Source organism: Piliocolobus tephrosceles, chromosome 7, assembly GCF_002776525.5.
Source record: "Piliocolobus tephrosceles isolate RC106 chromosome 7, ASM277652v3, whole genome shotgun sequence".
In the NCBI taxonomy this organism is placed as follows: domain Eukaryota; kingdom Metazoa; phylum Chordata; class Mammalia; order Primates; family Cercopithecidae; genus Piliocolobus; species Piliocolobus tephrosceles.
In genome coordinates this window covers 1563028-1635116 of record NC_045440.1, presented here as the reverse complement: position 1 = coordinate 1635116, position 72089 = coordinate 1563028, and the positions used below count along the sequence as shown (strand labels likewise).

The window sequence follows — 72089 nt, the reverse complement described above, 5'->3', positions numbered from 1 at the left end:
CTATTTCCTTAGTCTCAGAATATGGAAGAATCACGTAGCCAAGGCCTGTTTATCCACTAGGTAGAATAGGCATAGTGCCTAGGGCCTACAATACTCCCAGGGGCTCATGAAAATACTTTAATTTATTTTATGATTGAAAAAAAGTCTAAGAAAATGTTTTAATACATGCTAAGATATTCATCTTTATGGCAATATAATTGGAACATGCGGATATGTGGAGGAAGTGGTACAGGAAGGCGAAGTTGACTGGGGCCCACAGAAACATAATGCAACCTTGCATGTGGGTGGGGGAGAGCATATTGGCTATGAGCTGGGGGTGAGCATCATCTCTCAACAGATAGTAATGAAACGGTGTAATTGGGTGAGCTCCCAAATACAGCTAATTTCCTGGGAAACAAGCCAAAAGCAAGGCCTGGGCTCTGGGTTTGACTCATAATGGACTGGCAAGAGAGAAAAGAGGAACAAGGTGGCCAGAGAGAGAAAGGCCATCAACAAGACTGTATGGGTGGAGTTCAGAGCAGGGTACTTAAAGTCGGCACAGGACAAGTTCACTTGCATTTCTCAGCCTGAGTTTCCTTGTCTCTACAAAGGAGTTAGTGCTAACTGCCTTGCAGGGAGGCTGTGAGAATTCAAGGAGATACATGTGAAAGTTTTGTGGGAAGGACAATATTTTCTGCAAGTGTCTGTTATTAGAGAAACAAGAAGGATCCAAGTAATGGAAACCAAGATTACAGAGGATAACAGAGAGGGGCGTGTCAGAGTCACAGAAGGCAGAAGGACAGAACTAGGATACATCCTTGGGACCACTTGATCCAGCATTCCCAGAGGAAGAAATCAAGGTGTCGGAGGCATCAGGAGCATTGTGAAGTGATGGAGACTGTAGACAGTGATATGGTTTGGGTGTGTCCCCACCCAAATCTCACCTTGAATTGTAACAATCCCCATGTGTTGAGGACAGGACCAGGTGGAGACAATTGAATCATGGGGGCAGTTCCCCCCGTGCTGTTCTTGTGACAGTGAGTTCTGACGAGATCTGGTGGTTTTATAAGGGGCTTCCCCCTTCACTCGGCACCCATTCTCTCTCCTGCTGCCCTGTGAAGAGGTGCCTTCCGCCAGGATTGTAAGTTTCCTGAAACCTCTTCTGCCATGTGGAATTGTCAGTTATAAACCTCTCTTCTTTACAGATGACTCTGTTTGGGGTATTTCTTCATAGCAGCATGAGAACGGACTAATACAAACAGGAACTTACCCACCACCCATACCACCATGAAGAGTCTGGAAAACAATGTTTCGAAGATTTCAGCCACTATGATCCTGGGAGAGGTGAAGAGGGCCAGGATGCTGCTGCGTATCAATCCAGCATCCAGCACACGGTGTTAAACACGAATGACAGTAATAGGACTTCCCACCCGTTTGTTAATGACAGCACTTTGATGTCCCTAGCCCAATGTGCTGCAGGTGATACGCCCTCAGAATCTGCTAACTCACAAAGACAGTTTTCTCAGAATCCAGTTAGAATGACAGACTCATTTTTTTTTCGAGACATAATTTCACTCTGTCACCCAGGCTGGAGTAGAGTGGCACAATCTCGGCTCACTGCAACCTCTGCCTCCTGTGTTCAAGCAATCCTCCCACCTCAGCCTCCCAGGTAGCTGGGACTACAGGCGTGCGTCACCACACCTGGCTAATTTTTGTATTTTTTTTTTTTTTTTTTTTGTAGAGATGGAATTTCACCATATTGCCCAGGCTGGTCTTAAATTCCTGGGCTCAAGTGATCTTCCTGCCTTGACCTCCCAGAGTGCTGAGATTACAGGCATGAGCCACTGTGCCTGACCCTCAATCTCATTTCTGATCCCTAATTGGGGAACTGTCTGATTTGATCAGACAGTTTCAGCCATGACAGGATCCTTGTCCTTATTTTCTGTACTCAGGATCATCTGCCTCCTTTATTCCAGCTCAGAGGGTAAATGGAGACTCGGAATTTCATCCAAGTGCTCAGAAAAAAAAAGAAAACAGTGAATTACAAGAACAAGCTCAATTTGAGACTACAGTTCACATTCTTAGAAGGCTGCAGTTCTTCAGTCTAAACAGAATCAGTCAGAGTCTAACCAATTCCTGTATGAAGGCTCAAGGCCAGGACCTGCCCTTATAACCCTCCGTCCCAGATGGAGTTAATGAGACGGGAGTTCGGTCTTTGTCACCTTGTGCTCAAATACCCTGGCTGGCTTGTAACAAGAAAGAACTAGGGCATAGCTCAGATACAAAAGTGGAAAAAGAAACAGGTTATAATCCATGGGGAAGACTTTCTATTTCTTAGTCTGTCTCCTGTCCCAGATAGCTCAGCTCTCCTCTCCCAACTCGTGTTTATGTGTTAAATGTCTTTCTCTTGTAGCAGATGTCACCAGACTGACGGTCCCTAAACCAGGTCAGAGAGACTGATGAATTGACAGTCCCTCAGGCTACATCATCCGTGCCCTCACTCCGTCTCCGGTTCCCTGGCCTGCTTTCCCTGGCATTTTGGGGTGGCCCCTGTTTCCAGAACCACAAAGGCCTAGGGGGTTCTCTGTTCAGCTCCAGGATTCCTGATTTGCAGATTATCAGCCCTCACAGCTGGAAGGAGGGAGGGAGGTGGGGCTTGACTGTCCCCAGCCCTTTGTGCCCCTCCCGTATCCTGAGTCCTCTCATCTTCGTTCCACTCTGGCACTAATGGAATAAAGTCAGGGGACAGTTGGCCACTTGAAACAGCAGCCAGAAAACCACACTTCCCTTCTAGAACTTTCAACGTGCTGGGACCCATTTCAAACAAACAGAATCCAAGTAAGGGCCCACCTCTCCATGTGCAGTTGTAACGGCGTTGGTATAGCAGGTGGAGAATAGGTTTTTTGTTGTTGTTGTTTGAAATAGGATAAAAGGAACCTTATTTCGAATTCCAGGGCACAAAGACCAAGAGAAATAACGACTCTCCCAGTGTAACACAGGAAGGAACAGAGTCCAGGGTGTTAAAAGAAAACCTTCAATGGAATTATATTTAAAGGAGTTTAATTGAGCAATGAACGATTGGCGAATCGGGCAGCCCTCAGAGTCACAGAGAGACTCCAGGGATGCTTCATGGTCAGAACAAATTTATAGACCAAAGAAAAAGGTGAGGGGAAGTGACCTATAGAAATCTGTAGTGGGGTACAGAAACAACTGGATGGTTACAGGTTGGCATTTGCTCTGTTTGAACATAATTTGAACACTCAGCAGTGAATGAATGGTTGAAGTGTGGCTGCTGGGATTGAGCAAGACTCAGCTATTGTTACAGATGCATACTCCTAAGTTAGGGTTTCAATCTTGCCTGCCTAGGTTAATTTGTCCACAGTGACTCAAATATAGAAGTACAGAGTCCTTCTCAGGCCATATTTAGTTTGCTTTAACAAGGGTTGGACTGCAGCCTTACACTTGCTTCCTCCTTCAATGCACAACAATAAAAAAAAAACCGAGATCCATTTTTTTCTTTTCCACAAGATGTCCTCTAAGAAAATAGGTGGGTCATACTTATGACTGATATTTGAAAGGGAAAATGTTACATTTTACGAAAGATTACTGTCATGAATATTGAAGCAAAAGTCCTGATGGATACTATAGACTCGGGAGTAGATGATTTTTCTTTCCAATTGGCATTTTAAAAATAATATCTGGATTTTCACTCCTGGGTAGGATGCTGTAAATTATGGCAGGCCAGCGCTCCCATCCAGAAAAAAAGCTGAATCTGTTTTTTTAAATCATAGGAATTTTTTAAAAGCATAGGAAAACTGTGGGACCAGTGAGGACTAAATCAACTGAAATTTCAGGGAAGCATCACTATTATGAAATGAGCTGTCACCGCCAACAGGTTTTTGTCCCTCCTATCCCCCGGGCAACATTTGTCAATCTTGTCTTTAGGCTGAGAATCAGACTTGGTCCAGAAAGAAAGAGATCACCTGCAGAGTCAGAGAGAAACCAGTAAGGCTTTTAGGAGTGGAGCTGTGTGGGTCTGGAGGAGAAACTAGAAACTAAAGAGACCCAAGTGCCCAATTTCAAGCTGTATGGGCATCTGGACAGCTAGACTATTATCTAAATGTCAAAGGGAAAAACCTTGCAGCCGCCAATGCTGAGGGAACAAAGACCCATCAATGGAGGAATCTGCGTCAGGATCACCAGTCACCTGCTTCTCAAGACAGGCACCAGGATGAAGCTGCCTGGGGGGAAACGCTGGGAATCCTGAATCTCCTGCAGATCTTCAAGGTGAAGGTGTTTGACACCTGCCAGTCTCTCTGTGAGGAGGTTGTAAGGGCGTGCCCAGAAAATAAGCACCATGAGAGGAAGACTGAGTTTATCTGAGGTTTGACTGCAAAACCAGCTGTAACCCAGCTAAATCCCTGATTGGATTGAGATGATCATTCCTTGAATTTATCTGCACAGTAGAGCACAGAGGGCTCTGCTATGGTGGAAGACATGTGGAACCTCCATTCTTGTTCTCTTTCTCAATACACAGTGTTGAGTATTTAAATGTATTAAATTTCATTAAGATTAAACATTTAAAAATTACTAACTATTCAAAGAAGTGGAAAAAATACAACTCTACAATCTAGACATTAACATTGCCTGTATGGATTTAAAAAGAAAACCAACCATATGTTACTTGTGTATTTTAAAAATAAGAGCACAAAAAGTTTGAAAGTAAAATACAGGAAAGAAATGATGTAAACGCTAACCAAGAGAAAGCTGGTGAAGCAAAGTAGACTTTAAGTCATGAATGGAGGCAGAATCATATAGGATTCAGATATTGGAGGTAGCAGACAGGAGCTCTAGAATAACCATGATTAATATGTTAAATAAAATAGAGGCAAGGTGGACAGAACGAATGAAAAGATTCAGAACTTCAAAAAAATTGTAAATTACAAAGAGTCAATAGAATTTGTAGAATTCAAAAAATTTGAAATTAATAATGAAATGGGTAGTTTCAACAGCAGATTAGACACAGCAGAATACAAAATTTTTAAACTAGAAGAGAAATCAAGTGCCCAGAGACAAAAAACGAAAACATACAAGGCATAAGAGATACATGGGACACATTCATAATGTTTATCACATAATACTATATATGTGTATATATGTACTGTATATATAGTAGTATAGTTTCAGAAAGAGGAGAGAAACACAAGACAAAATCAGTATTTTAGAAACACCAAATTAGTATTTTTCAAAACTTATGATTATTGATCCCCATGTTTAAAAAAACTCAGAACCTCAAGCAAGAGAGACACAAGCAAAACCGCAAGTAGGCAAATCCTAGTAAAACTGTTGAAAAATGAAGAGAAAATCTTAAAAGCATCCAGAAGCAAAAAAAAAAAAAAAAAGACACATTACCTTCCAAAAACAATAGAAATGACAGCTGACTTCCCAACAGAAATGATGAAAGCTGGAAGTAATTTAATAACAACTTTGAAATGATGAAAGAAAAATAAGACACAATCTAGAATCTTAACTCAGTAAAATATCCTTCAAAAAATATAGTGAAATAAAAACATTTTGAAGCAAATGAAAACTGAGGGCATTTGTTGCCAATAGGCCTGCGTTAAAAGAATAATAAAAGATAGTTATTCTGGCAGAAGAAAAATGAACCAGGATGGAACCATAACATGCAGGATGAAAAGGAAAAAAAAAGAGAGAAAATGTGTGGTAAATGTAAATCAATATTTATTGTACAAGGCAATAACTGTCTCATGAAATTTGAAATATATATAGAATTAAAATGCATAACAACAAAAACACAAAAGGTAGGGGTTGGTAAATAGAAGCCAAAGATTCTAAGTTTTTGCCAATATCAGAGAAGTGGTTAAAAAATTATAAAGCATAACTAAATGGATAGATGGAAAATATGGATTAATAAAAATTATTTGACTACTCCAAAAGAAATCAAGAAAAGACAGAAAGGAACAAAAAATATATGGGCCAAATAGAAAATGAAGAGATGAAGAGTACATTTATATATAAACCACATTATATCAATATTGCTAACATAATTAGTAGGATATTTCCAGACGAAATAAAAAAGGAACTCAAATCTATTCTTCTTACAGGAGTCATAATTAAAATATAAAAGCACAGAAAAGTTGAGAGTAAAGGATATATATACACACACACACACATATACCACATAACCCCAAAAAACACACACACACATATATACACACACACACATATACCACTAACCCAAAAAAACTGGTGTAGCTGTACTAATATTAGACAAACTGTCTTTTAGGTCAAGATGCGTTGCTATAAAGATATTCTTTTTATTATAAAAAGTACCTATCTTATAAATATCACAATACTAAATCTGTATGCTATTACTAACAGCTTCAAAATATGTAAAACAAAAAATTTAAGAACCAAGGCTGGGCACAGTGGTTCACACCTGTGATCCCAGCACTTTGGGTGGCCAAGGTAGACAGAGTCCAGGAGTTCGAGACCAGCGTGACCAGCATGGTGAAACTCCGTCTTTATTAAAAATACAAAATCTAGCTAGGCAAGGTGGCAGGCGCCTGTAATCCCAGCTACTCGGGAGGCTGAGGCAGAAGAATCATTTGAACCTGGAAGGCGGAAGTTTTACAGTGAGCCAAGATTCTGCCATTGTGCCATTGCACTCCAGCCTGGGTGACAGAGTGAGGCTCAGTCTCAAAAATAAATAAAATAAGATAAAATGAAATAAAATAATAAAATAAAATAATCAAAAGATAGTCAACTTCACAATTATAGTGGGAGACTTCAATACAACTCTCTGAATTTTATAAATTTTTTGAACTTTTGACTCTGTTGATTTACTTTGTTTTACATTTTTAAAAACATTTAACTGATTTCTGCTTTTATGGTCTTTTTTCTTCTTTAGATAGAACAATGAATTCAGAGGATCAGTGAACATACAGGAGACCTGAACAACACAATTAGAAGGCTTGATGTAATTGGTATATGATCACACCCAAAAATGCCATAAAACATGTATCATAAATAACCATGTACTGAGCCATAAAAAAGTATCAGTAAATATCAAATGATTGACATCATTCAGAGTATGTTATCTGACTATCATGGAATGAAGGTAGAAATTAATAACAAAATGATAAGAAAAACACCCCCCTAAAAATTCAGCAATGCAGTTTAACATAATTCAGAGGTCTAAGATGAAATAAAAATAGAAACTAGAAAATAATTGAGTAATGTTATTAACACATATCAAGACTTGTAGGGTGGAGGTAAAGTGGTGCTCAGAGGGAATGATCTAGCCTTAAATGTATATATTTGAGTAAGTTTCCATCTTAGAAAGCTAGAAAAGGAAGAGCGAATTTAACATAAGGAAAGAAGAAAAAAGACCATAAAAGAAATCAGTTAAATGTTTTTAAAAATGTAAAACAAAGTAAATCAACAGAGTCAAAAGTTCAAAAAATTTATAAAATTATTCACTGCATGTATGATCAATCATAATCAAAGTAAAGAAAATTTGCCAATAACAGGAATGGAAAGAACAGAGCTATAGATCCTACAGATATCTAAATATACGAGAATTTTATGAACAATTTTATTACAATAAATTTGATGAGCTGGAAAAATGGACAAATGTCTCAAAAAGGACAATTTACCAAACCTGACAGCAGAGAAAACAGAAAGCCTGAACTGACCTCTAGCTATTAAAGAAATTAATTCTGAGTATAAATAAGGACCTTCACATAAAATAGCCCCTAAGTTTAAATGGTTTCATTGGTGAATTCTTCCAAATGCCTAGGGAAGAAAGAACAACAGTCTTGTGTGCAAACTCTTCCAGGAAATAGAAAAAGAGGAAACATTTCTTATGAGGCTAGTATAACCTTGGTTCTAAAATACAGCAAATATATTACAAGAATGAAAAATAATGTCTGAAATTGTACCTAATTTAAAAACATAACTATAAAACCACAGTAATCAAGCCAGTGTAGTGCTGGCACAGGGATAGAAATATGGATCAATGGAACAGAATTGAGATTTATGAAATTTATGGTTAATCCATTTTTGACAAAGATGCTCACCATTCAATAGGGCAAAAGATAGTCTTTTCAACAAATAGTTCTGGGACAATTGAATAGCCACATGCAAAAAACAAACAAACAAAATCACCAAGAAAACAGAAACAAAAAGTGAGCTTAGGCCCTTAACTCAATTGGTATGGTTGGATTACATTTGCCATTTTGCCATTTTTTGTCTGTAGGTCTTTCTTTTGTTCTCCTATTTCCCCTTTACTGCTCTGTCGCGCTCTGTCTCCCAGGCTGAAGTGCAATGGTGCGATCTTGGTTCACTGCAACCTCCGCCTCCTGGATTCAAACAATTCCCCTGCCTCAGTCTCCCAAGTAGCTGGGACTACAGGCATGTGCCACCACACCTGGCTGATTTTTGTATTTTCAGTACAGACAGGGCTTCACCATGTTGGCCAGTCTGGTCTCAAACTCCTGACCTCAAGTGATCCACCCGCCTCGGCCTCCTAAAGTGCTGGGATTACAAGCGTGAGCCACCATGCCCAGCCTAGTTATTTTCTTAGCAGTTGTGGTAGAGATTACAATACATATGTTAAACCACAGTCAGCTTTATCTTGATACTAACTTAGTTCTGGTAAAAGATAGAAACATTGCTCCAGTATAGCTGTATTCCCCACTCTTTGTGCTATTATTGTCATATAGATGGTCCTGTAGATATGACATGGAAGCAACAATACAAGGTAATAATTATTTCTTTATCTAATTCTATGTATTTTAAAGAAGGCAACACACAAAGTATATTTAGAGAGTCTCTTATAGTAACTCAAATATTTATTATTTATGGTACTTTTTTCTGTGCCTTTTTTTTCAATTTGAAGAATATGTATTTTCTTTTTTTTTTTTTTTTTTTTGAGATGGAGTCTCGCTCTGTTGCCCAGGCTGGAGTGCAGTGGCCGGATCTCAGCTCACTGCAAGCTCCGCCTCCCGGGTTTACACCATTCTCCTGCCTCAGCCTCCCAAGCAGCTGGGACTACAGGCGCCCGCCACCTCGCCCGGCTATTTTTTTGTATTTTTTAGCAGAGACGGGGTTTCACCGTGTTAGCCAGGATGGTCTTGAATTCCTGACCTCGTGATCCACCCACGTTGGCCTCCCAAAGTGCTGGGATTACAGGCTTGAGCCACCACACCTGGCCTGAAGAATATGTCTTAATATTTCTTGTTTTAAAATATTTTTGGAGAGATAGGGTCTTGCTATGTTGCCCAGCCTGGCTTCAAACTGCTGACCTCAAGCAATCCTTCCCCCTCAGCCTCCCAAAGTATTTACTATTTCTTATAAGGCTGAATTGCTACCAACAATTTGTTTTAGTCTTTATCTAGGAATGTCTTTATTTTGCCTTCATTTTTGTTTTCTTTTATGTTTCTCTCTCTGTTTTGTCTGTTTCTTTTTCCTGCCCTTTGTGGGTTACTTCAATGTTTTTTAGATATCTGTAGCATTTTTGAATACATCTTAGTATAGATTTTAATTGGTTACTCTAAGTGTTATGTAATTCCTTATGCTCTATTGGTCTTGACATTTTACCAGTTCAAGTGAAGTATAGAAAGCATACCTCCATTTAAGATTCATTACCCTCTCCATTTGTAATATAATTATCTTAAATATTTTATCTTTATACACTGGGAACATCAGACAATATTATAACTTTGTCTTCAGTGACGACACACAAGTTAGGAAAACAGAGGCTGGGTGTGGTGGCTTACACCTGTAATCCCAGCACTTTGGGAGGCTAAGGTCAGCAGATCACTTGAGATCAGGAGCTCAAGACCAGCCTGGCCAACGTGGTGAAATTCGTCTCTACTAAATACAAAAATTAACTTGGCATGGTGGCACATGCCTGTAGTCCCAGCTACTCAGGAGACTGAGGCAGGAGAACCGCTTGAACCCTGGCGGTGGAGGTTGCAGTGAGCCAAGATCATACCACTGCACTCCAGTCTGGCGACAGAGCAAGACTCCATCTCAAAAAATAATAATAATAAATAAAAGAAAGAAAGAAAAGAAAAAGGAAAAACAGGAGGAGGAAAGTCTTTTATTTATTTATTTATTTATTTTTTTTTTTTTGGAGATGGGGTCTCATTCTATTGCCCAGGCTGGGGTGCAGGGACACAATTATGGCTCACTGCAGCCTCAACCTCCCAGTCCCAAGCAGCCCTCCCATCTCTGCCTCCTGAGTAGCTAGGACTACAGGTGAGCATGACCTCATCTGGCTAATTTATTTTTATTTTTATTTTTTTGTAGAGTCATACTATGTTGCCAGGGCTGGTCTCAAACTCCTGGGTTCAAGCAATCCTCCCTCCTCAGCCTCCCGAAGTGGTGAGATTGTAAGTGTGAGTTACCACGTCTGGCCTTTATACTTATTTTTACTTTTTTCATTATTCTTTCATTTTTCCTGATGTTACAAAATGTATTCGTTTATTTATTTTTGAGACAGGGTCTAGCTTTGTCACCCAGGCTGGAGTGTAGTGGCGTGATCTTGGCTCCTCACTGTAGCCTCGACCTCCTAGGCTTAGGTGATTCTCCTGCCTCAACCTCACAAGTAGCTAGGACCACAGGTACATGCCATCATGCCTGGCTAATTTATGTATTTTTTTTTAGTAGAGATAGGATTTTACCATGTTGGTAGACTGGTCTCACAAATTTTTTTTTTTTTTTAATTTCTTTCCGTTTTCTTAGGCATTCTTTTTGGGTAGGTCTAGTGGTAACACATTCTTTTAGTTTTCCTTTATTTGAACGTGTCTTGATTTCTCTTTTATTCCTGAAGGATATTTTTGCTGGATATGGAATTTCACATTGACACTATTTTTGTTTCAGCTTTTGAAAAATGTGCTACTTCCTTCTGGCTTCCATGATTTCTGATAAGAAATCTACAGTGTTTGAATCTTTGTTCGGCTATAGATAATGTGCTATTCCTCTCTTGCCTCTTTAAAGATTTTTTTATTTGAATTTAGTTTCCAGAAGCTCTATATTAGGTTGTGTCTTGGCATGGATTTCTTTGGATTTATACTATTTGGGTGGGATTCACTCAGTTTCTCAAATATATAGATTTATGCATTTTGCCAAATTGGAGACTTTTTCAGCCATTATTTCTTTAAATGCCTTTTCAGCCTTCTCCTCTTTTTCTTTTCTATATTTTTAGATTGCCCATTTTCTTGTAGTTTGGCTAGAGAGAGAAGACTTCTCCTGGGGCTTTTTTGGCTTGCTGTTGTTGGTGTTCTCAGGTTGCTGATGTCTCCAGCACTCAGTGTGGGATATATGAAACAACAGGGGAATTCACGGAACTCATCACTTTCTTATTCCTCAGGTCCTGAGATACCTAGGTGATCTGCCTTTTCTCTCCACCTTTCAGAGTCTTTTTATACTTGTCTTATTTATACTGTTCAGAGATTTTAGCTGTACTTAGCTAAAATAGGGAGAGGTGTATCTACTTCATTTTGTCTAGCACCAGAAGTCTATTTTGCCTCATCTTTGAAGGATAGCTTGGGCAAGTACAGAATTCTCAGTTGGTAATTGTTTTTTCCTTCAGTGCTTTTGAATATGCTCTTTACTGCGTGGCCTCCATTGTTTCAGGTGAGAAGTGAGCTATTAATCATGATGATGGCTCCCTAGTAATATAAATATAGTCCATTTTTTTCTTGTTACTTTTGAAGTTTCTTTCTCTTTGACTTTCAATCACTTAACTATAATGGGTTGAGGTGTGAATATAGTTGTATTTATTTTATATGGAGGTTTTGGAGCTATTTTGCATGTATTCTGATATTTTTCATCAAAATGGGAAAGTTTGGGGCCATATTTATTAAAATATTTTCTCTGTACTTTTCTCTTTCCTCCTTTCCTGAGGCTTTCATTATACATGTGTGGTTTTGTCTCACAGGTCTCTGAATCTCTGTTTATTTCATTCAATAGCATTTTCTTTGTTTTTAAGATGGGATACTTTCTATTGATCTGTCTTCACACACATTAGTTCTTTTGCCATCTAGAACTTGCTGTTGAACCCATCTGGTGAATTTCTATGTCAATTGTTCATTTCAAGTGCAGAATTTACATTTGGATCTTTCTCATACAACATCTATCTCCTTACTGGAATTCTCTATATGTTAATTCATTTTTGTTCTACTTTTCTTTAATTCTTTAAAAATGGTCTCCTTTAGCAATTTAAATATAACAGTTGCTTTTAAGTTTTCATCTGCTAAATCCAACATCTGCAGATACTAAAACACTATTAACTTTTTTTCATGAGTATGGATCACATTTTGCTGTTTCTTTGCATATGTTATAAATTTTTTGGATAAAAACTACACATTTTAAATATAAGTTGAATATCCCTAATCTGAAATCTGAACTCCTCCAAAATCCAAATGTTTTTGAGCACTGACATGATGCCACAGTAGAAAATTCCACACCTTACCTCATGGTTGCCATCAAAAATACAGTTAAAACTTTGTTTCACGTACCAAATTTTAAAAAATATTATATAAAATTCCCTTCAGCCTATGTATATAAGGTATATAGAAACACACATAAATTTTATGTTAAGACTGACTTGGGTCCCATCTCCATGATATTTCATTTTGCGTATGCAAGTATTCCACAATCCAAAACAATCCAAAATCTGAAACACTTCTAGTCTCAAGCATTTTACGTAAGGGATACTCTATTTATTTATTGTAACAACCCTAGATGCTTGTTTCCCCCCCCCAGAAAATTGTTACAATGGTCATTTTGGAGTTTTTTGTATGTTTCTTTATTTTCTTTATTTTTTGTTTAGTAATCTGCCTGGGCTCAATTGGTGAAATCTATTTTCCTTATGATGTGTAGACTCTGATGTCTCTGCTTCTTCATTTTTCAGCCTGACTTCCTCTGGGTTGATCTTGTGCCTGTGTAGCATAGTGGCCAAGCAGTTGATTAGGTAAGGCTGGGCTCAAACAGCTTTATCCAGTAAGGCTTCCATCATTTGCCAATTCATCTATGTCTGATTAGCAAAGTGTATTCGAAGTTCAGCCATTTTAAAGTCTTCCCTAGCTTTTACTTTCCAGCAAGCCCTTTCATGTCTCCTCTGTGCATAAACACAGCCCCAGGGTCAGCCAGGAATGTGTGGATAGCTCAGCCTCTCTCTGATCTTTGGGGTACATATGTGCAGCTTAATTGAAGAATTTGTTTATCCCAATCGTTACCAGACCTCAAGCTAGTAGAGCCTTTGGACTTCCCTGCTAATCTACCACCAAGATTTTTCATTCCTTTAAGTATCTATTGAGTCTCCTTTCACTGTGGCAGGGAATCTTCCAGTTCTTACAGTTCTGTCTCAGCAGAACTTTCGTGTCAACCAAGCTGGGAGGTATGGAAACAGCCACAGGGCAAGATTCCCACAGTTCGTACCTGAAGCTCAGCAAATTTTCAAGCAAAGCTACTTCTCAGATTATTATATGCCTTTGATTTCCAGAGTGCTAAGATGGTTTTGTTAATTTTGCCCAGCTTTACAATTGCTTTTTAGGAAGAAAATTTGCTGACTTCATCACTAAGCCATAGCCAGAAGTTCTTCTCCTTTAAAATTTTAGTATAATTGAATTTTAAACAAATTTCACACAGTTTTCATATGGCTTTTATTTAATGAAATGACCATTGGGAGCTGATTCCACTCTCCGGTTACAACACAGCATTTGAAATGTTGACGCAGTCATTAAATGCCTCCTCAGGAGAGATTAATTCGATATAATACTGTATTCAGTATTTTGTGGTCACAATTCTAGAGAGCCAGAGCTGTGAAATTATAAGAGCTACCCTTCTCCAAAAAGCATAGGGGAACCCATCTGGGTTATTTATTGCTGTGTAACAAACTACCGTAAGTTTAGCAACTTACAAAAGCCACATGTTTATTACTTCAGTTTCTGCAGGTGAGAAATCTGGGCATAGCTCAGATTTCATGGTGTCTCACAGGCTGCAATCGAAGTGTCACCCCATGCTGGGTGAGATCTCATCTGGAGCCTTAACTGGAGGAAGGATCTGTTTCCAAACTCATGTGGTTGCTGGCCAAATTTCAGTTTCTCAAGGGCTATTGGACTGAGTGGCTCAGTTCCTAGGTGGCTGTGGGCTGGATGCTGCCCTCGGTTTCTTGCCAAGTGGCCTCCTCCACATGGAAACTTGCGTTAATAACAGCCAGCAAGGGAGTGGGTCTGACAGCGAGATGGAAGCCAGAATCCTTGGTATTTTAATCATTGAGAAGTGCGGTCCCCTCCGTGTGGAGTATGCTATCGATTAGAAGCAAGGTACTCAGGAAGAGGAAGGTGTACAGCAGTGAATACAAGTAGGTGGGCATTACTGGAAGCCATTTGAGAAGCTCCTTACTGTACCGTCTCATTAAAACATGAGCAGAAGGAAAATACTGAGTTTAACTCACACATTTATTTTTTAAAATGTAAAAATAAGCAGACCAATATTTCTATTGACAATGATGGCACATCAGAAAATATGACTATAAAATACATAGAAACTATCGCCAAATATATGCAAATGATATCAAATAAATTTTTTAAATGAAAAAAGCTATTAAAGAACAGCACAAGTCAGAGTTAGAAATGAGATAATATGCCAGAAGGAAAAATCAAAAAGAGATCTGACAGCAATAAGGAAATATTCAAAATGAAAAAACCACTAATGTAATGAGGACTAAACTAGAAGTAACATAAGCAGAATACCTCTGTGGATTGTACTACATGGATGATAGGGAATACAAAGATAGAAACAGAAAAAAATCTGAAAAAAGATTAATTTTTTCCAAGTAATTGATTGATATAGTAGTAATAAATATCTAACATATGTATAATAGATTTTCCTAAAGAAAGAAAGCAATAGGCAAAGGATGATTACTGAAAGTTGTATTTGTTAAAAATATCCTGAAATAAAGGAAAGCTTTCAGCTATGTATTGAAAGGGCACTCTACTGAGCTGGAAAAAATCAATCCAAAATGCCCAAAATTGAGACATATATAAATATGGTAGTTCTCAGACATTTTCCTTTAGGATGTCTATATAATCTTAAAAATTCTTGATAATCCCAAAGATTTTATATTTACATGGGTTACATATATTAATATTTATCATATTAGAAAACGAACACTGAGAAAGTTAAAAATGTATTTATTAATTGATTTTAAAATAATAAACCGATTGATAATATAAATAAAATACTTTATGAAAATAATTTTATTTTCCAAAACACAAAAAAATAGAACCGTGGCATGTTTTAAATGTTTTCACATTATTTTAAAGACTGGCTTAATAGAAGACAGCTGGATTCTTCAATGTGCTTCTGCACTCAATCTGTGGCACTATGTCATTTGGTTGAAGTTTATGAAGGAAATCTGGCCTTTCACAGATATGTAGTTTGGAAAGAGAGGACTATTTTAACAGCCTTTTCAGATAGTTGTGGATATTTCTTGATACTATTCCAACATTTGAAAAGTGGTCATTTTTAAAGGTCGGTTGCAGTATGGAATCTGTAGCCAAATCAATTAGCTTTCCATACTCTGCTATATTAATATTTATCAGGCTTTTTGTGGATCTTTTACTCATGCATTATTTTATAGCATCAAACAGGCATTATTTGGAAAATGCTGGTTCACTGCTATGCAGATTTACCAAATGTTCACACAGTTTGTGATACAATATTAACAAATCAGATTCATCAGTATCATCACCAATCTTATTACAAAAACCTTTAAGTCAAAAATCAACTCAAGATAGATCAAAGACTTAAATATAAGACCTGAAACTATGAAACATTTTAGAAGACAACATTGGAAAATCTCTTCTAGAATCAGCCTAAGCAAAGAATTCATGATTAAGACCCCAAAAGCAAATGCGATGAAATAAAAATAAATAAATTGACCTAATTAAACTAAAAAACTTCCATGCAGCAAAAGAACTAATCAGCAGAATAAACAGACAACCCACAGAATGGGAGAAAATATTTGCAAACTACACATCTGACAAAGGACTAGTATCCAGAATTTGCAAGGAGCTCAAATCACCAAGGAAAAAACAAATAATCCAATTAAAAAGCGAGCAGAGGACATGAATAGACATTTCTCAAAAGAAGATATACAAATGGCCAACAAACATATGAAAAAATGCTCAACATCACTAATCATCAGGGAAATGCAAATTAAAACTGCAATGAGATACCACCTTACTCCTGCAAAAATGACCATTATTAAAAACATCCACTGTTTTATGGATGTTGGTGTGGATGTGGGGAAAGGGACTGTTCTACACTGCTGGTGGAAATGTAAATTAGTACAACCACTATGGAAAACAGTATGGAGATTCCTTAAAAAGCTAAAAGTAGATCTACCATTCGATCCAGCAATCCCACTACTGGGTATCTACCCAGAGGAAAAGAAGTCATTATATGAAAGACACTTGTACACGCATGTTTATAGCAGCACAATTCACAATTGCAAAGATGTGGAACCAACCATAAGTGCCCATCAACTAATGCATGGATAAAGAAAATGTGGTACATATACACCATGGAATACTAATCAGCCATTAAAAGGAATGAAACAATATATTTTGCAGCAACTTGGATGGAGCTGGAGGCCATTATTCTAAGTGAAGTAACGCAGGAGTGGAAAACTAAAAACCATATGTTCTCACTTATAAGTGGGAACTAGGCTATGAGTATGCAAAGGCATACAGAGTGATAATATCATGGACTTTAGAGACTCGGGGGGGTGGTGGGAGGGGGACCAGGGATACAAAACTGCACATTAGATACCGTGTACAATGTGGAGGATGCACCAAAATCTCAGAATATATAATCTATTTAACAAAAAAACCACTTGTACCCCAAACGCTATTGAAATTTTTTTAAACACAAACCTTTAAGTTTGGGAAGCTGTCAAGCTCATAGTTCTGGCTATGAATACCACGCTTTCTGAAATTTAAAATGTGCCTGAAAGCTCAGTGTTATCATTGGCAGTAAATATTTTTTAAATGACAGGATTACTTTTATTAATTTTCAATAAATGCTTGCCAAATATCCACATTCAAATAATGACAGTTTGTCTATAAATTGTTCTTTGAAGAAAAAATGGTGTTTTTTGAAAAACATGCCAAGTTCAACTTGCACCTCAAACAATTTCACACACACTTTTCCTTGAGCTAATCATCACACTTCAGGCGTGGAGCAGAAATGCTTGATGTGTAATCTTCATTTCTTCACATAGAGTATTCAAAAATTGTATACTCGAGCATTGATATTTAATACAATTAATCATTTTTAGTATTTCATCAAGGATATTTGTAAGTAAAATGCGTCTTTTAGTACCGTGAGTGGTTGGTAGTGAGGAATTCAATAACTAATAGTATGATTTGTTACTAGAGCCTTGATTCATGATCTGACTATTTCTTTTGGACTGTCATTGCAAATATCAACAAAATTTAAAAGGGCAAATGTAACATTATGAAGATAGTTTTTAATCTAATGAGTCCACTGAAAGGTTCAGGAACCCCCATGTGTTGTTCATGGTTCACACTTTGAGAGCCACTGTTTCAATATAACTACTTGGCTTAAAGAAAAAGAAAAAAATCCTTTGAACTTCCAGGCTAAAAGGTCATATCATTCCTAAGAAAAAGAAAATGAGTTTGACCTTAGACTTTTTGACAGAAGTGCTTTAGGCTAGAAGAAAACAGAATCCTATACTTAATATTTATAGAAAGAAAATTTATGCCAAGTATTTTATATCCAGCCAAACTGACCTCAAATTCTAAAGGCCACATTCAACTTCATGAACATACCAGAGCTCAGAAAATTTTGTTGCCATAAACCTTTTCTAAGGAATTCACTGCAGAACAAACTTGAGCCTGCCAAAATGATTTGAGAGGTATTATATAAGGATGGATAGTGGGCATATAATATACTTGCAGTAGAATTAAGACCATAAGATAGAGTGAAGAAGGCAATGTAGTATATAATAGTGTTATGTTTTGACAATATAGCTAAAGGACAATGATAAAAAATTCAGAGGAAATAGGAACAGTACTGTGATGCTTAATTTTATGCCTCAACTTGATTGGGCTAAGAGATGCCCAGATAGCTCTTAAAACATTATTTGGACGCACAACCGAGAAGGTGTTTCCAGAGGAGATGAGCATTTGAATCTGTAGACTGAATAAAGAAGACCAGACCTCACCAATGTGGGTGGGCATCATCCAGTCTGTTGGGGACACAGATAGCACAAAAAGGTTGAGGAAGGACACGTTTGCTTCCTGTTTGAACTGGGACGTCCATCCTCAGACATCAGTACTCCTGGTTCTCAGGCCTTCAGACTAGGACTTATACTATTATTGCCTTCCTTCCTTTCCCTGCCCTCCAGTTTCTTAGGCCTTTGGACTTGGATTGAATTACACTACTGTCTTTCCTGGTTCTCCACCTTGCACATGGCAGATTGTGAGATTTCTTGGCACCTATAATCAAATGAGCCAATTCCTATAATAAATCTATCTGTCTATATCTATATCTACATCTGTCCTCTTACTGGTTCTGTTTCTCTGGACAACCCTAAGACTAGTATATAAAAAATAGAATAAACTTTCAGATTGAGAAAAAAGACATGCAAGGCAAATGCCTGAGAGATAAGTGTTATGATATATTGATATTCAACATCTTAACATTATTAAATTGAGAAGTCATTGAAAGAACAAATGAGAGTTCATGTTTACTGCTACAATATGCAATGAAGACATGTTATTAATATTCTTGCATATTTTAAAACATCTCTCCCATACCTATAGAAGTCAAGTGGACTCAAAAATTGAGTAAGGATGTGGAAAAACCAGCAGTATCAGTAAGCTAGAACAAATAAATATATATTGAAGTTGTAAAATCCAATAATGAAAAATTTGCCTTCTTTCTGAGTGCACGTTGAACATTATTGTATTAGTCCATTCTCACATGGCTATAAAGAGCTGCTCAAGACTGGGTAATTTATAAAGAAAGAGGCTTAATTGACTCACAGTTCCACATTGCTTGGGAGGCCTCAGGAAACTTACAATCATGGCAGAAGGGGAAGCAAACAGGTCCTTCTTCACACGGCGGCAGGAGAGAGAAGTGCAGAGTGAAGTGGGGAAAAAGTCCCTTAAAAACCATCAGATCTTGTGAGAACTCATTCACTATTATGAGAACACCATGGGGGGAACCTCCCTCATGATTCAGCTACCTCCCACCAGGTCTCTTCCATGATGCATGGGGAAGATTATGGGAACTACAGTTTAAGATGAGATTTGGGTGGAGACACAGCCAAACCATATCAATTATGAAATGAATATATTTGGGGCCACAATAAAAACCTCACTAAATTTAAAAAAATTAGAAATAATACCCACAGCATTCTCCAACCACAATAGGATAAAGCTAGAAATCAATAACAATACAATAATAAAATAAAATACTTTTAAAATAATCTGTGAATTCAGAAGGATCTTATTAAACCACCACTGCATCAGAGTGGAAATACAGATCCAAATTGCAGAATGTCTTTGAAATGTCAATAATGAACTAAAACGAAACAGCCAGGATGGGTAGATAGCAAACCCATCTCTGCTCCAGGATGACAGTGTGTCATATGAGGCACTAATCCCTGCTGAATGAATTGCAGCCAGGCCCCAGCACCGTCTGCTTCTTTTACTCTAGCGTTCTGTCTTGCTTCAGTGACACCAGTGATTACACTGTCTGTTGTCTCAAGACCAAATGTCTTTCTCATCATCTGTGTTGGGGACGTGGGCAATGATTCACATAAGGGCCAGTAGTTCCTGCCCTGGTACCAGCATTGGCCTCAGCTATGTCCGTGGCTCAGTCAAGTATACAGAGCATGAGGAAAGCAGGGGTCAGGGCTCTGCCTCCTTTCTTCTCTGTCATTGATCAGGCTCATGACCTTGATCCTGTGCAATAACGCCTGTCCTTCAATTCTCTTTGTGATCATCCCACCATAGCAACTCAGATTTTAAAAATATCAGTCAAGGAGATCTCAGCCTGCATTTTGAAAGCTTGCTGAGCAGATGGCTTTGCTCCCTTTGGAAAAGTCACAAGCCAAGGCCAGCGTTTAGTTAGAAAGGGTGTGTTATCCCCAAATATGTCATACTTTCTAGGTTAGCTTGGAAGGGGTCAAGAAGAATCCATCAGAAGAACATTCTGATGCTCATATTTTAAACTTGGCTGGAGGCAGATGTACAAGCATCCTTTGGAATGGAAGGGGTGGCAAAGTCCTTTCCTGCAGCAGAAGAGGCAGCGTTAGCTTCGTGCTTCAACAAGAAAAAGCAGAGAGGCAGGTGGCATCCCCAGGGAGTTCCAGACAAGGGATTGACACAAAACTAGAGGAGAAACACATTTTCTGAGGAATAAGGACTCTATATAGAGCTGAGACCCTGAACATCGCCCTCACCAAGCCACATGTAAGTTTCTTCTTTTAGGCGTACAGGCTTGTCCCAACATTATAACAACACTTAGATACAACAGATACCTGTTGGACAAATAGAGAAACACCAGGAATCCAAGTACACATCACAAAACCACGTGAGGATACAGAGAAGGTGGCCATCTGCAAGCCAAGGGGAGAAGCCTAGGTAGAAACCAGCCCTGCTGACACCTTGACCTCAGACTTTCAGTCTCCAGCACTATGAGAATGTGAATTTCTGTTGTTGAAGCCTGCCCACCTGTGATATTTTGTTATGGCACACCCAGCAAAAGAATACAAGTCATGGTTATTTTTCAGATTCAGAAATACAGAACCCTTCTTTGCCTCCATGCCTTTGCAGTTCTGGTTCTCTGCCTTAGACACATCCCTTGTCCACTTGGGAAACTGTGTAGCCTTCATGTCTTCTGCAAATCCCTCCTGGACCACATCAGGCAACTGTCCAAGCACCTGAAACCACACACCTGTAAAGCACTAATCACAGTGAAAAGAAAATACTTGTTTATGTGACCATCTCCCTCATTAAACTATCAAATTCTCAAAAACGGAGGCTGTCTTGTATTGGCATGCAGCTGCACTGAATGATATTAATCCTCGTCTTTTGTTCATACACAGTTGTCAGTGGTTCATACGTGGTTTTAAAAAGAAATTAGGTATTTTTATTTTATTCAATTTTTTTTTTTTTTTTTTTTGAGACAGAGTCTCACTCTTCTCCCAGGCTGGAGTACTGTGGCTCAACCTCGGCTTGCTGCAACCTCTGCTTCCCAGGCTAAAGTGATCTTCCCACCTCAGCCTTCTGAGTAGCTGAAATTACAGGCATGCACCACCATGCCTGGCTAATTTTTTGTGTTTTTTTTGTAAAGATGGATTTTCGCCATGTTGCCCAGGCTAGTCTCAAACTCTGGGCTCAAGGGATTCGCCTGCCTGGGCCTTCCAAAGTGCTGGGATTACAGGCATGAGCCACTGCACCACCTGGCCTTATGTTTAATAATTCAATAGGCAACCATGAACCAATTACCTAAACAATAACTGAAATGTAATATCTAAATATATTATCACCACCAACAACCATCCTCAATCTTTATCCCATAATAAACACCATCCTGAGTCTTATATTCATGGCTTGCTTGCCCTTGATATCCTTCTATGTGATTTAATTACTATAGATATCTACAGGCATATAGATACCTATATCTATAGATATCTATATGTAGTAATTATATATAATATATGTTTATTTCTAGGAAATATCTATTTCTAGAACACATAGGAGTCTATTTTAAATGTTTTAATATTATAAGATTGGTATCATTCTGTATGTAATCTTTTAATTATAATTAACCTTCCATTGCTAAAATTCATCTATATTGTTGCATATGGCTGATTCTTTTGTTATTATATGAATAGACATCACTTTAGTCCTCTAGCACTCAATTATTAGGCGTTTGTTTTGTTTAGGTCTTGCTCTGAATAGCCCTGCTGTAGACTTTCTTGCACATGTTGCCTTGTGTATGTTGTAAACATGTGTATGTTGTAAACATGTATATGTTTACATGTGTAAGAGTTTCTTTTGGGTATTGTGGTAGGCAGAGTTTTGCCTGACCCAAAGATGGTCACTGTCCAATTCCCAGAACCTATTAATATGTTAGCTTACATGGCAAAGGGGAATTAAGCTTGCAGATGAAATTAAGGTTTCTCATCAGTTGATTCTGAGATGGAGAGGGTATCTGGATTATCTAAATGGGACCAATGTAATTACAAAAATTCCTTATAAGTGAAAAATGGAGGCAGAAAAGAGGACCAGGGAGAGATCAGCATGAGAAGAACTTGGCCTGATGCTGACTTTGAAGATGGAGGAAGGGACCGTGGACCAAGGAATGCAGAACATCTCTGAAACCTGGAGAAGACAAGAAAATGGAATGTCCCTTACTGCCTCCTGCCAGCACTTTGATTTGAGCCCAGTGAGGGGTGTTTTGGACTTCTGACCACAACCATAGAGTAATAAATTCATCTTGTTTTATGTCACTGTTTGTGGCGATTTATTATAGCAGCCATGGGAAACTCATACAGGTGGATAATAACAAGTAGAGCTCCTGTCACAGGCGAATATATTCCCACCTGTAGTAGATACGGACAACGTGATTTCCAATTATTTGCCCTCTTAATAGCAGACTTTGAAAGTTCCTGTTGGCTCACATGCTGCCAATGTTCAATGTGTCAATATTTGTAATGTTATCTTTTCTGGAATGTTATAGAGTCATCTCATTGTGGTCTTCATTTGCATTTTCTAGATAATTAACAAGTCTGGCACATTTTTACATTTTCATTGGCCACTGAAGATCCTCTTTGTTCAAGGTGTTTGTTCGGCCCTTGTGCCTTGTGCTCATGTCTTGGTTGATTGTCTCTCCTTTTCCTTATTGATGTGTGGACGTGTTAAATACATTCTCAGATCAATGCAGTTTTCAGTTGCAGGTGTTGCAAATATCTTTTCCTATTCTCGCACCTGTGCCTTCTCATTCAGACTTTCTTCATTTTCATGTTTAGTTAGTGCTGGAAATCCACACGTGGCTCCCCAGTTCTGGGGCGTTCTCAGGGATGTTCAGCAAAACAAAGTGAGGAACTTCTATGAAGCTCCACCTGCACTCACAGCTCAGGCAGCCAAGGGCTGGTAACCTGGGAAACGATGGGAAGGACAGGGAGTGCCCCCTTCACAGCCTCATCCTTCCAGGGAGCAGGCTGTGGGGGACAGTATCACAATATGGTGCCTTTCTTTTACCCCTGACACAGCTGCTTAACTGGCAGGGGTATAATGTAGGACACAGAGGTTTTGTGGATGATGTTAGCACTGTTTATGGAAAATTACGTGTTGGCTCAGGAATAAAAAGAAGACTTTGAGCTCTGGGGAGATAATCACAAAGAGCAGGGGCTGCTGAAAATCATGGATGCTTTTCCAGAATAGGAGGGCTCCCAAACTGATGGGATTCAATCCCAGACTCAGGCCCTCTTCAGAAAGAAAGCAACAGCATTCCCACAGGGTGACTGTTCCGGGCTCCAGCCCCAGCTCCAGTTCCTCTTTCCTCTCCTCAAACAGAAGAATGACTTAATAGAGAAATCGAGAACATAAATCATGAATACCCAGCCCTATAGATAAAGAGGGATGATCTCATGCTAATTCTCAAGAAAAATAGGAAAAGGCCAGGCACGGTGCTTACACCTGTAATCCCAGCACTTTGCAAGGCTGAGACGGGCGGATCACTTGAACCCAGGAGTTCAAGACCAGCCTGGGCAACATGGCAAGACCCCATCTCTACAATAAATACAACAAATTAGTCAGGCGTGGTGGTGCATGCCTGTGCTCCCAGCTACTCGGGAGGCTGAGGTAGGAGAATGACTTGAGCCCAGGAGGTCAAGGCTGCAGTGAGCTATGATCACATGACTTCACTTGAATCCTGGGCAACAGAACAAGACCCTGCCTCAAAAATAAAAACTAATAAAAATAGGAAAAGATATTCTATCTTTTGTATTTTGGAGTTAAAGGCTGAGCTGGTTAGAATGGTTAGAGCTAACCTGAGTTCATAAATCAACTGCAAAAACAAAAATGTATGAAAACAACAAAAAAAATGAATACACTTTAGCATTAGGTTATATATATATATATATCAATATTTCTAAATCTCTCTACATATGAGTAGGGAGATACAGATATAGATAAAATACACATATATATGTATAATTAAATAAAACAAAATTTTGTTGGATGTACTCCAGGAAATAGAAAATTTTAGCTGCTTTATTTTATCATCTTTACCCAAAGAAATTAAAGCTGCTCCTATAATACGTAAGTTTATAAAAGAAAAAAAGAAATGAAAAGGAAATGGATAGAGACATAAAAAGTAAGAAAATAGAAATGATGAAGTTAAAACCAAACAAGAGACAGCAAAATAAGAACCCAATACCTTGTAAGTGACAATGTGGGCTGATGTAAGCTATTCATGCAGAATGCAGAAGACATGGGCCAGGCATGGTGATTCATGTCTGTAATCCCAGCACTTTGGGAGGCTGAGGTGGGCAGATCACCTGAGGTTGAGGGTTCAAGACCAGCCTGGCCAACATGGCGAAACCCCGTCTCTACTAAAACTACAAAAATTAGCCGAGCGTGGTGGTTCAAGAATTGCTTGAACCCTGGAAGTGGAGGTTCAAACAATTCTAACCCGGGACATGGAGGTTGCAGTGAGCCGAGATCATGCCACCGCACTCTAGCCTGGGAGACAGAGCAAGACTGCACCTCAAACAAACCAACCAACCAACAAAAAAGAAGAAGAATGCAGCAGATATTCATGCACGATTCATGCACAATTCCTGCGGAATTGCAGGAATAAGATGACAGACACAGGGGACAGACAACTTACACCCAGCGTGTGAGTAACCAGTATACCTGAAGTAATGAAAAGGGAAAAAATCGGAACTGAAAAGCCTTTCAAATCCATAACAGAAGGAATAAAGACAATTTTCTTGAAACAAATATTTAAACTACAGAGTAAAAGAATTTTATATAAGAACTTACTCTTCCAGGCAGGATGGAAAAGTTTTGCAGGAAATTAAAGCACTTACCCAAAATAACCAGAAAACTCAAATAAAATGCAAAAACCTTATGTTTAAGGGCATAAAGAACTGCTAAAGCAAGCCTAGGAATTTTAGAATCAGAAGAAAGCAGAAACTGAGGCAGAGTCAGTATTTGGAGATATGATGGGCTACAACTTCCAAGAACTGATGAAAGACATCAACTCATCAACTGAAAGAATTTTGTGTGTCACCAGCAAGGTAAATACAAGAGAACCACACCTAGGAATACCGTGTTCAAACTGCTGAAAACTAAATAGAAGGGAAAAAAGTCTCAGAAACAGCGAAACAATGCGTACTACCATCGGAGGAGTAACAGTGAAGTCAGCAGACCTTTTAACTTATGCTTAAATTCCAGTGTTGAAAATTGGTCACATGGTCTTGCCTAGATGCAAAGGGGACATGAAATGCAATGTCTGGATGGGCAAACACACTTTCTTCCCTCCCTCCCTTCCTTCTTCCCTCCCTCCCTTCTTTCCTTCCTTCTTTCCTTACTTCCTTCCTTCCTTTTTGAGGTAGTCTCACTCTGTCACCAGGCTGGAGTGCAGCGACACAATCTCGGCTCACTGCAACCTCCACCTCCCAGGCTCAAGCGATTCTCCTGCCTCAGCCTCCCAAGTAGCTGGAATTACAGGCGTGCACCACCATACCCAGCTTATTTTTGTATTTTTAGTAGAGACGGGTTTCACCATGTTGGTCAGGATGGTCTCAATCTCTTGACCTTGTGATCCACCCATCTCAGCCTCCCAAAGTGCTGGGATTACAGGCGGGAGCCACCATGCCCAGGCAGGCAGAGACACTTTCTGGTATCCTTCTACAACATGGAAGGGAGGCATGATTTTTGTGGACAGTTAACCACTTCCACCACATTGCTCCCTGCCCTTCATTGATGCATTCCTACTGCTTTGGTGAAAGACGCATCTTTAGACCTTCTTGTGGGACATAGAGAGGGATGAGTGAGCAGATTAACATAATGAATCGGCCCCAACTTCTCATCTCCCTAATAATTTGTATCCCTTTCTCATCAGTGTAAGAAGAAATTTCTGACATGACTGCATCATTTAATGTAGACCACTTTTAAATGCAAGACTTAATTAACCAATCAAGCAAAATATTAGAGCCACTCCCAGCTGTTCGTTAGTTTATTGAATTCAGAATATGCCATAAACTAATTATATGGATTAATCCAGTCCACTCCAATGCTATGTTTTTCCCCCTTGTTTTAGTACTTTTATACTTTATTTCAACTATATTTTGCAGGTGCGTTCTGATGTCTTAGCAAAATTTTAGCAGCCTTTTGTTGTTTAATGTTCCCCAGATCCAATTTTTGTACTTTTTTTCCTGTGGGATACTGTGAAATTGGGTTGTATTTATAATCCTGGAGGCCATGAGAGTTGGTGGGTTGAGTTTTGAAGATTAGCATCCTTCTATAAAGTAATTGCTTCATATGAGATCATTCTAGGACTCTCAAGCAGGAAATGGCCAGAGTTTTCAGAGGAGATGAAAGGTTTTTTTGCTGGTGGGTGAGACTCAGTGGGATTTGTGTGTTCAAGGTACTTGAATACTGTATTAATAGTGCCTTTTTGTGTTTTGTATTTTTGATGTTTTTGCATTTTCAATGTTTTGTATCTTTGATGTTTTTGTATTTTGATGTTTGATATTTGGGACCTTGTTGATCCTAGAGTGTCTGCCCATCCCAGGGCTGGACAATTCCTAGACAGAGTAAAAGACTCACCTGCAAGTGCACTTTTCATATGCAACCCAACCAATGCAAAGTGACTAACCACCAAATACCTCTTTTATTTAGGTCTCTCTCCCCTAATCACCAGAGCCAGGCACCAGGCAACTGGCAGCAATACCTATCCTCCAGAGCCTGCTGAATTATCCAGCCAATCCTTAGCCTGCAGAGTCTGCCTCACCTATTCCTTCCTGCAAAGCCCACAGTAAAGACTCTGCCTACATGCTCTTCCCTGCTCCTTCTGCCTCTGGTGCTTCCCCATGTGGTTCTGCATGCTCCTCTTCCCAGAAACTGTGAGTAACAAACTCTCTTTTCAGTGGCAGTTGTCTTCTGATCTGTTGGCTTTACCGCACATGAATAATAATAATGCTTCCATTTTATAACGGATATATGAAAATCTACCCAAATCTCCCTATTTTGAGTCTCAGATGTCTAATCTTTCCCCGAACCCTACCTTTCACATGGGAGACCTAGAAAGGCTGTGAATTCTAATTATATTGTATTCATGCAATCAACAGGCCCAAGTTTTTGCTACACTGGTTATACAGCTACAAGAGAAGAGATTTAAGCCAAAATTAAAATAAAATAAAATAAACCTGAGCTTGCTATTTTCTTCAGTTAAGCTCTATTCTAAACAATTAGCTGACAGTTCTTAGGTTAACAACAGCAAATCCATGTGGGTCTGCAGCAACCTCAATTCTTGCCTCCTCAGAAGAAAGAATTTGACTGAGGAGCATAAGGCAGAGGCAGAAACTAAGGCAAGTTTTTGAGCAGTAGTGAAAGCTTGTCAAAAAGTTTTAGAGCAGGAAAGAAAGGAAGTAAAGTACACTTGGAAGAGGCCAAGCAGGCAACTGGAGAGATGCAAGTGTGCTGTTTGACCTTTGACTTGGGGTTTTATACGTTGGCAGGCTTGAGGGGTCTGCATATCTTCCTCCCTGATTCTTCCCTGGGGGTGGGCTCTCCACATGCCCAGTGGCCTGCCAGAGCTTGGGAGGTGAGCATGCACAGTGTGTTGACTAAAGTTGTGTGCATGTTCACTTGAGGCATTTTTCCCTTATCAGTCGGGTGTTTCTGGAGGAAGGTCATATACCAGTTAAACTCTGCCATTTTGCCTCTTAGGGCACATGCTTGAGCCACTAACCCAGCTCCCGCGATCTTACTGGGAAGCTGCTGATCACCAGCTTCAGGTGTTTTCTATCTACTGTGAGACCGCCGTTCCCTGGTGCCAGCTGTGACCAATTATTGTTTTAAGGAGACAGCTTAACAACTGCTGACCATCACCTGACAGTCACCTGCACTCCTCGTTGAGGGATGGGGCCCTCTCCTGCTCTGCTCATGTCTGCCTCACTACCTACTCTAGCACTTGTCTTCCTTGTTCCCACTGTAATGGCCAATAGCAGCAACCACTTGGGCTACCAAAAGCTTGCCTTAAATAGCTATTTTTACCGACTATCTGTATGCCACTTTCAAGTGGAAACAATGACATCCAGGTCAGATACCAAATAAAAACCAAACCAGATATCCAGTCCTAGAATACCCAGGTCAGCAAAAAAAAGACATAACTCAAGAAACAGACCTATACTTTTACTAATTTAGACCAACTGATTTAGACCAAGATGCCAAGGCAATCCAATGAAAAGTAAGGCCTTTTCAATTCAATTGGCTGTGTATATGAAACAAATGAATCCTGACCCATATCACTCCATACACAGAAATTATTTCAAGATGGATGATGGACCTAAATGTTAGAGCTAAAATAAGAAAGCTTGTAAAAGAAAACAATACAATATCAATATTGGAATAGGTGAAAATTTCTTAGGATTCAGCATATACTAACCATGAAATAAATAATTGATCAAATGGGTTTAATAAAAATTAAAACCATTTTTTAAAACTCTTCACACTGTATACTTAGGATCAGAATATTTCTCTTTGTGCAAATTTCAATTTTTTAAAAAAACTACTTTGAGTTATCACTTCCTATAGAATTAGCAAAAATCTGAAAGTTTGACAACTATTTTGTGATGGAGGCAGAGAGGCACCCCCACTAAACACACACATGCACACACATGTACACACACATACATGCACATACAAGTACACAAACACACAGTACACACACAAGTACCCGCACACGTACATGCAGATAGTACATCTGCACGCAGACACATGTACATGCACACACGTACACATACATGTACACACACACCCTCTCACAGGAGCTTGGTGGAGTGGTCTGGTCATTTCAGCTCTTCTATCTGCCTACTGGCCTGAGCTGAAGGCACAAGACTGTGGCCTCTCCTAGCCTCAGCCTTCTGAACTTCAAGCCCAGGGAATCATCACTGCTCTTATTTCATAGACAAGAGGAAATCCTTTTTAAATCTACCTTTCTTGGGGACACTACCCCACCTGCGTGTAGCCACCATTCTGTGCTTCCCAACTGCCAAAATTCTTGTGGCCACTGCAGCTTTAGACTAAAACAGACTACAGGTATATACTAATTCTTCCTGCTAAAGCATTTAGGTGCTTCCTCACCTAAATGCTTTCTAGACTCAGATGGTGGACAAGCTATCCTGTTTTGAGAAAGCTGATGAAGGCCAGGCTAAAGGAACTCTCTTTACATCATCTTTTCTTTCTTCTCAAATGCATATGCACAAAGGTTGATGCTTTTCCTGTGTTTTTGTTGTTGTTGTACACAGCTCATGGAATTCCACTTAAGGCAAACTCATATAAAATGCTCTCATTTTTAAAAAATACCCTGTAGCTTTTTCATTCTCTCTCTTCAAAAATATGCCAAGTTGCCTCAGTAAAGAATGCCGTTTTGTATGTCGCGCCTGATTGAAAAATTTCTGCTCAAGGATGATTGCATAAAGAATGGACAGTCCTCCCTCTCGTCCAGATGGCCTGAAAGATGCCCTTGGTGTCCATCAGACTGTCAGACTGCTGTTTACTGGGGCAGCTCCCAGGGTTTCTACTCTTCTTTCGAGTGTGCACCACCGACATCCTTTTAAGCTTCAGTTGGAGCTCCTGATGCTTGCAAGCAAAGGTACCTTGATTGCTACATCTCACTAGCTGTGTGTTCTTTCTCCACCCCAACACTAGGACATTTCTGCTTCAATGACTTCTGATCCTGAATATTAGAGTTGTTGCTCATAATCTCTGAGAGCCAAAAGCAACTTTTACTGGGGACTCAGGACCAGATGGTGGCTGAGGGGGCAAGCAGGGTGAAGGACAAGGATCTTTCTGGAAACCAAATCTGCAGGTCTCCGGGATGAGCTACCAGTGAAGCGGGAAAGAGTTCAACATGTTTCCTATCTCATGAGCCGTCTACCCTGTTGGAGGATAAAAGCTGCCTTGGAAAGATGCCTGTTTGCAAGGAGGAAAGAACAAGCTTCCTGCTTCCCAGGTCCCCGGCACGATCCCCTTGGTGGAAAGGCACTCTCTCCAAACTCTTGGAGAGGACTCAGGCTGAAAGTGGCAAGCTACTTCCGAGTTCCAGGTGACCCATAGGCTGTGACGTTTGGGTCTTAGCTGTCTTTTAAGTATTGCTATACTTCTATGATTGCTTCAGGCACAACTCATCGTCTGAGAGCCACTCGTTGCAACCTGGAATTGCCCTATACCTTAGTGCACAAACTGAGAAGGACGCTTGACTTTTGAGACAATGTGGTGTTTAATCACCAGAATAATAGAAGCATCACAAAATACAGTAACAGGATGGCCCAGGGTGAGATAAACAAAGCATACACAGAGTCTGGCTCGTACTTCTAAGGCTTCCCTGACAGCACAGTCTTCCTCTCGATCCAAAGCAGATCATTGGACACCTCTGTGTACGCTCCAGGCATGTTCTTCTGGCCACAGCCCACACCCCAGCTGATAATACCCAGCTGGTACCATGTGCTTTGGTTGTTTTTCTGGCAAACCAGAGGCCCCCTGCTGTCACCCTAGGAAAGAAAGGTTGTTTGGGAGGGGAAGGGGCAGGAACAAGTTACTCCTATAGCCTACTGAGGTGCAGCCCGCTGGCATGAGACAAAAAGCACTTATGGCACCTTTTGATGGGCAGATTTTTTTTTTTAAGAGTCGAGGTCTTGCTCTGTTGCCCAGGCTGAAGTGCAGTGGTGCAATCATAGCTCACTGCAATTTTGAACTTCTGGGCTCAAGCCATCTTCCTGCCTTGGCTTCTGAAAGGGCTGGGATACAGCCTTTGGGACAATAGTTTCGATTAGTCTCTCCAACCATATAGCTATGCTCTGGGACTGCTGGAAAAGAAAACAAACAATTTAGTCAACAAGGACTCTCAATCATCACCATCTAGTCTTATACATTAGTTTTGTTATTATTTTTGAGACAGACTCTCACTCTGTCGCCCAGGCTGGGGTGCAGTGGTGCAATCTCAGCTCACTGCAACCTCTGCCTGCTGGATTCAAGCGATTCTCCTGCCTCAGCCTCCCAACTAGCTGGGACTACATGCAAATGCCACTGGCTAATTTTTGTATTTTTAGTAGAGAAGGAGTTTCACCATGTTGGCCAGGCTGATCTTGAACTCCTGACTGCAGGTGATCTGCCCACCTCAGCCTCCCAAAGTGCTGGGATTACAGGCGTGAGCCACCGCGTCCGGCTCGTGCATTAATTTTAATACAACAAGGGCTGGTTTTATAATCTATTTTACCTTTAAGCACTTTTGTATGTTTTTTTAAAATTCTTCACATTTTCCCCCTGCCTTTTCACACCAAATCCATTTTCAGCGAACCCATTTTTCTCTTTCTGTATTGTTCACAATAATAAAAAGTAAAAAACACCAACAAGGCCGGGCGCGGTGGCTCATGCCTGTAATCTCAGCACTTTGGGGGGCTGAGACGGGTGGATCACGAGATCAGGAGATGGAGACCATCCTGGCTAACACGGTGAAACCTCATCTCTACTAAAAATACAAAAATGAGCTGGGCGCAGTGGCAGGCGCCTGTAGTCCCAGCTACACGGGAGGCTGAGGCAGGAGAATGGTGTGAACCCGGGAGGTGGAGCTCGCAGTGAGTGGAGATCGCACCACTGCCCTCCAGCCTGGGTGACAGAGCAAGACTCCATCTCAAAAAAAAAAAAAAAAAACACCACCAACAAAAAATCCATTGCACCTCATAATAGGTCACTGGACGAATACAATAGTAGATTATACAAACTGACTTGTGCCAATGCAAAAATTACAAATATTGTATCAAAATGTTATCTTGTGGCACAAAACACTGAATTATGAACAACTTGCAGATCCTAAAACATCCTGAAAAAGATTGCCAAATAGCACAAATAAATGGAGCAGGCGTAATTAATGTGAAAATTGAGGAATATGGTAACTCTCATGGTTTTCCAGGTTTCCCCAAACCTTTCGGACCTTTGAAAAAATTCTATTAAAAATTAATATAGGCCGGGCGCAGTGGCTCAAGCCTATAATCCCAGCACTTTGGGAGGCCAAGACAGGTGGATCACGAGGTCAGGAAATCGAGACCATCCTGGCTAACACGGTGAAACCCCGTCTCTACTAAAAAATACAAAAAAAACTAGCTGGGCGAGGTGGCGGGCGCCTGTAGTCCCAGCTACTCGGGAGGCTGAGGCAGGAGAATGGCGTAAACCCGGGAGGTGGAGCTTGCAGTGAGCTGAGATCCGGCCATTGCACTCCAGCCTGGGTGACAGAGCGAGACTCCGTCTCAAAAAAGAAAAAAAAAAAAAAATTAATGTATAGTGCTCACTTCGGCAATATCCTAACCCTGGAACAACACAGAAGATTAGCGTGGCTCCTGTGCAAGGATGACGTGCACATTCGTGAAGAGTCCCATATGTTTACATCGCACACCAGGGCCTGTTGGGGAGGGAGTGGGGGCCAACGGGAGGGAGAACATTCATACAGATTCCTAATGCATGCTGGGCTTAAAACCTAGACGACAGGTTGGTGGTGCAGCAGACCACCAGGGCACATGTATACCTATGTAACAAACCTGCACGTTTATCCCAGAACTTAAAGTAAAAGAAAATAAAAAGAAATGTATAATGATAAAAAGCTGGAAAACTCAGATATGGAAAAAGACCATGAAGAATACCCATAACTACATAAATCAGTGCATTTATATGTAAACACACACTACACGATGAGCAGACTTTTTTTTCCATACACGATTTTATACACGATTGTGTATGAAAGGAATATTTCCGGAAGAATACATATCCATATAACTGCCTTTGGCGAGTGGACTGAGAACGAGTGTAAGAGGTGAGCTTCCTCTTCGCTGTGCAGCCATCTTACTACTTGAACTTCCTTTATCATGTATTCAAATAAATAAATGAAATCAACAATCCTTCTAATTCCACCCATGCAGAGGCAACTCCTATTGCCACCTTCAGATGTAACTTTCCACACCCTTGTCTATCAATGTGCACCCATCAGATTTTACAGAGATAGGATCAGGATTTCATATTGTTTCACAGCTTATAAGGCTTTATTTTCAAAAATGTTAAGTGACACACAAAACGTTGAAAAAAATCACCACTCGATGTGTTGTAAGTCCAAATACAAAACATTAAAACAAATAACTCCCTTGCCAAAGCTGGATATGGGTTTATTTTATGTTTTTAACCAAATTGCTATTATGAAGAAATTGCTGTGTTCATCAACTTACTTTGAACAAAGCTGTTCTTTACCAAATGCCCTGAAGTCACTGGAAAGTCACACGACCTTGCTTTAAAATGAAGAATTATAATTGTTTTTCCGAAGATGAGGGAGCTGCACAAAGGATGTCAGGTACAGCAGTGGTACGGTTTGGATCTTAAATTTCTGAAGCCACATAGACCTTCATTCAAACTCCAGCGTGAATATTCAGTTGAATGAATCTGAACAGTTTCTTAAGCAGTTTAAGGCTCAGTTTTTACATGGATGGTAAAAGTTACATCTCTCCTGGAGGACAGCTCTGTGAATGGAAGGAAACAGCTAAATCCAGGTCTTTATGCATGGCAAGCATTGACTCAGTGGTAACTCCTGCTGTTTTTGTGGTTTTTAGACCAGGCAGATCTGGGCACGACTAGAGTAGGTTTTTCCTGGAACACAGAAGTGGTTCTAATCTCAGAAGGCGGGGTGCCTTCGTTAGAATTCTGGGCCTGTAATTCACGTTGCTGGGGTGTCCTCAGCAAGGACTCAGCAAGGACCGACTTTCAGCTTCTCTGATCCTCGTTTTTCTTATCTGAAAGAGGCCTGTCTCGCAGAGCTAATTCCCAATACTTCTGTGTATTTGTGGCAGCCGTGCGTATGCTATTGAGAACTGGATGGGAGTGAAAGAGAGTGATGCAGACAACAGTCTATATAGCATCTCCTATTACCCATTCGCTCAGTGCTTCATGTGCATTACCTCACTGAATTCTTGCAACAGCCCCAAAAGGTAGGAACTCTTACTATTCCCCTGTTATAGATGAGGAAATCTGAAAAGGCACAGGCATGGGGGGCATCTCTTGCCGAGGTCACACAGGCAGTTCGAGTAGGGGAGTCAGGAGGGAGACTGGGTCGTCTGACTTCAGAGCCTGCACCCCTGACCACTGTCCCTCATTGCCTCCCTTTGGTTACAGAGGACTTGTTCTTAAAAGATCTTACAGACAATCTGGACTGGGTTGAATAGTATCGTCCCAAAATTCATGTCCACCCACGACCTCAGAATGTGACCTCATTTGGAAATAGAGTCTTGGCAGATATAATTAGTTAAATTAAGATGAGGTCATAGTGGATTGAAATAGACCCTAATCCAGTGACCCAGCAGAAGTAATTCCTCCGACTGCCCCAGAACCCATCGGGGGCAGGGGGGTTGGGGCTTCACTCTCTTCACCCGCTAGCTCACAGCCCAGCCTGACTGCCCAGGTCACAATAGGAAATGGGTGGAGCCGCCACAGTCCAGACAAAGCAGCCGGGGTCACCCTGAGCCCTGTGAGGTGTGGAGGTCAGGATGGAGCTGGCGGTGAGAGGCTCGGAGTGGGAGGGCTCCCCAGCCAGCTGTGCTCCTATAAGAGGCAGTGTCTCAGCTTCATGAACGTGTCAGGACAGAATAGCTGGAAGCACACTCGAGGAATAGCCTTGGGGAATGAGAAAGGCTCTGAGGCTGCTGTTCCAAACCACTCAAGTGAAACAGCAGAGAGGGCACAGGCTGTTGGACCTTAGCAGCGTCCCTTAGCTTTGTGCCTCTGATGACTCCCCTGTAAAACGTGGATGATGATAGCGCAGCACTATATGGTTGAGAAGAGTAATGAGCGCAGGATATGGCAAATACCATGCCCACGATTTTAATTCTCCCATTCCATCTGTACTAATGTCTTCCTGCAAAGGAAGGCACCTTGACCAACAGTTGCTATGAACAAGACACGTCCAAAGTACAGATCCATGCCTGGATCAGCTGCAGGGCGGCTTTTGGTGGTGCAGTTCTTTCATTTCTTTGTTCATGAAGTCATCCAGAGCTCTTTGGAGCACTTTCTACTTGCTGGGCTTGGAGGACAATGCAAAGATGAACAACAGATGTTCTCTGTCTCGTTGGAGCTCATAATCACCTGGGGGAGACACACTGGCAGAGAGACTGCCTTAATACAATGAGCTAAGAGTATCATTGGCAGCCGGGTGAGGGGCACTGTGCGTGGTGGGTGGGAGAAGAAGCCATAGGGAAAATTGTCTATAGGAAATAAGGTTTGTCTGGGGTAAGCCAATTCCCAAAGGGAAAGGCCTGGGGGAAGGGCAGGAAGGCATACGTTACAGTTTAAGCGATGGTCCCCCAAATTCCCGTGTTGACGTTCTAACCCCCAGACCTCAGCATGTGACTTTATTTGGAAGTAGGTCCTTGCAGATGTAATTGATTGAGAGGGGTCATGCTAGAGGAGGACGGGCCCCCAGTCCAGTATGACTGGTGATCTTATAGAAAGGGGCCATTTGGACACACTCACCCACACAGGGAGAGTCCCATGTGAAGACTGGAGTTGTGCTGCCACAAGCCAAGAATGTACCAGAAGCCTGAAGGGAGAAGTGGAACAGATCCTTCCTAGCACCTTCAGAGGGAGCCCGGTCCTGCTAATACTGGGATTTTGGACTTCTGGCCTCCAGAGCTCCTGGCAATATTTCTGTTGTTCTAAGCCACACAGTTGTGGAACTTTGTTACAGCAACCCTGAAACTCAAGCAGCATTCTACCTGGGCAAAAAAATATGTGCAAAGGTACAGAGGTGTACGGGAACTGCAGGAACTTCTGAGTTAAATCAGAGTTGTTGTTTTGGTGGTTCAAAAATAGGAGAATATTGACAAATTTGCATGGTTCAAGTTAAGCTATCAAGTTGGAATAATGTACCAGGTTGCTTGGTAGGTGGGGGTGGGGGTCAGTTTACTGAATAAAGCTCAAATCTGAATAGCCACCTTCCCTCCTATGTGGCCAATGAATCATTCTGATAAGAACTCACCGTGGACGTGAGAGGCCTATGAAGAATAGCTAGTATTACTAATTAACAGCAAGGAATTGTGGTTGTACACATTTTCCAAAATTCTATACATAAGGGAAGTTTGCAAACATTTTCCAAAATTCTATCCATATTCTATTTTAGGGAAAATGACTATGGGACTTTCTTTCTCCAGCTGTTTTGAGGCTTTACATTTTATCTTAAAACCTCTTGGAACTATCCCATCGGAATAACTGAAAGACAGATAAAACATTAGGTAGTTCGTTCATTTTATTGTTTGTGGAGTTCTGTCAGAACCAGCATTTACTGTATTTCTCATACCTGTAAGCAAAGCATTAGAATTCAGCAACCTAATGCTTTTCTTTTCTCTGCCAAGCGGGGTCCTAAAATGGGAGAGAAAGCATGTATTTGGGATCAGTAGAGCACAACATCTCATCACTGTTCTAAGTGTTTGCAAACTTTTGGGCACTGGAGGGCACATGCATATGAGATGGAACAGGGCATAGATAAAAGAATTCCTGCATTACCTACCGTCCTGCCCAAAGAAACCACACAAATTCCATGGCAGTCCCAGACTTCAGAAAGGGAGAACACAGCAAGCACCTGCATTATCTTCATTTAGACCCCAAATCATCAAAAAATTGCCTAGAACACTAGTATATGAGTTCACATTTTAATCAAAACAGGATTGCATAGAAACATACGTCCACATGAAAACCAGTACACCCAATGTTCATGGTGGCTTTCTTCTTAATTGCTAAAAACTGGTAACAACCTCAGTGTCCATCATCAGAGGAAGGAATGAACAAACTGTGGTGCATCCACACGACAGCAGTGCTACACAGCAGCAAAGAGGAACAGCTGACTGACGTGGACAGCAACTCGGATCTCAGGAGCATCGCGCCGAGTTGGAGAAGCCAGACACGAGCCGCTGCACACCATATGATTCCATGGCATTCTGGGAAAGTCAAAACTCCAAGCTTAGAGAACGCATCAGTTGTTGCCAGGGTTTGGGATTCCAGGAAGAGGATGGATTACTAAGAAGCACAGGGGAATGTTTTGGGGTGACGAAAATGTTCTATGTCTTTTTTTTTTTTTTTTTTGAAATGGAATTTCGCTCTTGTCACCCAGGCTGGAGTGCAATGGCGTGATCTCGGCTCACTGCAAACTCCACCTCCCAGGTTCAAGCAATTCTCCAGCCTCAGCCTACTCAATAACTGAGATTACAGGCACATGCCTCCCCGCCCAGCTAATTTTTGTATTTTGAGTAGAGACGGGGTTTCACCATCTTGGTCAGGCTGGTCTCAAACAGCTGACCTCAGGTGATCTGCCCACCTCAGCCTCCCAAAATGCTGGGATTACAGGCATGAGGCACTGCATCCGGCCAAGCTTCTATGTCTTAATTGTGGTACTGGTCACAGCCATTTACATTCATCAGAATTCACAGAACCATCCATCTTGAAGTGGTGAATTTGCTGAATAGAAATTATACGTCAAAGACCAGACGTTCAAAAATGCCTTTGCGTTTTGTGAGCTTCAACACTCGCCCAGTGGGAACCACAAAAGCATTGCCCAATTTGTCGAAAGCATTGCTGTTGTAACTTCAACACATGGGGAGAAGTTATGTTTTCCTACTGTCTTGGTCTGCTCAGGCCACCGTTACAAAACACCATAGACTCAGTGGATTGATCAACACACATTTATTTTCCACAGCAGAGGCTGGAAATCCAAGACCCAGGTTCCTGGGGAGGGCTTTCTTCCTAGCCTGCAGGTGACCAGCATCTGCTGTGTCCTCTTGTGACTCTTCCTCAGTTCCTGTGCCAGAGGAGTCAGGGGGGCAAGTGGGCATCCATCTTATAAGTGTCCTCATAAGGACACCATCCTATCCACCAGGGCCCCACCCTATATCTCCGTTAACCTTAATGACTTCCTTGGCGGCCCCCTCTCCAGTTGCAGCCAGGGTTAGAGCTTCAGCGTGCAAAGTGAAGGGCCACACAAATCTTTGTCCGTAACTAATGCCCAGTGGACAGGACACTTGGGTGCCCTGAGGCTGCAGGAGCTGAGGGTGGTCTTGTTCAGGTACTTCTGGTGGTAACTGCTGTGTGGGAAAAAGTCTGTTCCTCCTGGCTGGTGTCAGAAGTAACCAGACTGAAGCTTTGCTCTGAAAGAACCTGTGCAGGGAGAGAAAGGTCCTGTTTGAGACCGACCCCAAAGCTCTCCCAGGGGAAAGAGCAGGTAAGCCTGGCCCCCTGAAGGTTCAGACGGAGAATGGGCTTCCCTGAGAGGGCTCATCAGGGCCACAGTGGGAGGGAATGAAAGGGGTGCACAGGGTAGGGATGGGGCAGGGATAGGAGGGAGAGCTGCAACTCCACCTGGCACTACCCCCTCTGCCCACCAGTTCACAAATGGGACCCCGGCTCCCTCCCAGGCTGAACAGAGGGTCCCCCTAATTTGCTGTGGCTCTGGAGAGCAGGGGCCCTGCTGGGACATCCTGGCAAGCAGGGGGTCACTCAGGGTCTGTGCTCTGAGCTCCAGGCAAGGGAGCCTGGGGAGTCAGGGCAGGACAGGACATGGCCTGAGGGCCTGTGGCTCATCACCGCCCTCTGCGTCCTAGTTTACGTTCCGGTGGCATCTGCTGCCAGGGAAAGCCACGTGTCAACACAAGCTGCGGGAGGAGTGGGGAGCTATTTGGGGCAGGAGACAGACTAAGAAATAGACATTGCTCCCCGTGGATTTCAGCGCATTTCTTTTCCCTTTTGGGTTTCAGCTGTGCCCTAATTCTTCCCCTGTACGGGGACAGTTGGATCTTTGCAGGCAATGCAAGAGAGGCGCAACTCCAGATGTAGCGACTCCACTTTGGACAGGGGTGCCAGGTGGGGGCCCCAGACTTGTGTCCAGGAGGGCATTGTCTGTGTGCCACAGTCCACCGGCCTCTTGGAGATGAAATCCCCATGCCAGCCAAGAGGGGCACGCGATGCCGACTTAGAGTTCAGCATCACTCCACTTCTCCACTCGCCATCACTCCACACCTTCTCCTGGGCCCTGCCCTGATTTTCCGAATCTCCCGCTAGCCTTCTGCGGTGGAAATGAGGAGGTCGATGGCTCCGAAACCAGCAGGTCTGGGGCATTAAGGAAGATGACCCTAAGCATATCAATTAGGAAGGGCTCCAGAAGGAAACACGATTCTACTCTGAAAGTGCAAACGAAGGCATTTTCATGAAGGGACTGAAAGCTGTGGGCATTGTAAAGGGATTCAGCGAAGGAGAACAAGGTGTCCAGAGTTGAACAGCAGCAGTTAGCCATAGGGGAAGATACTGTCATTGGAATCCAGTGAGGACCGCAAGCGTAAAGGAGGGACTACCCCGTGGGAACTGAGTCCAGAATGGACCCAGCCAGCGGCAGAACAATGGCCCACACAGGAAAGTGACGGGGAAGAAATACCCCAACCCTCTCCCTTCCTGCCCTGGTACTTTCTGTTGGTACTTGCTGAGGTCAAGCCAAGTGGCATTTAGGATCCCAGGTAACTCAGTCCCTAGGAGCCAGCCTCCCAGGACCGAGGGAGGTACAGCACATGGATCTGTACTGGGGAAATGGGAGACAAATGGAAAATAATGGCTCAGCATCACCTAGCACATTCTCACAGAGGACAGAGTTGACAGCTATGAGCTATTTTTATTTTAGGGCTGATAAAGACACCACACTACCCATTAGTAAGCCTTATCATGTACAATATACTATGCCCAGGACTTTGCAAGTGTTATCTTGCTTAATCCTCATAGCTACCACGTGAGGGAATTACTCTTCTTGTTTTCCACATTTAGCAGGTCAATATGCCAGATATTATATCCTGATTTTTAGCACCATTGCTGCCTTTCTAAGTCTCCCAGGTATTGTAGAGGCTGAAAGTCTAAGAGCTATGTTTCTCAGGATCCCAGCAGGCTTCCAATTTAGATTCTCTGCCAAGCTTTAGGAGGCAGAGGAAAGGGAGCAATCATTTTCCCATGGCAGCTGTGTGCAGGCTCGCAGATTTCAGCAGATGGCAGTCATGAGGTTTTGCCATTAACTTTGGGTCTTCTCCTGCAAATCATCCTGATACTGAAGCTAATTGTATCATTTGCAGGGGGTTCCAATGATTCCTGTAGTTTACTGAGCTCTTGAAAAGAAGCAACTGTTTTTCCTGACCTTGACACTCAGGCACTTTTGATGGTTCTAGAAGTATTCATTTTCATGTATTAAATACCTTTCTGTTTGACATACCTGAGTGTTTTCTATTTTCCTGAAAGAATCCTGACTGATACAGTATTTGGTACTGAAAGTGGTTCCAGGAAATACAACTGCAAAGATGGAGGGAAATCTAAGATGTGTTGTTAGGCATGGATTAGCTTGAAGCCAATAATGACCTCCTGGCTAGTGGAAAATGGGTTTCTGGTAGAGTCCATGGCATGCAGTGTGTTAAGTTATGACCTGTCATTCATGGAATCAATTGCCTATTAAAAGAGACCAAGCACCTTTTTGATAGAATACTCTGGTGGAAGAGATAAGTACAAGGGTTAAAGTTACTGAATGGAAAATTTACAGAAAAAATACAGAACAAAATACCCCAACAATCTCAAGGCTTTAAAATTTCACCTCAGAGGCATAACTCAAAAGCACTGCAGAAGCATCAAAGAAGCTTCTACAACTGCCCCTGAAGGAATCTCTTATCATAGCAGAAACTGAACCCAGGGTTGTTCCTGCAGGTGGCAGAATTACAACCTAACTTGAATTCACAGCCTCTTTAGGTGCTTATGTGAAAGGTGATTAATTGGGAAGGACTGTGACCAGGAGTATTGCATTGGGAAACGTGGGTGTATTAAGATGAATCAACATACTTCACAACCTAAAAGTCCACTGAGCTTCCCTTCCTTTCCTTTCTGGGACCTTAGTCCTTTCTTGCTTGAAGACCTTGTAAAGACTCATCTGAAGAAAGTACTTTCCCAGGGAATGCTGATTCTCCCATAGCCCACTATCCCCAATCACCTCTCACAGCAGTCAGTAGAGCCATGCCAGTAGAATTTATATAAATCAGTTCAAATCTGACCCAGGAGAATATAGAAAACACACTGAAAGAACTGCAACATTCTCCTAATGTATACTTGTAGAAACCTGAGGATTATGTGCAAGAATGGATTCTAAGGGACTTAGAATTTGATTTGACCGAGCCAAATTTATCAGTCTAGGTGCACTTAAGAGAAATTCTGAATTCATAGCACCATAGTTTATAATAACAAAATATTAGAAACACATACTTGCTGAATTCATAAATGGAAAACAAACCAATCTAAATGTTCATTATCAGAGACCTGAATACATTTTGATATAGCCAAACAACAAAATGTCATTAGAGCAGCTGGAAGTGGCTCTATTTGGTCGAAGGACTAAAACCTTGGACCAAAAAAACATGGCCTACGTTAAACAGAATTGCTTTCCAGAATATAAAAGAAGGAATCCAAAGCCTCAGATAAGAATGCCAGAATGGATTTATTAATTTTGACCTGCTCCCCCATCCTCTAACTCCAGTTTATGAGATTCCTGAGGATGCTTTGTTATATTAGGCATGGAAAAATACATTTCCAAGAAGGCCAGCTGTGGTCTCAGGATCAGTTGCAGACTTGAGAACAATTGCAGCATCCTTGGAAGGCCCTGCTGTGGCCATCGTCTGTAGGCTGGGGGTGATGTAGCACGTACCCGTCTGGGGGAAAATTGGTTACAGTTGACCCCTTCCCTCATGGAGTAGTCAGCAATTTTTCATCACAGTAGTAGACATTTATTTATTCTGTCTATGGATGTGTTTCCCAGGCCCAAAAGGCCTTTGCTGCCTCATCACACAAAACTTACTAAATGCCTGGTTATTCATCACTATGGTTTTGCATTTGGCATTACTTCTTACAAACTGATTAAAATGCAACAGATTAAAATGCAACAGAACTGAAGCAATGCACTTGGTGCCCATGGGATTCACGGATCTTCCCATAGGTCCCACCACCCAGAAGCAGCATGCCTGATAGAACAGTGGAATGGCCCCATGAAGGTCATGCAACTGAGCCTGTTGAGATCTCATGACATGTGAGGCTGGAGTGCTCTTTTACGAAGTACCATGTCTATTATGAAGCACATTCAATAGGAGCTGATTCTTGTGTGGCCAGAAAACTTGGATTTGGGAACCAAGGGATAAGAATGGGACTGGCTTCATTTACTGTTGCACTTAACGATCCACACCCAATAACGTTTTGCTTCTTACCACCACAACTTTGAGCTCCGGAGGTTTCGAGATGTTAGTTCCCAAGGGAAGAATGCCTCTACCAGGGAATGCGATGGGTTTATTGCGTGCAGAGTTGAGACTGCCACCTGGACATTTGGAGTTCATTATACCACTAAGCCAATAGGCAAAGGAGGAGGTTAGTGTACTGGCTGAGAAGACTGACCCCAAATAGCAAAGAACAGAGATTTGCTACACACATGGGGACAAGGGGCAATATGTCTGAAATCCATTACATCCTTTGAAGATGCTCTTTCTATTTCATTGTCCAAAGGGAGAAATCAGTGGGAAACCATAGCAACCCTATCCAGGAAAAACCATCGAGAGTTCAGAAATGAATGCGTGGTCACCCCAACAAATAAAGAACCACAATCAGCTGAGGTTCAGATTGGAAGACGGCCAGCTGTGGTCTCAGGATCAGTTGCAGACTTGAGAACAATTGCAGCTGCCTGGATTTTCATGTTTGTTTTATGTATTTGTATATGCCAATTTCCCTTTTTTCCTTCTTTTCCCCAAGTGTTCACATTGGTTACATTTATTACTGATCTTTAGGATATGAGATTGTGGTGGCCATGGAGGTGTACCACCCAGATCTACTTCAAAAGAACCTGCTGTGGGAAGCATAGTTGATGACGGCCTTCAGCTACTGCTCCTCCAGATCCATCACAGCTGTCAGACCAACACCGCGCTTCTACGGAGTGCACCCAGCCAATGGCTGAGAGTGGCAGGGGTCAGTTTTTCTTGGGCCATTACTGCTCTCAACGTGGTACCCTTTGCTCATGAACTCTCATCAACCTGGTCCAGACTTTCTCAGACCTGCAATGGGGTCTGAAGATGCTCTGCCTCCTCCTGTTCCCAAGATCCTTTATCCTTGCCAGGCTTTTCCACCAATAAATCTCTTTCACATATAATTCAGTCTTGGCATCGGCTCTTGGAGGACCCAAACGGACAGGGATGTGAAGCTGAGATTGTGATTAAACAATCTCGCTCAAAGATGGATATGATGATTTTATGAGACTTTTCAGAGAGGATCAGAGTGTTCTGTTTGTGTAGAGAATAGTCGTGTTGTGTTAGGAGCATGCTGTTGTTACTATTCTTGATTCTAGAAATTTTAATAAAGAATGTTGTGTGCGTACGCTGACAGCCAAAGTGGTGGGCCTGCTAGCTCGTGTCTCAGTAAGCACTCAAAATCCAGTTCCCCTCTCCTAATTCCATTTTTTCTGTGTCATGTTGCAACTGCCTTACTCTAGAATTCTGGATGTGATTTTTGGGTCCAATGAGATGCACTTACTAATATCTGCAATGTGCAATGCAGGCAGTAGCAGCGCCAGCTAAAGCTGAGCTCTGCTAGAGTTGGATTGGATTTTTACAGTGACCTAACTCTTCAGTGTGATATTTCCTCCTGGTCATCAGCTACAGGCTCTGAGACAGCCTGGGGGAGAGACAGTAGCCATGTTGGGAGTAGCCAACCTCCCAACCGCTGGCTGGCACACCAGCCTCCTGGCCTTAGGTCACAGCCACAATGATGTGACTTTATAAAATCCCTGGCAGGCTAGAGGAGCAGCCCTGCAACCAAGCCTGCTCGTAAGATGAGGGTTTCTGTTTACTAACCTAGAGCTGCTCTATTCTTTCATCCTTGTTCCCCTTTCAACTGTCTCTTGCAAGTATTAGTTTTGCCATTAAATATGCATTTTGTTTTGCAAAATGAGAAGAGCTTATGAATACTTCAAATTTTCTCCCTCTGTTTCACTCCTTTCCATTTCTTTCTAAAATTACAGTAAAATATTAAATATACAAAAATGATATAAACAATAATACCATAAAATAAAACACTACAGAGTTGAAGCTCTCTGACGATCTCTCCATTTCTTCTAGCCATAACGAATATCCTCAACTTTGCATTTCTTTTCCCTTTGCAGTTGCTTATTTTTTCTACATCTGCATATATCCTCACACGTTTTTAAAATTTATAGAAATATCACACTGAATACATTTTTCTGTAACTTGCCTTTGTGCTGCATTGTGAGATTAAGCTATGTTGATTTGTTTCACTCCAGCCGATGTACGTAATCACCCTCTAATGACAGTCTGTTGTTTGGCTATACCAAACTTTATTCAGGTCTCTGATAATGAACATTTAGATTGGTTTGTTTTCTATTTATGAATTTAGCAAGTATGTGTTTCTAATTTTTTGTTATTATAAACTATGGTGCTATGAATATTCCTGTATATGCCGCCTTCAAATTTTTAAAATTTTAAGTGTTTTAAAATACAGTCATGTCAGGACACATTCTAAGAAATGTATCACTAGGCAATTTCATTGCTAGGCACACATCAATGTATGCAAACCTAGATGGCACAGCCTACTACACACCTAGGCCATATGGTGTAGCGTCTTGCTCTGACCACCATCATATATGTAGTTCATCATTGACCGAAATGGCATTCTGTGGCACCTCTGTATTACTTTTTTTTTAGTGGAAAACCATTTTTAAAAATATGTTTTAGATGAATGATAGTTTTTAGTGTCAGCAATTTCAATATCGCAGTTATTTTTTTTCAGCACATTGGTAGTAGTAGTCCATCTTTCAGCTTCCCTTGCTGCTGTTGAGAAGTCTGTGGATTTGATGCTCCTCTGTAAGTAAATCCATTTTTTCCTCACGTGTGCTGATTTTGAGATTTTCTCTGCCTTTATTGTTCTGCCATTTCACTGTGTTTAGAGATATATAAATTCTGCTTGGACTCTGTTGTGCTTCCAGAATTGGAAGATCAATGTCTTTCATTAATTATGGAACATTCTTGGTCACAGACTCATTGAACGTTTCCTTTTCTCCGTTATTTCTGTTCTTTGCTTCTGAAACTTCGGTAGTCGTATGTTAGTCCCTTTAACTCCGTCTGCTGTGTTTCAATACTTCTCTCTCATGTTTCCCATATTGCCTTTTAGCATCCTGAGTCATGTTCAGATCCATCTCCTAGTTTACTGATTACATTTTTATTTCCATAAATTCCATTGGATTCTTTTTCAATTCTGCCTGGCCATTTTTTGATGGCATTTTGTTTTCAGTCTCATAAGTTTCTTCCTTTTAAAAAATATGTTATACATAATTATTTATATTTACTGTCTAATACTTTAAATATCTGAACTCTAGGTGTGTAATCTTCTTTCCTGCTCTTTTTCATGATGGTTTGTTTTCTGTTTATGAATTTAGCAATTGTGTGTTTTGTACTCATATTTGCCTGGACTTAATTTGTGGGAATCTGTGGGAGACTGTAAAAATATCAGTGGTTGCCAGGGTATAGATGAACAAGTGAAGCACTGAGGATTTTTAGGCAGGGAAGCCACTCTGTGTGATTACTGCAATGACGGCCACATGTCATTATACACTCATCAAAACCCATAGCATGTGCAATGCAAACAGGTGAATCCTCATGTAAACTCTAGATTCTAGTTAGTCATAATGCATCAATATTGGCTCATTAATTGTAATGTGCCACACTAATGCAAGATATTAAAATAGGAGAAATTGGGAGATGGGGCCTATGAGAATCCATTGTATAATACTTTCTGCGCAATTTTTTTTATAAACCTGTAACTGTCAAAAGCCTATTCATTTTTTAAAATGTAGAGATAAAAAACTAAAATAAAAAAATAATCTTTGTGACTTTGACTTAAATAGGGAACACTATCTCAGGGTCATGAGAGAAAAGAACCAAGTGTCTCCTTCCGTGAACTGAAGCGAATCAAGAAGAGTGGTGTTTTAGTGGCCACTTTCTTTTGCCATCTAATGTTGGGTGTGTGTTGTGTTCTATTAAATTTCAAAGAGGGAAGTGCTGCATTTCCTGTTGTTCCCAGTAGCCTGAGAGATGGGACTATGACACTGTGATGGTTAATTTAATGTGTCTAACTTGGTCAGGCTCTGGTGCTCAGTTGTTTGGTTGAGCAGCAGTCTAGATGTTGCTCTGAAGGCTATTTTTAGACGTGATTAACATTTGAATCAGTAGACCCTGAGGAAAGCAGATTGCCCTCCATATGTGAGTTGGCCTCATCCAATCAGATGAAGGTCTTAGGAGAAAGGATTTAAGTCCCCCAAATAAGAAATTTTGCCCCCAGATGGCCTTCAGACTCGATGCTATAACATCAACTCTTCCCTGGGTCTCCAGTTTACCTGCCTTCCCCACAGATTTTAAACTTGACAGTCACATGGGCCAGTTCTTTAAAATAAATCCCTCTCTCTTTACATATATGTAATGAAAGGAAACTATCCATAAATAAATGATATGTATTTAGAAGTAAAACAATATGTATTTTTATATACTTATGTGTATATAAAATTATGTATGTATACAGACACGTGCATACATACATAGGTATGTATACAGACACATGTGCATACATAAGTATATGTATACATGTTCAGTTGGCCCTCCATATCCATGGTTCTACATCTGTGGATTCAACCAACCTCAGATTGAAAATATTTGGAAAAAATAGGGATGGTTGTATCTGTACTGAACATGCACAAACTTTTTAAAAATTATTATCCTTAAACAATACAGTATAACAACTATTTACATAGCATTGACATTGTATTAGGCACTGTAAGTAATCTAGAGAAGATTTAAAATATGTGGAAGGATTGCATAGGTTACATACAAATTCTGTTTTATATGAGGAACTTGAGCATCCGTGGATTTTCGTATCCAAGAAAGGTCCTGGAACCAATTTCCCACAGATACCAAGGAAGAACTATATTTATATAATGAAACTAATGACTAATTGCGAGGGACCCTATGAGAAAAGGCACACATTTGGCTGTGACATATACATTAGACATCATGAAGCACCCATACCATCTACATTCCTGTATCTTTCCAGTGCCTGTTTCACAAAGTATCTGAATGAATGAATAATGAATGAATGAATGAATGAATGAGCAGATGAATGTCTTTCTCTTTTATGGGGCCACATACGATTGTCTCCTTTGTAGCTATGCCAGGTAGATATAACCAAGAAAGGACCCCCCAGAAAACTACCACTAGTCCCTGACTGTCCTTCATGGCACCAATCTTTAAATAAACGTGGTCTCTTAGTTTTCTAAAAACAAATTCTTATCATTTGTGTTTCAGTCTGGCCACACAAGCTATTTTGTTTCCACTCAGTGAAAAGATGTGCTTGTTTTCTCGTCCTGGAATGTTTATCCTTTCTCACTGGATGGATGAAGACTCTGGCGACTGGCAGTGGGCTTCACTCAGTGACCCACATATGTGGAGAGAGCGGATGTTGCCACTTCCTCTAATCCACCTCATTATCCTAACTTTTTATTTGGATAAATAAGGAGAGAGAAATAATGGTGTGGTCTGTAAGTAGCAAGCCGTCATCTCCCCACGTTCAAGTCCAAACCGGATGAAAGACGCCTGATCCTAACTCTACCAGAGACTTTCTTTCATGGATGGCCCAGGAGACGGAAGCATTTGCACCTCAGATGGGGGTTCCTTGTGCGCGTCCGTATCATGCACTGAACTGACGGAATTAGAGTGGGGCAATGACGGGGTAATATTGTGTTCCACGAGATAAATAAGTTATTAAGCATTACAGAATGTTGGTTTGATGAAAGACCTTACAGTTCATCTAATGGAATCTCTTTTTCATGGATAAGGAAACTGAGGTCAAGAAGCATAAGTGATTTCCCAAGGTTGAGTTTCCAACCCTTTCCTGAAACCGTCCTTCTTTGTTGGAGGTTACTGTTTTCCTCCAGGATTCCCCATGCACTGCACGTGCCTCTTTTTAGCATTGTGTTTAACATTCCTTCATTAGCCTGTGAGATTTGGAAGAATTGAGTCCATGTCTAACTTCTGGGGGCCGGTGTAGATGCTACCCCATAGCAGATGCTCCACAGATGCTTGTGTGAGAATGGAAAGGAAGAGAGGAGAGAGAAGAAAAAGAAGGAAAAAGGCTGGGTTCAAAGCTTAGCAATTAGGTTTATCACCGGTAAACATGGTGGCCAGCAGCAGTTGAGACCCCAGTCCTATCAAGAAAAGGTACTGAGGAACACACACCAGCGAGCTTCTCGTGGATCCTGAGATTATGGTGTAGGCTTTCCCCTCCTTTTCTGTCTCCTCCTGGATCCATGGAATAAACTGAGCCACAGACACAAACATACCAGGTCTCCCCCTGGAGCCAGATCTTATGCCCCAACTGAAGACACCCACTTGGAAGAGTCTCTGGGTTCCATACATAGCACAAACCAGAGGTGCCCCACTGTCTCCCTGGGAATGAGAAAAGGAAGAACAGTCTGCTATCAATGGTACCTCCAGAAAGAACATGGAGGGGAAAATGGGAGGGTCCTAGTGGTGTAGGCTAGCCCCCGCCCTGTGTGGGAACCTAGAAAGGGATGGGGTACCTGGAGGGAGGAGGGGGCTGGGCAGGGGTGAGTACCTTGCAGATACCATTGGTGCCTGGTTCCTTCCAAGCACAAATCATGTTCCTGGGGAGCTGGTTTACCCTCTTGGCACATTCTTTCTGGCTAATCTGCACCACCCTCAGCTTTTCCAGGTGCATGTTTAGGTCATCATATTGGTCTGACAAAGGGAGAAAGCTGGTGTGAGAGTGAGCACTACATCAGCTGCCAACAGTGACCAGCCCACACACGATCAGCATGGAAGCCTGGGAGGCAACCAGCATCCAGCAGATCACAAATTCACAGGGTGTGGAGGCCTGGGATGACTTCAGTCTCCTCTCCAACAGTCCCAACAAGAAGTTCCTCCAGTAAATGTGTGCTTCCTGTGGGAAGTTCGCTCTCTCCAGAAGCAGCCCACAAAAGCCCCTGCCTCAGCCCCTGCCAGGGGAACTTGGAATGAAGGTCCTCCCTGGCCCCACCATCCCTTCACAGCCAGGCTTTGTCCTGAGGATCAGAGCAGCCCAACCTCTGAATTGGTGTTGGCCAGTGTCTTCACCAAGCCAAATGGAGACACCAAGAAGAAGACACGCCTGGTCATGCCACTTTGTAGGAAGGAACTGACCACAATACCAGGGGAACTCTTGGCCTTCTCCCCACCACACTCTCACCCTCCCAGAGATCTTCCCTGGCCAGGCAGCCTGGTGCCCTGCAGGGAAAAGGGTGGAGTCATCCGTAATGGAGCTTGGTTGGAGAATCAGTGGCTCAGAGCTCTCTTGGGATGGTGTTTTACATGGGGTGGCCAACAAGATGGGGAGATGGCCATTGTGAAGCAGCCACAAGTGGGATGATCCAAACTGGCTTATCATGCTTTTGACTCCACAAAAATTATCATCGGTCTCATATTTTGAGATTCTTCTATGTCCTAGGCTTTTACTGGGTACCTCATTTAATTTAATCCCCATAACTTATTTGAGGAGGCGTTCCTGGCGTTCTGTAGATGAGAAAACTAAAGGTGAGGAAGGTGAAGGAGCTCAAGAGAGACAAAGCCACAATTCAGACCCAAGCATTCCCTCACCCAAAGCATCATGCTCTCTAGCCCAGGGCACCCTACATTTGGGCTTTCTATGGGTTCTGAAAAGAGGGCACGTACCATACCCGTTTGTCGTTACCCACTCTGCCATCCAACACCGGTCCCAGGTCCTCTCCTCCTGCTGCAGGCAGACAGGCATTTTGAAATTGCTGAATTGCACTGGTGTGGCAAGTAGAAGCAGAGAGAGGTCACTGTCGAGCTGGGGTGGTTTGTAATCTTTGTGAATAATGACCTTCTGCACTTGCTTTCTCTCTGAGTGGATGTTGCTGAATGTTCTCGTTCCCATTACCACAGTGACATTTACCACGGCCATGTCTAATCTAAAGAACGAATATAAAAGCACCAGTGCTAACAAGGGTGATAGTGCAATTCGCATTCATAGACACATTTGTAAACAGTGAGTTGACAACTAACTAAGGAGAAGTCCAGTGCAGTGGGTGAGCTACCATGGTCTGGAGTATGGCTAGGATTAGATAGGTAGAAACTAGGACCCCAAACTCTGACAAATCTCTGAACCGGTGGGTTGACAGTCCAGGGAAACTCTCCTGACCAAAAGAAGAGGAATGAATCCCTCTGAGAGATGAGATTGTAAGCTCCTTGATGACAAGGACCTAAGCAGTCTTGTCAACTCCTATGTCCCCAGCTCTTGGAACAGCACATAGTAGGTGCTCACTGGGAAGGTGTTCAATCAATGACTCCAGTGTGTTGTCTTCATACACAGATGACAGGCAGGAGAGAGTGTACTGATGTACTGGGTACATAGCTCTGACTAGCAGCCCACATTTGGATATGGTTGGCTAAATAAAGAGGAGAGAGTGGGTGTACAGCAGAGACCCTGGGGCACAAAGCCAGTGCAACATTCTACACGTAGAACCTAGGGCTTCATAGGGCTGTGCACAGGCCTGCTGAGCTGCCCAGCCCAGACAATACATTGACAAGACGGGATGTAGATGAAGACACTTACAGGGTTCTTGGGAAGCAATGTGCGGCCGTCAGAACCCACCACTGATGTATGATTGAGCCTCCACAGAGGTGTTTCCGAGACACCTGGATACTCACTTGCCACGGAAACTCACCATTCTGGACTTGAAGCCTTTCATGAAATGGTAACCATGACGAGTTTGGAAAAGCAGGCCTGTGGCCACATTGAACGTTTTCTGAAGGAGAAAGGAAAGAGCCATTTGTACGTGAGAAGCATGGAGAGATCCTGATCCCTATTCCCGGAATCTTCCCAAGTAAGACCAGTGCTGAAAGCTGAGTGAGGTAGCGCAAACAGGCCGAGGAGGGGAGAGCTCGGAAAACACCAGCAACCTGCACCTTGTTCCGTATCTATTTTTCACGGCTGCAGAGAGCTGCGAGACCTGGGGAAGTCTGGGCAGTGCTCTGTCAGAGGCGTATGGGCTTAGGGTGGCCACGGAGATGCACCAAAGATACACAGGGTCCACTCAGGAGATGGAAACTGTGCAGTGATCTGAACAAGGAAAGTCTAACAGAAAGAATCACAAACTATAACTGGGGAGTGACTGCAAAGCATCAGCAGCACTCTAAGATATGGCAGGGCAGGAGGAGAGTATCTGAGGAGGAGCCAAACTTGGCAGGGGACCCTCTCCCTCTCCCCAGGAGTGGGACTCACAACACATTGGAGAAGGTGTCTGCAACCCAGCGGAAGGCAGACATTTGCCGGCTTGCCCCGGGCCAGAGCTGATGCCCTTGCTAGAGAAGCAGAATGCACCGCTCTGGAGTGCACGCGGCCGGGAAACGGTGGCCAGGAATGGCAACAAGGAACACGGCTCTGGAGTGCAGGCAGACTGTGCAGCACACAGATGCCTGCAGGGGGCTTGTCAAGAGCCTGCCCACTGGCTGGGGGGTGCAAGGCCTGGGTGTGTGTCCGCCCTGGGACAGCTGCAGTGAAAAGGTGTAGAAGGCTCAGGGGATTTCGATGCTGATCCAAGAAAAAGATATGATCACGAGCTGGTGGCAGCGCACACAAGTTTCATTTGGGAATGCTTTGGGAGGTTGCATGCAGGGGAAGCCCTTGACTGCCTGAGACTATCTGGAGGTTAAGGAGATACCATCCAGAAGAGGAAGAGGACTCTGACAGGGGGTTACCTGTCTAGGTGATGTGGTTCACTGGCACAGTGGGGAGTCTCTGGGTCAGAGAGCTCTCGGGGCAGCAACGGCTGCGGGCCTTTTCTAGCCATAGGCTGCATATTACCTGTGGCGAGCAGATGTTGGGTGCAGTTTCACAGGGTATGCAAAGCAGACAAGCTTTAGATGGCTAAATATCTGTGTATTTGGACTATGTTCAAAAACAGCTGGATGTGTAACACATTGAATTTAGGACCAGCAGGCTTTTGAGCTAACGAGGAGAAGCCTGCCATGAACAAATTGACAAGCTAAGGGCCATCCTTGGCTCGTTTATAGAACAGGTCACTGAACAGAAGACAGGGCTTGAGCTCACTGAGAGGAGGATGGCAGAGTCGAGCACCAGCAGGTGTTCCCCACGTGCTGGCGGCAACCACGCCATAGGAGCAAGAAGCAGCAAACAGAAGCTTGCTGGAAAGGCCCAGGAAGAAAGGCCCCTTCCGCCTACAGTGTCCTTCCAGTGCCTACTGCTGAGAAAGCTTACTGTTGGGCTTGCTACAAAGAACCACGTCTCACAGGGTCCAGCTGCATTACTGGCGACCCAATTTACAGGGATCCAAAGAAGGCCTGTAGGGGGTTGGGGGACACAAAAGACATGCAGAGTAAAGGACATGGTCACTGTGGCCACCAGTCTCCAGCAAATATACATGCCCTGAAGGACTCCTGGAAATAGCCCAGGAAAATGAGAAGCAAATAGAGATTTGGCATGGGCATAATAAATATGCATTCTTTTTTTAAAGGAACAGGGATGGGAAAAAACAGCAACATTTACTAGATGAAACTCTAAATAGGAAAATATTACCCAGAACAAATAAAAAAATCTGAGTAGATATGTTGCCATAAATCATAAAAAATAAAACCTTATAAAGCAATCACCTATGTGAAAGAAGATTATAAATTAGAAACTCAAGGAAGAGGTTGTAAGAAAACATGAGGAGAAAGTGAGAAAACAGGAGGAGATGGGGCATGAGCTGGCAGATGTTGGGCTAGAAAAGGAAGAATAAAATACAGAAAATTCTTTGGACAGCATAGTAAGGGATAAGGAGTGTGTAAATTAGAGAAGCAATGAAAATTAAATAAAAACAGAGTTTAAAAGAGATTTTTGTGAGAATGCAATTTTTAATTTTGGGGAGATAAACATCCAGATAGCAACTGCTAGGTCACGTGGTCAGTGCACGCTCAACCTTTTACAAAACTGCCTAATTGCTTTCCACATGGCTGCAGCATTTTGCATTCCCATCAACAATGGGTAAGGGGTCCTGCTGGGTGCAGTGGCTCACGCCTGTAATCCCAACACTTTGGGAGGCCTGTGGTCGGGAGTTTGAAACAAGGCTGACCAACATGGTGAAACCCTGTCTCTACTAAAAATACAAAAATTAGCTGGGCATGGTGGCATGGGCCTGTGGTCCCAGCTATTCAGGAGGCTGAGGCAGGAGGCAGGAGAATCACTTGAACCCAGGAGGCAGAGGTTGCAGTGAGCCAAGATCGCACCACTGCACTCCAGCCTGGGAGACAGAGCAAGACACTATCTCAAAAAAAAAAAAAAAAAAATGGGGATAAGAGTTCTTATCACTTTACATCCTTGCCAACACTTGGTGCTATCAGAAGTTTTTATTTTAGCCATTGTAGCAGACACACAGCAATATTTATTGTGGGATTGTTCACAATCCTCCAAACTGGAAATACCCAAATATCCGTCTATGGGTGAATGGATAAGTGAACTGTAATCTACCCACATGATGGAATACCACCCGGGAATAAAAAGGAACTATGGGTGCATGCAACAACAGAGGAATCTCAAAAGCATTACACTAAGAGAACACAGGCTGAGAAAGTCACGTACTGTGCAGGGTTATATTTGTATGGCATTCTGGACAAGGCAAAACTCTAGGCATGGATAACAGGTACAGTGGCTGCCAGGAGTTGGGGTGGGGGAGGGTGAGTACAAAGAGCAGATAGAGGGGATTCTTGGGAGTACTAAACATTTCAATATCTTGTCTATAGTGAGGGCAACATGAATCTACGCATGTGTAAAAGCCCATAGAATGGTACCCCAAAACATAAATGTTACTCTTTATAAAAATAATGAGAAAAAATGATAGCTAGAGAATACAGGCAATGATTATTCTTGAATTTTAAATGACACATGAAAATAGGAATAGATGAGCATCTCGCTAACGTGATAAAGTGTATCTTGGCCTGAAAGTGAGTAGCATGCTGACTGGGGAAAAGCTAGAAGCCTGCCCATGGAGTCAAGAACAACACAGATGTCCGCTACCTCTGCTACTCGTTACCATTGTACAGGCGGCTAGGAGGAGATGGTGACAGATTGTGAGCAGAGGAAGCCCAGAGGATCCCTCTGCCACCATGTTAGATGATGGCTGGAGGGGGTGGGAACAGGCACATGGGAGCAGAGTGAGACAGGGCTTCTATCTAGAAGAGTCTATGAGGGGCCGGGCGCAGTGGCTCACGCCCGTCATCCCAGCACTTTGAGAGGCCGTGGCGGGCAGATCACATAAGGCCAGGAGTTCAAGACCAGCCTGGCCAACATGGTGAAACCCCGTCTCTACTAAAAATACAAAAATTAGCCAGTCATGGTGGTGGGCACCTGTAGTCCCAGCTGCTTGAGAGACTGAGGCAGGAGAATTGCTTGAACCCGAGAGGCAGAGGTTGCAGTGAGTCGAGATCATGCTATTGCACTCTAGCCTAGGAGACAGAGCAAGATTCTGTCGGGGAAAAAAAAAAAAAAAAAAAGAGTCTCTTGAGTGGGCCAGGGATAGTTGGAGGGTTACTTAAAAATGGGATACTTTCTGAGAAATATGTGGTTAAAGGCAAGCATCATAGAGTGAACTTACACACAGCTAGATGGTATAGCCTGATCACGCCTAGGCTGTATGGCATAGCCTATTGTTCCTAGACTACACACCCATACAGCAAGTTACTGTACTGAATATTGTAGGCAACTGTAACACGATGGTATTTGTGTATCTAAATGTAGAGAAGGTACAGTAAAAATATGATATAAAAGATATTATAGGCCGGGCACAGTGGCTCAAGCCTGTAATCCCAGCACTTTGGGAGGCCGAGACGGGTGGATCACGAGGTCAGGAGATCGAGACCAGCCTGGCTAACACGGTGAAACCCCGTCTCTACTAAAAAATACAAAAAACTAGCCGGGCGAGATGGCGGGCGCCTGTAGTCCCAGCTACTCGGGAGGCTGAGGCAGGAGAATGGCATAAACCCAGGAGGCGGGGCTTGCAGTGAGCTGAGATCATGCCACTGCACTCCATCCTGGGCGATAGAGCAAGACTCCGTCTCAAAAAAAAAAAAAAAAAAAAGATATTATAGTGCACTCGTCCAGGACACTTACCGTGAATGGAGCTTGCAGGACTGGAGTTGCTCTGGATGAGTCAGTGAGTGAGCAGTGAGTGAACGTGAAGGCCTAGGACATGACTCTACACGGCTGTAGACTTTGTAAACACTGCACACTTAGGCTACATTAAATTTATAAAGAATAGTTTTTCTTTCTTCATTAATAAATTCATCTTAGCTTCTGTAACTTTTTTTTTTTTACCTATAAACTTTTATTTTTTTTAATCTCTTAAAATTATTTTGTCATAACATAGCTTAAAACCCACCTTGTACACTGTAAAACTATTTTCTTTCTGGCCAGGTGTGGTGGCTTACACCTGTAATCCCAGCACTTTAGGAGACTGAGGTGGGTAGATCATGAGGTCAGGAGTTTGAGACCAGCCTGGCCAATATGGTGAAACTTTGTCTCTACTAAAAATACAAAAATTAGCCGGGTGTGGTGACGTGCACCTGTAGTCCCAGCTACTCGGGAGACAGGCAGGAGAATCACTTGAACGCAGAGGCGGAGGTTGCAGTGAGCCGAGATCATGCCACTGCACTCCAGCCTGGGTGACAGAGTGAGACTCCATCACAAAAACAAAACAAAAACTTTATATCCTTATTTCATGAGCTTTTTTATTTTTTAAAAAATTATCTTTCACTTTTTAAACATTTTTTAAAGAAATTAAGACACAAACACACACATTAGCTCTTCATAGACCTACACAGGGGTCAGGATCATCGATACCTCTTGTCCCACTGGGAGATCTTCAGGGGCAGGAACATGCCTGGAGCTGTCATCTCCTATGATAACAATACCTTCTTCTGGATACCTCCTGAAGGACCTGTCTCAGGCTGTTTTATAGTTAAGTATTTTTTAATAAGAAGGAGCATACTCTAAAATTACGAAAAAATATATAGTGTAATAAATACACAAATCAGTAACATAATCGCCTCTTATCATTATCAAGTATCATTCGATGTGCCTAATTGTAGGTGCTGGACTTTTATACAACTGGCAGTGTGGGAAGTTTGCTAAAACCAGCGGTAGCACTGACACATGAGTGATGAGTTGTGCACCGGTGACAGCTACCATGTCACTAGGGGACAGGAATTTTTCACCTCCATTGTAATCTTGTGGGACCACTGTCATATATGCAGTTTGTCGTTGCCCCAAACGTTGTTATGCATCCCCTGACTGTATTTAAAGTTGAGGGATGTGATCTTGCCCTGGATCCTTCAGGATACTTATCTGGGGTCCCACATGTTTTTTTTCCCCCCAAGAATCTGCTCTGAAAGGTCATTTCGCTACCTCTGTGCTCCTAGGACATCACTATGAACTTGTTTAAAGTTCATTTTAAGTAGAATATTTACCAACTGTTTTTTGTAAGAAAGTTATTTAAATATTAAGGATATTTGAACATCTTTTTATCTGAAAATAAAACCTGTTTTTCAGTGAATAATACTCAGCTCACCCAATGTATCAATTTCTTCTGTTCTGATGTTTGGAAGTTAAAATATGTTGCTTCATTAAACCTTTCCCTTTTTCATTTCTTCTTATGGTTTAAATGCTTAGAAAGTCATTCTCTTTGCTAAGAGATTATTGAAGAAGCTTCTTTTGAAGGAATCTGTCCGTGTCCATCTGTCATGATTGCCATCGTTTGCTCTAATAATCTTCTCTTTGAGAGAAGAAGCATTAGTGATGTTACAGCATTAGAATGTAAATTCAATAAACATAGGTTGCCAAGGACACCAAGTTTATGACAATAAATTAGTAGAGATTTATGTTAGAAGATGTCACTGTGCAGCATTAGAATGCTGTAACATCATTAGGAGAATTTATTTAGGGCTCATCTCTTGTTAATTCAGGGTGGCTATTTCTCATCCCATCTCTTGCCCCAGATTTTCATTTCACGTTTTGCAATTCCAGACTTGAAATTTAAATCAGAGTAGAAAGGGTGTTCCCCATTTCTCACAGCTCCGCTCTTGATCTCCTCATTTTCTCCCCATTCTCTCTGCATTTTCCTCTCCCCATCTCTGTAGAGTTTCTCGAATTCCCAAGTGAACACATATCCACGGAGGATGCAAGCCCGCGGTGAGCTCTACACGCAGCTTAGCACGAGTGTGTAGCAATAGCTCTTGTTACAGATGCCTGGCTGGTTTCAATTTTGATTGTTACACTGAAACTGAGTGGTAGTCATTCTCCACCAATACAAAAATAGACAAATGTTTGTTTTTATATTGAAGGTTTAAACCAAATCTGAATTCAGTGCCCAAATTCTTCATCAAAGAGTTTATTTAATTCTCAGAGCTCTCAGCCACCAGGTTTTAGAACGCATGGTTGCAGTGGTAGAATTGTTTAACAATCTTGGTCATAGCACTAAGGAAAACCCCACAGCTAGTAGCATTTAAACAGAGAGTAAACGTTCACTTTATGTTTAATGCTGACAATGCTTAAAATTCGATAAACACAGATTGCCCAGGACACCAAATTTATGGCAATAAATTAGTAATATTTATGTCAGAAGATGTCACTTCGCAGAAGCTAGCACTGTCTTTTTTTACTCTTGCCACCCTGTGAGGATATTGCATTTTACTCTGAGTTGGCTGTTCTCAGTCCTCCTGTTTCCCCAGGTTGATCCCCATGTGAAACAGAGATTGCATTGGTCCATGTTGCCTGGAGCTGTTCTCTTCCCCACTGAAGCTACAACTTCTTCCTCAAGCCCCTGCAGCTCCAAAAATCCCCCATATTCCAACACACAGAGGAGGACCCTATCCTTCCTCTTCCTGTACCCCTCCCTCCGTCAGCCTCCTTGGCATCTCTCCTTGGGACTGTGGGGCAGTCTCCTCACCCTCATGTTAGCCCTGATCCCTCGACCCCCTCCTCCCACCTCCCACACGGCCACCTCAGTTCCCTGGCTAGCATGTGGGGGCGATCTTGCTGATTTTCTCCTTAAACCCTTCCACGGTCCCTTCCCATGTCCACAAACAAGACAAAGTCACATTGCTCAGTGGATAGGAAAAAAACAAACTGTTTCCTCCTACTCTATACACCCCCACTCTCAATAGTTCATTTTTGACGCCAGGTAGATGGGTGTTTTTCACACACTAAGCAATTTTCCATGGGGCCCCAGCTGGGGCTCGTACAATTCAACTCAATCTGATAGAGACCAGAGTTAGTGCAGACCCCACAGGGTAAAAGGGCTCAGTCCCACAGACGCCCCCCCACTAACTTCAGACAACAATCACAAATAGTAGGTTTCCAGGTCACAACTTCTGACTTGACTACAAATTGGGGATTCCCACAACCCCATCCTCAGGTTTGCTGATTCATTAGAGCAGCTCACAGAACACGGGAAAAACCGTTTACTTATAGTGCTCATTTATTTCAAAGGATATTTTAAATAGTGCAAATGAACAGCCAGGTGAAGAGATGCCCAGGGCAAGGTATGGGGGAGGGGACGTGCTGCTTCCATGCCCTCTCTGGGCATGCCACCTTCCCCGTGTTCAGAAATTGGGAAGTGCTCCAAATTCTTGCCTTTGGGGGTTTTGTGGACGCTTTTTTGCATAGTCATGATTGATTAAATCATTGGCCATTGGTGGTCAACTCAGCATTCAGCCCCTCTCTGAAATTGCAAAGCATCTTGAAAACATGTCAACAGGGCACTTTCCATGTTGTATGAATTATCTGTTGACATGTCTGTCTCTGTGACTAGACTATAAATGCCTTGAGGCTGTAAATCATATTGTGCCCTCTCTGTACTGCTAACATTTAACACAGTCTTTAAATACGTTAAGTTTCAGTAAATGTTTATTGAATAAATGAGTGAACAAAAAAGCTATACGTTTCCTGAATGTTTTGAGCGCTTTATAATTTCAGCTTGTGCAACCTTTTGGAGTTGTTACTTACAGAGGTTTACCACCCATAATTTTCAGTTTCTATTTATCCCAGTTTTAAGCTTTTTAGATCTTCAAACTATGCTCAGAACAACTCGTTTAGGGGATTGAATCAGAAAGTCTTAGTTCTGCTGGCACAATATCTTGGAAACCTCTTTGATTCTCTCTCAGGAATTGGTTGAATCTGGGTAGTGATTAAGAGCTATCAATTATTCATTATTCACTCACTCATCTATTCATCTCAGAAATATTTATTGAAAATCTACCAGGCATAAGGTTGTATATTATCTTAGTGGCAAATTTGAGCTTCAAACCCAGGTCTTCTCAATCCTAGTTCAATGCTATTCCTTCCACATAGACCATCTGTCAATCAGGCCCAGCCCCTTCCTCAAGGACCCTGCAGGGCAAGACATTATAATAGTAACTGCTACACCCATTGTAGCCCAGGCACTGTGCTATGTTCTTGATCTTATACATATTAACTCCTTTAATCTTCACTTATAAGATGGATTCTATTATTAAATCTATCTCACAGAAGTAATGGAGGCCCAGAGAGGCAGGCAAGTTCCTCGGGGGCATACTGTCAGTAAGTGCTCAAACCCGGAATGGAAGCCAGGCAGTCTGATTCTAGAGCCAGACCATATATAGTTTGGATCCATGCCCCCACTCAAATCTCATGTTGAACTGTAATCCCAGAGTTGAAGGTGGGCCTGAAGGGAGGGCATTTGATCATGGGGGTGGATTTCTCATGAGTGGTTTCCCATCATCCCCTTGGTGGTGTTCTCGCGATAGTGAGTGAGTTCTTGCGAGATCCGGTTGTTTAAAAGTGTGTAGTACCTTCCCCTTTTCTCCTTCTTGCTCCTGCTGATGTGCCTGTTCCCCTTTTGCCTTCTGCCATCATTGGAATCTTCTTGAGGCCTCCCCAGAAGCAGATACCACTTTGCTTGCTGTACAGTGTGCAGAATTATGAAACCTCCTTTCCTATAAATCACCCAGTCTCAGCCCAGCCTCAGGTATTTCTTCATAGCAGTGCACAGTTCTGCCTACTCACATGCCGTTGCTCCTTCTGGCCACTATAACGCTAGATTCATGTTTCAGTGTTGCTTCTCTGGACACAGCTGAAAGAAGCAAGCTCCCCATTCTAACTTACATTTTATATGCTTTATTTTCAATAGCCCCCATGGGAAATCATCACTTTTTTGCCTTATGCATAGAAAAACCTTGGAGATTTTTCCATCAAGAATTTCCACTGTCTGGACATTTTCCATGGATGAACCAGGAAAATAGTTTCCAGGCCCTGACTTGCATTCTCTACACTATGGCCCTTATGAAAAGATATTGGCCATAGTTCCACCACCATTCTTTTTGATGATTTGGACCCTTTATTAATATATTTAGATATTTTCAATATGCCTCAGTCATTTTAAAATAAAATCAGGTCTCTAGTTTGAGTTTCAATATATAATCTTTTCTTTGATATATTTAGATATTTTCAGTACACCTCAGTCGTTTTAAAATAAAATCGGGTCTGTAGTTTGAGTTTCAATATATAATCTTTTGTTTGAATTGTAAAATAACTTTACAGTGACATTTAAGGAAAGATGGCTTATAAATACATTATGCACACAATATACATATACACCCATCCCAGGTGCATACTGAAATTAACCAAAATATATTTTATTTTATTTTATTTTTTTGAGACCGAGTTTGGCTCTTGTTGCCCAGGCTGGAGTGCAATGGCACAATCCCAGCTCACTGCAACCTCTGCCTCCCAGGTTCAAGCAATTCTCCTGCCTCAGCCCCCTAAGTAGCTGGGATTACAGGTGCCCACCACTGCACCCGGCTAACTTTTTTAATATTTTTAGTAGAGACAGGGTTTCACCATGTTGGTCAGGCTGGTCTCAAACTCCTGACCTCAAGTGATCCACTTGCCTCTGCCTCCCAAAGTGCTGGGATTACAGGCATGAGCCACTGTGCTCGGCCAAAATACATTTTTAAAAAAGAAAAAAAACTTATCTGTGTTGAAATCAGAAGAACCAAACTCTTTCTGCAAACTTTGTATGTTTTCATTATAATTTTACCAGGATGAAAGGAGACCCAGAAAAGGCACAGACATGTAGCATTGCTATTCTAGAGTTCCTTGAAATGCAGAGGACTGGGAACGGCATGAAAAAAAGTCCACAGAGTCCCACCACGGCCTGCAGCTTAGAGGACAAAAGCCTGTGGCCCAAGCAGATGATGGGAAGGACAGGGAGCTCCCCTTGGAAGCCACTTGACCTCTGTTGGGACAGGCTGGACAGAACAGTCTGCCTGTATGTTACCTCTCCTCCCGCTCTTGACACAGTTTCTTCAAGGTCATGGGCAAGATGAGGAGGCAACTAAGTTTCCCAGCCAGGACTAGAGCCGTCTTTGCACAGAAAAATACGTATCTGGCTCAGGAAATTAAAAAGGCTTTGAGATTCAAGAAAATCACCACAAAGACGGAAGAACCTCTTGAAATCCAAGGATACCCCTACACATGAAAAGATTCCATCCAAGCTGATAGAACTTCACTCCTTTCTTGGCCCCCTTCTGAAGGAAAGTATTCCAACACTGTATTCCTTGATTGTGACTGATTGGGACCCCAACTCCCTCGCCACTGTCCCCAGGCAGGCTGAACAGAGATGGTGAATTGCCAGCATACAGCCCTCCAGGTACAGAGAGAAGATCACGACTAGGCTCATGTCAAAAGGGAAAGACAGCAGTGGGTTTCTATCTAGATCACGTGGACCAAAAGGCAGATCTCCTAGAACTGGCCCCGAGTTAAAAACAAACAAGCTGAAAAATAGGAAAATCTTGCAAAACTATTACAAAAAAAGAAACAAAATATACAACATAAACATGAATAATACATTTGTTTGGCTAGTATCAGGGGAAAAATAGCTTAGAACTGTTTTATGCAAGGATGTTGAAGAAAAGATGAAACACTATAAAACAGAAGCTCGTAAGAGGAAAGAATAAAATAAGAAGGAGCTGGCAGCAACAGATAAAAAATAAGGGGTAATAACAGAATTGAAAAATTAGACCGGACACAGTAGCTCAATCCTGTAATCCCAGGACATTGAGAGGCGGAATAAATCACTTGAGGTCAGGAATTCGAGACTAGCCTGGCCAACATGGTGAAACCCCAACTCTACTAAAAACAGGAAAATTAGCGGGCCGTGGTGGTGGGCGCCTGTAATCCCAGATACTCAGGAGGTTGAGGCAGGAGAATCGCTTAAACTGGGAGGTGGAGGTTGCAGTGAGCCGAGATCACGCCACGGCACTCCAGCCTGGGAGACAGAGCAAGGCTCCATCTCAAAAAAGAAAAAAAGAAGAAAAGAAAAATTAAAACCAAAATAGATGGAATATGAAATTTGGACAACCTTGTTGCTGAGAATAATTACAAAGTGTAAAATATGTACCATCCCTTGATCAAAAGCACTGAAGAGTTAAGTTAATGAAGAGTTACTGGGCCAGTTTATAGCAAAAGAAGGAAATCCAGAGAGGTGAGCCAGGTAACAGGAATGCCCTGGGGGCAACTTGGCAGTTTGTGACTCTAGGACTAGTCAATGGTGAGGGGCGTCATAAGTTCCTGTGGCTTTGGTTAGGAGCTTAATGGTCTGCACCCTAGGAGTATGGGCACATCACAAGTAAACTGGGCTACAAGTGTACACGTGGAATAATATTTCATCTCCTCAAGAGCTGCTGCAATATACTAGGCAATAACAACATATGGCCCAGAAGCTTCACCTACATGGCACGTGACAGCTTAAGCACCTTGGATATGACGGGCAGAGGGGGGCAGAGGTGAAGTGGCAAGCATTGATGCAGTGTTTTTTCTATTTTATTTTATTATTTTTTGAGATAGAGTCTTACTCTGTCACCCAGATGGAGTGCAGTGGCATGACTGCGGCTCACTGCAACCTCTGCCTCTCAGCTTCAAGCGATTCTCCTGTCTCAGCCTCCTAAATAGCTGGGATTACAGGCGCCACCACCACACCCGGCTAATTTTTTTTTTTGGTATTTTTATTAGAGACAGGGTTTCACCATGTTGGCCAGGCTGGTCTCGAACTCCTGACCTCATGATCCACCCACTTCAGCCTTCCAAAATGCTGGGATTACAGGCGTAAGCCATGGCGCCTGGCCCGTTCATGACTTTTACACAACTGTGTGAATTCAGACTGTGTGGTGCGACACAGAGATCAATAAATATGCCAGTGAAATAAACAGCGTCTACCAACAGCCGATAGATACAGTGAGACCTGATTTTTGACAAAGGTGGCGGCTGGAGAACAAGTGTTCCCAGATGAGCTGAGTCGATAGGATATCCAGGTGGAAAAAAATTCATCCCGATCCTTTTATTGTGTATGAAAATTGATACCAAATGGATTCTAAGTCTAAATGTAAAAGATAAAAGTATGAAACTTCTAGAGAATAACATAGGAAAATATCTTTACCTATCCAGAATGGGGAAAAATTAAGAAGTAAAGTCACGAAAGTTCTAGAATAATAAAAGCTAATGTGTTTTGAGTATGTACAAAGTTTCAGGCACAGTTCTCAGAGCTTTGTGCAAATCTCATTTTCACAACAACCTTAATATGGCCATTTTGCAGATGAGGAAATTGAAATGCAGAAACATTAAGTAACTCATCCTAAGGTCACATAGCAGGTACATGGAAGAAATATAATTAGAACAAAATCTTACTTCAGAGCTCACTCTATGCTGTCCAATATGCTGGGTTCATATTCTTAGGATGAAAAAGCCCTTCCGATAACATGAAATAAAAGCCAAGAATCATAAGTAAAAATACTGACAAGTTTTTTACACACATTTTAAATTTGTTTGGTCCAAAATAAAATTGCAAGAGAACTGAAGAAGTAGGAAGATTTTGCAGCACTTATAAGAGACAAAGGTCTAATGTCATTAAAATTCAAAACAGTCCGCAAATCAACTTTAAAAACTCACCCAGATAAGAAAAATGGGAAAACTCTAGGAACAGGTAATTCTCAAAAGAATAAATATAAAATGTTCTGAATCAGGCTGGGAGTTGGGGCAAGAGTGATCTTATGGCTAGATCCATCTCAAAAATGCCAGATTCAACAAAATTAAACTTAAGCCACTTTCTTTACTGTAAAATATATCAGAGCCTTTTATAGGTGGTTATCCACAGTGATTCTACAGAAAAATTATCAAATGGAACATTTCCAAATCATGTCTAGCATAGAACTTTTTCCTCTGGAGCTTTTCCCAGGACTGAGGCTCTGCAAAACAAACTTTGCATTAACTCATCTACTCCACATAATAGCCCTATCATGCTCTCCATGTTATGAGATTATATAATCTAATACTGGCATTCTAAATTAAATAAGGTCTTATTCCACCGCTACTTTGCTGCCCCCGCCCCAAGGGTGTTGGACCTGGAAAGATTGTTAATGATTTTACAAAGAGGAAGGTGGAGATGAGAAGCAAAGTCAGTTGCTAAATCGTTCCTCCCAATTCCCCTGAACTTCCAGAACTCTGGTACCAGACCCTGGGGAATCATTTTAGACGGCATCTTTGCAGAACGAATGCATGGACTTGGATTGATCAATTATAATCTCTTCATTTCCTGAGTCACTGGCCCTAACTCGGCATCCTTTGGGCCTCTAAGTTAACTCTCCAGGAGCCAGGTAAGAGGTGGCATCCCTTCCCCCAACCTCTGCTCCTGGAGGGCCTGGCACAGACCTGGATCGTCCTGGGCATGTCCCTTGAGTGCCAAAAGCAGGGGAATTAGAAGCTGGAACATCTTCTTGTCATTGCAGTCCAAAATTGCCCCACCTTTGCCTCCAGCCAGAGCTGATAACATGCCAGCCACAGTGGTTTCTGGCAGAGGTGTCACAATGCAGGGCAGAGTGGGGCTGGTGACTTCACAGTGAGCCCTGGGCTCAGGGAGGGGCAGGAGACACAGGTCAGCCTGGGTGAGCAGAGTCTGCATGTCCTGTCCTTCCCTGTCTCGCGTCCCCTCTGCAGCAGGGGTTAACGGGGCACCCTGGAAGGGCCAGGCTGGGTGAGCAGCTGTCGGCATGCTCCCCTCCTGCCTTTGATGCTGCGCTTTTACTCCAGTGTCTGCCTTGGTGTTAAAGAGCTCTAGGTCTTTGGGTGATTTTTTATGTTCTCTGGAACCAAGTTACAAAAAACCTGAAATGCCTTGTTAGGATATTTGGATCTTACCCATGAGGTCAGCTGGGGAGGAAGGGATAGAATTAAAGAGGGTCATGTGGTAACATTTGCATTAAAAGATGATCCATCTCTACTAAAAAAAAAAAAAAAAAAAAAAAAGGCGGGCATGGTGGTGGGTGCCTGTGGTTTCAGCTACTCTGCAGGCCAAGGCAAGAGGATGCTTGAGCCCAAGAGGTCGAAGCAGTAGTGAGCTGCCATTGCTCCACTGCTCCAGCCTGGCCAATAGAACAAAATCCTGTCAAGAAAAAAAAAAAAAAAAAAAAAAAAAGAGGACTCTTGGTGTAACGTGGAAAATACTTTGGAGAGGATGAAACTAGAAGAGAGTATCACATAGGAAGTGGCTCCAGTCATACAGACGGGACATGACAGGGGCCTAAAGTAGGAAAGACATGGTGGACCTGCAGAGAAACACGGGCAACAAGGCAGAGCAGAGAGACGCTGTGCTTGATGGGCTCTGCAGGATGAGGAGGCAGCTACAAGCCCAATCTGAAAGTCTGGGGTGGAAGGATAAGCTGGGGAGTCATCAGCCTACTGAAGTCCAGGGGTGGGTGAGGTCCCCAGGGAGATCATCTGCAGAGAGGAGTGCAGAAGGCCCAGGCTGGACCCTGAAGAACCCTCAGCATCTACACAGAGGAGGCCGAGCTGGAAAAGGAGGCTGGCAATTGCCAGAAGAGCTGGAGGAAACCCAGGAGAGGGAGTTGCTGTGGAAAACGGAAAATGGGCCAAGAACGCTCCAAGGAGAGGTGCCTCTGATTACAGATAATCCCTCCCCTCTGCTCCTCCTACAGCCTCAAGGATCTGATACCATCGGTTATGTGCCCTCTCCCTCATCCTCCACTTCTCCTACTCTTCCACATCCTTCTCATCAGCCTTTGAAGGTGCTTTAGTCATGCCACCTTAAATCCTTCAGAATAAACAGCTCCCCAGTCCCCTCCCTGTCAGTGACTTACCTACAGCCACCTCCCCATCTCCTCTCATTCACAACCACAGTCTTTGTCACTCAAAGAAGAAATGAATGAAGTGCCTGCTGCCTGAAAGAGCAGCTATCTACAAGGCTCCCAAGTTATCCAAGAGGCCCCCCCAGTTATTTCCAAGGGTCACTCCCGCCTTCCTTCAGGTGTCTTCCCAGTCGCCCTGTCAGTGAGACCTGCCCGATCACCCTGCAGAAAACAGCAGCCACCCCTCCCAGCCTGCTCTTCCCACGCCCTTCTCTGCTTCACTTTTTCCCCTAGCGCTTGTCACCCTCTGACATCATCTATGCCTTCAGTACTTGCTTTCTGTCTCTCTCACTAAACTATAACCTGGATGAGGGTGAGAGCTTTTTCCTTTTTATGTACTCCCTTATCTCATTTTTACAATGCTGCTTGGAACATATTAGGCACTGATAAATAGTCGGAATGAATGAATGCATGCACGCCTGGCTGGATGCCCTGAGAAGAGAAGACTTCGCCTCCCACTCAAGCTAGGGGCTGACCCTGAGGTGTTCCGGACCTGGCTTCACCCTGATGAGTTGCATTCTCTTGACCAAGTCATTTAAAGTCTGAGTCTCCTTCCCTCTTGTGGGTTTTTTGAGAAGATTAAGGAAAATCGTGTGATCATTCGCTAGGATTGTATACAAAAGCACACCATGACGGCAGCAGGGCCTCTGAGACTGGCAACCTGGATTGGAATCCAGGTGTGATGCTCAGTGCCCTGAGATGCTGGCTGTATCCTCCATGAAATGAGGCAGGGGCTGACTTCATCCGGTTCTCAGGATTGTTCTGAAATGCAAACCCATCAGCACGCAGGAAAGCATCAGAACCAATCAACACCCGGCCCCTCCAGCACCCCAGTGACTCACTTGGAATCGGACAGGATTAGATGGGAATGGCCTCTGAGATCCCATGTGCCTGAGCCAAGTCTATGGCCGTGATCTATCACTGGCTGAAAATGCCGACTTGGTGGTTAAAGTTGTAACCTGGGCTGCAGAACATCAACGCCACCATCACAGCAAACTAGTTATGGACGCCTTACTGTGCCATCGTCACTGTGACTGCGGAGGTCAGCCTATTCTTATCCCCCATGAAGTGGTAAGGAAAGTGAAGCTCTGCGAGGCTAAATAACCTGTGCAAAGCCCCTTGTGGAGATGGCAGAAGCAGAATTTGAAGCAAGGTACGTCTGATTCCAGAACCCACTCTCTAAAGCAGCAGGCAGACCACCTCCTAAACAATGCACGCAACCTAAATAGAAGAACAGCTTCTCAGAGCAGCGAGTGGCTGCGTGAACATCAGAGAGGACACAAGAAGCATCCTCCCAAAGCCTCTGACCTTCGTCTCTGCTGGAGATCCTTCATCCCTGTGAGGTCCTCACGTCTGTCAGGTCCTAGTCTAACAATGACGGTGGGTTTCATCTGCTCACCGGGTGATAGATGCCCAAACTGCTACACTGGAAGAGATTCCAAGGCCAACTTTTGGCTCAATTGTGATCCATCGGCCAAGACCAACATGAGAGCTGGGGAGGGGGAGGAGGAAGAGTGTGGCTGTTGTTCCAGACCTCTGCCTGCCTGTGCCTGGGGACTTGCCTGTGCTTGTGTGATTTTGTAGGTTTCCACACATGCTGTTCAGCAAACTGCTGTACATGGAGGAATCGTGAGGCTTCAGCCAGACCTTTCCCACCAGCCTGAACAGAAAACCCTGCAGCAAAGGCACTGAGGAGTGGAATGGGCACTGCGACATGGCTTGTGATCAAAACACAGCTGATTGTCTCCTGTTAAAGCCATTCAGAGGCTGGGCGCGGTAGCTCATGCCTGTAATCCCAGCACTTTGGGAGGATGAGGTGGGTGGGTCACCTGAGGTCAAGAGTTCGAGACCAGCCTGGCCAACATGGTAAAACCCCGTCTCTACTAAAAATACAAAAATTAGCCAGACATGGTGGTGCGCGCCTGTAGTGCCAGCTACTTGCGAGGCTGAGGAAGGAGAATTGCTTGAACCCAGGAGATGAAGGTTGCAGTGAGCTGAGATCATGCCACTGCACACCAGCCTGGGGGACAAAGCGAGACTCTGTCTCAAAAAAACAAATAAATAAATAAGCCATTCAGAGGGCATGATGTGTGCTGTCCAGATAAAACTTGGACTCGGAGCTTTTCTGGTTATTCTCAGGTAATAGTCCTACAGTCACTTGGGTCCGAATTCAGGGGGATTTATGCATTAGAATATCCAAGCCCTTGTCACATTCTCGACACAGAATCTGACTCAGTGCTCAGCCTCCTCGCTACCTGGATCCAGTGAGGAACATGGTTCCTTTCTCACCTCCCGCTCTGCTCACCTGCCCCCCACAGGTGAAAGTTTAGGGGAAGGCACAGGTCCAGGTGAGCCCACATATCAGCTCACTGTTCCTTGGGCCTGGCAGATATTGAAGGCTGGCTCTTATGTGGTGTCTTCATGGATTCTTCCATGGTTCCCTGCTGGGTGGCTTTCTCCTGAAGTCCCCAGGTCAGGGTGGGGCTCTCTCTATGCCGTGTTGCTTCCTGCTCTTTATCATCCCCTGAGCACCTGGTGATACACCCCAGACTCTTTCTTACAGATTTCTTTGCCCCCTCCAGGGAGCCTCATGGGATGAATCCTAAGACCACCCCTGGGCATATCTTTCTCTGTGCAGCCCACACTGGTTCCAAGGAAAAACTGTGGGTTCCGGACAGTCCCTACCCAGCAGCATCCCTCCCAGAACCATTCTCTCACCTCCAGATTTCCCAGGTGTGAGTCAGACCCCAGCGATCCCAGCAAAGCTCCCTCCAGGGGGCCTAACTGACGCTTCTCAAAGATGTCCAGAGATGACCTGCATTGGATTCATCTGGAAGAAGCTGTGCTGTTACAAGGGCTCAGACCTCTTCCCCACCCCTGGCCCGCCCCATCCCACTGGATCAGGATCTGAAGGACTCAGCCTGTAAACAGCTACTAGAGTTGACAGATAAAATATAGGACATGAGCTATGTTTGAATTTCAAATAAACAGCAAATTATTTTAGGATGAAAATGTCCTACACAGGGTATGGAGTATATTTATACTAAAAATATTTGTTTATCTAAAATTCAGATTTGACAAGGCATCCTGGATTTTTATTTGCTAAATCTGGCAACCCTCATCTGTACTGAACAAGCTCCCTGGGCTGCACATCCAAGTCAGCACCACAGTTCCAATGTGTCTCCTCCAAAAGTTATGCGCTGGAAACTTAATCTCCAGTGCAACAGCGTTGAGGGGTGAGACCTTTGGGAAGCGTCTGGGTAATGAAAGCTCTGGCCTCATGTACAGATTAACACCACTTTACAAAGGGCTTGCAGGAGTGGGTTCACTCTCTTCTGTTCCTCTGAAGAACTTGAAGACACAACATTCCTCTTCCCCACAGGACGTAGAAATGTGGCACCATTTTGGAACCAGAGACCAAACCTGCCAGCACCTTGATCTTGGACTTCCCAGCCTCCAGAACTGTGAAAGAATACATTTCTGTTCTTTATAAATCACCCAATCTGGCCAGGTGCAGTGGCTCATGCCCATAATCCTAGCACTTTGGGAGGTGGCAGGCAGGCCGAGGCGGGCAGATCACCTGAGGTCAGGAGTTTGAGACCAGCCTGGTCAACATGGTGAAATCCCTTCTCTACTAAAAATACAAACATTGGCCAGGCATAGTGGTGCACACCTGTAATCCCAACTACTGGGGAGGCTGAGGCACGATAATCGCTTGAACCTGGGAAGCGGAGGTTGCAGTAAGCCAGGATTGCACCACCACACTCCAGCCTGGGTGGCAGAGTAGGACGCCATCTGAAAGAAAAAAAATTTACCCAATCTGTGGTATTCCGTCATAGCAGCACAAATAGGCTAAGACAGTCAGAGAATCACTGGCCCAGGCTTCGGTAAAGTCCCCAAGTCAATGCCACCCTGGGGCCTCTGGGGCGTCAGCCAGGCAAGAGTCCCCACATAACCCATATCCAACCTATATCATCATGTGCCTCCTTTCCTCTTTGAATTTCATCAGATTCCTTCTAGAGCACTAGCATTGCTCTTCTCACCCTGGACCCCCTCGAGCACAGTCCGAGGGAGAGACTTTCCCATGGGGGAAGGCGCCCTCTGGAGTTGTGCAGAGCTCAGTGTGTGAGGCTGGGCTGTCTCCATCCAGAAGATGGGACATGGTGCAACCCAGCATCACTGTGAAGATCTGCAAGGCAATGCTGGACAGTAAATGAGTATTTCGCAAGAATAGATCTAAGTCACGTTCTTAGGAGGGACATAGACTCTACAAGGTGGTCTTCAGCAGGAAATCAGTCTTTCCGGAGGTGACTGACGATTTTGTTCAGTCACTTATGTTGAAAATGAGCAGCAGTTTGCAGTGGATATACCTGTGCCCCTTGTCTCCCCATCCATGAGATTAGCTGTCATCTTCCATTCCCTCATCAGACCTGGAGCCCAGGCTCCTCCTCCCCTCCACACCCTACCCCCAGAGCCAATAGAAACTGAGCAAAGGAGAAAGCATTGGCATATAGTAGATGCATGAGTAGTAGGTCCAGTGGGGACCTGAGCCCAAAGGAGGGGAAGAGGAAAGCCAGGGGGCTCCTTATGAGGCCACCCTGAGGGCCAAGGAGTGAGACTAAGTGGTGAGATCAGAGCCAGGTGCCTGGGTGTGCTGTGGGTTCCTGTCCCACATGCCAGTCAGGAAAGTCCTGGCCTCCATCAGGGCCAGGCATCCCCTGTTGAACAGGTGGGTGAAGCATGGTTCAGAGCAGGTGGGGAGGGCACCACCTAGGGCCACTCAACAGGCTGTGGCTCAGCCTCAGAGGGGATGGCTGAGCAGTGAGGAGCAACCTTCGCCAGGGAGCTGCCTTGGGAGAAAGAGCAGAGAAGTTCTGGAATCTCCTCCCCAGGAAGTAGCTCGAGCCACACCCATGAGAGGCCACCTTGCTGGTCATGTGATCTCACTTTAAGCCTCACAGTAACCTGCATGCCAGTGAGCACTGTGTTTCTCTGCTGCAGATGAGAAAACCGAGGAGGTAAGACTGGGCAGGTAGACATGTGGGCACTTTGGCGATTGAGCCCATAAGTCACTTCCAACTACTAGGCTCAGCCTGTGACCAGGAAGGCAGCGCCCAGGCTGCTTGGGTAAGTCCGCTTGGGTCAGTGCACTGAGGGTTGTGGAAGTTTTAAAAATACACAAGGTCTAACGCATGACTGAGTCACTGACATCCAGTGAGGCCACACACCAGGAACCTCCATCTGAGGCTGGTTGTTTCATCTGGAACACACAGGGCCCCATCAGGACACTTGGGGGCCATGTCGGGTCCAT

The 72089-nt window shown here is 42.8% G+C and overlaps 1 pseudogene; it reads left to right on the top strand.

The window, feature by feature from the left end:
* Positions 1-32634: 32634 nt before the first annotated feature.
* LOC111551401 lies at positions 32635-32734 on the top strand (annotated as a pseudogene).
* Positions 32735-72089: the final 39355 nt, after the last annotated feature.